Source organism: Aquarana catesbeiana, linkage group LG10 (assembly GCF_042186555.1).
Source record: "Aquarana catesbeiana isolate 2022-GZ linkage group LG10, ASM4218655v1, whole genome shotgun sequence".
NCBI classification, from domain to species: domain Eukaryota; kingdom Metazoa; phylum Chordata; class Amphibia; order Anura; family Ranidae; genus Aquarana; species Aquarana catesbeiana.
Window position 1 is genome coordinate 90,415,123 of NC_133333.1, and position 72,089 is coordinate 90,487,211.

Genomic DNA, 72,089 nt, shown 5'->3' on the forward strand with positions numbered 1-72,089 from the left:
ATATAACCACAATGTAAGAGTGGAGTGGGAGGTTGGAGCTTATGAAAAGTTACCCATAGCAAGCAACCCCCAAAAGGAGGATCTGTCACAAGGGAACCCCTACTGTGCCACACAGAAGCTTGGTCCCTGCCACATTGTTGAAAGTTAGGTCAGCTTTTAAGCATCTTGGAGCAACTTTAAGCAGATTCCTAGCAGCTGGGCTAATAGGGCCAGATACCTAGTGCACCTGCTGAGCAAGGAAGCTTACTCCTGAATCCTTCAACCATTGCACCATTAATAACTTGTTCAGTGGTATACCTGGCCAGTAAGGAACTCTTTGTTCTACCAGGTCACCCTCTTTGCTGTATTCACCCCTACTAATGTACCACAACCGGGTATGTAGGGAGAGGCTGGCAACCTACTGTTGTGATAACCACAGTGTCTCTGCTATAAGAGGAAGCTGTGGCTGGTGGTTTTTAGCAGTAGCTTCTGGGCTATTTTGTTATGGAGACCCCAGGTCCTGCACTGCACCACTCAGTAAATACAGGTGGAAGGGGAAAAAATGCCTTACCTACCTCTTTCCCATCTGAGGTGGTTTAGGCACACTTGCTCCTCTGCACCACTTGTCCACCATACAGCATCTCTGATGTAGGAGGGAGCTGTGGCTGGTGTCTTTAGCAAAAGCTTCTGGGCTATTTGAATCCAGACCCCAGGGGAGATTATCTCAAATGCCCAGAAACCATCTGCCTGGGATTGGGGATTTTTGACTCACCGTTGTCTTCCCCTTTTGCCACAGCCACCGGGATAGCCGCCAAAGTGCTCCCACCCCCCCACAACTGCTGTCCCTTTAGGGAGCTGCAAGGTTAGGCTGTGTCCTGCACTGTCCAGTCAGTATATACACATGGGGGGGGGGGCGCGATGCCGTACGTTCCTCATTCCCATCTGAGGTGGTTTAGGCAGACACTCACCATAGTAAACTGGTGCCTCCTCGAAAGGAGGATGTGGGCGCCTGCTCCTGCTGACTCTCAGCCTTCCCTTCTGGGTAAAAACGCGGGTCGTTCAGGCGGTGCCCTCCCCAGCAGCCCACGCGAGCTACCAGGGACCCAGGAGTCAGGAGATACGATCCCCCTGGAAAGAACCGACGGCCAGCACCCCCGTCTGAACGGACGTCCGGACAGGTAAGGGGGGGGAGACAGGATAAAGGCCCCTGAAGTTCTGGGGACACCACTGTACCCAGGGGCCTTCAGCTCTCAGGGGGGCTTACCCAGTTTCTGCTGCCCCCCCTGAGGAAAGGATAGGGGAACCCCCCGGGAAGGATAAATATATCCCGCCAGACCCAGAGGCTTCCCAAGCATTTGGTCCGGCTCCCAGGGGGAGACCACCAGCCCCAGGCTTCAGTCATTTGGAAAAAAAACGAACAGTTTCGCCGTGTAGGGAGAAACACAATCAAAAACTGAGGATCAGGGGGAAGGGTGTGGACTTAAAACAGCTGTTGATTGATTGTGTTTCCTGTGGGGAGGAGCCTCTCATCTCTCAGGTGTGCCGTCCTGGAAGATGACTTGAGAAATTTGAACATTTATTGAAGAAACAAACATAAAATCTACCTACATACAGGGCCGTCTTTAAAATTGATTGGACCCTGGGCAAAAAAATTATTGCCCCCCCACCTCCATGCAGTTTTGCTCTTGTTTCGATCAATGGCAATGCTGATTTTTTTTTTTTTTTTTACCGACTACCAATATAAATAGGAGTTTCAACATTGGCCACCAATGTAATAGGTGTTTACACTGACCACTTATGTAATAGAAGCATTCACAGTAACCACCAATGTAAGGAGGGATTTACACTGACCATCAATGTAAGGGGGGCATTCACATTGGCCACTAGTGTGAATGAAAGAATTTTATACCAAGCACCAATGTAATGAGAAGATTTACACTGACCACCAATGAAACCGAGACATTTAGCTGGGAGTGCTGTTTTTGTTAAAGCACTAACAGACAGTGCAGGGATTCCATCTCAGGCAAGTAAATGCTGCTTGGGTGTATCAGGGGGTGCTGAAGTGAGCTGTGCCTCCTCCAGATTGGATTGCAGTTGCCAAACCCCCCCCCCCCCCCCGAAGCCCCCCACCCACTACCTCCCCACACAGCACTTACTGGGGTTGGCAACCATCATTAAATTCAAGGTTTGTAAACAGTTTGCAAAATCCATGATTGTTACATCTGTCCATGAATGTCCGTTATGGACATGTAGTCTGCATGTCTGTACCATGATGGAAATGCAGTGTGCATGTCCTTAACAGATTTTTACAGACAGATGTAAAAATTACAGATTTTACTAACTGCCCATGAATTTAGGTCTGGTTCACACTCAGTGGTGTATTTACGTTTTGTGCTGTCCTAGGCCTGACTAAACTCATGCACCCCCAAATTTAAATGACCTGCCCCTTCCTGTCGATGCCACACCCCTTCATGTTTAAGACCTGCCCTGTCATCTGTAAACCACACCCCTTCCTCTCTGTACATTAGGCCTACGTTCACATTAGGGAGGGTTTGAAATCTGAACTCGCATGATTTCAAACCGGCAATGCAGTCCGAATTCGGGGACGATTTGACAGACATCTGTGTGGGTTCATGCACAGATGTCTATTCATATCGCCCTCAAAGTCACCAAAAGTAGTACAGGAACTTATTTTGGGAATCGGTTCGGCTCCGCAAAGTCAGCGTCGCACCGATTTGAACTGTGCAATTGTCGGCAATAGCTGCCGATTTGGCATGCGATTTGACATGCCAAATCGGCCCAGTGTGATTGTGGGCTTAAAGTGGGTACCAAGTGCAGCCTCATCAGTGCAGCCTCACCAGTGCCCACACAGGTGGCGAGGAGGCCGCATATTGCCTCTGAAAAGAAATCTGTGTGGATTTCTTTTCAGAGGCGTGACAGTCTTTTTTAATCAGAGCAGCAGAGGGGGGCATTAGTGCAATTGTCTAGGGGGAGGTGATGTTTAAAGTTACTAACCAATTTTCCAGCCTCTAGTATGCGTGTACTCTGATTTGCCACCTGTCCTGCACACCTTAACATACACACAGAAAGTGTGTCTGTGTGTGCATCAGGGGGTGGAGTATGGACATAGCTGATGGAGCAGGCACAACAGAGATTGGATAGATCATAAGGAGGCGGGGCAAAATCATTGGCCTTTTCAGCAAACTGCGTTCACTCCAAATAGAGACAAAAAAAAAAGAAAGAAAAATATATATACGTCAGTCTTAAATGTAGTTAGTAGAATGGACAATAAAATCCAGACTGATCTATAATGAGAAATGACACTTTTTCTTCATATGTCAGAAGGCAGCATGTACCATACAGGTAGCTATGAAAGGTTAAACCAATATATACAAGCAGACACTAAGGTGTTAAATGCCATTTTTTACCAGAAGCACCTGCCTGCAGATGTTGAGCTGTAAATAGTCAGGCTGCATTCACACCTGAACGTTTTCAGCTCGTAGAACGCCATCAAAAACCCGTGAAAACGCCCAACAAGCAAAATCCCATTCATTTAAATGGCCCCTGTTCACATCTGAGCATTTTGTCGCCTTTAGTAAAACGCCTGAAGCTGCATTCACACCTGAGTGTATCGTTTTCAGGCAGAAAGTTACGCTATTTTTACCACGATTTTGTACAGGTCAAAAGGTCACCAATGTAAAAGAATTAAAAACGCCTGTAATCTGCCACAAAAGAAGCTCATGTACTTTTTTGAGCGATGGCTGTTTTGCTTTAAGTGACAGAAAGCTCAGATGTGAACAGGGGCCATTGAAATGAATGGGATTAGTCTTGTTGGGCGTTTTTAGAGCTGAGGCTGAGAGCAAAAAAAATGCCCAAGAACGTAAACAGAACGTAAACAGAGCCTGAGCTCAAAAAAGTACATGAACTTTTTTATAGGCAGATTATAGGCATTTTTCTGCTTTTTTCTTTGGTGACCTTTTGACCTGTGCAAAATTGTTGCAAAAATCGTGGTAAAAACGTGCGACTTTCTGCATGAAAAAAATACGCTCAGGTATGAGTGCAGCCTTAACCATTTAGAGTCCTTTCACATTGAAAGCACCTGGGCATCGACAATAAAGCGGTGCTATTTTTAGCGCCGCTTTACCGTCATTTTAGCGGCGCTAATCGGCCGCTAGCGGGGTGGTTTTAACCCCTGCTAGTGGCCAAAGAAGGGTTAAATCCGCCTGCAAAATGCCGCTGCAGTGGCGCGTTGCTGGTGCTGCCCATTGATTTCAATGGGCAGGAGCAGTATATTCACCGCTCCTACACTGCTGCAAAGAAGCTGCTGGCAGGACTTTTTGTAACGCCCTGCCAGCGCAGCGCCCCAGTGTGAAAGCACTCAGGCTTTTTTCAGGCGCTATGCAGGTGCTATTTTTAGCGCTGTAGTGCCTGAAAAACACCTCCAGTGTGAAAGGGGTAAGCAGCAGTGTACACATGTTCATTAAGCCTAGGTTCACACTGATGTGATGTGAGAACCAGTGCGATTCCAGCACCAGTTGCCGCATTGTATCTCTCCCATGGGCAGATCACACCACCCTCTGCAAACAGCTGTGGGTGTCAATACAATGTTAATGACACCCCCAGTTTAGTTCACAGATCGCAGTGCGAACTGTTACCTCGCACAGGAATCGGATCGCATAGGTGAGAACACCCATGTGATCTGATTCTAGTGCTGGGAAGAACAAGTCCCTGCAATTTTTTCTGTGCCAATCCAATGCGAGTTTAGCCATACAATTTCATGGCTGAACTCGCATCTCACAGACATCGCATGTCATCTGTGTAGAGAAGAGGAGGGGGGAACTGTCACCACACGCTGTATGAGAGAGAGACGCTCTCCGAACACTGCAGCCAGCAACTCCGGTGTTCTGTCAAATTCTCATTGAATGGGCTGACTCAGGACCCCCCCCAAAGTGCCGCCCTAGGCCTTGTCGGCCTAAGCCAAGACACAGTACTGTTCACACTACCGCAGGTGGTTGTGGGTGTGGGCATCACAGCTGTTCCACACGCTGCGCCCCCTCCACCCCAAAGCACCTTTGTCCCCATGTTGATGAGGACAAGGACCCCCCATAACCACTGACACCCCAGACTGACCCACCATAACCATTGACACCCCAGACTGACCCCCCATAACCACTGACATCCCAGACTGACCCCCCATAACCACTGACATCCCAGACTGAACCCCCCAATCATATCCTCTGACACCCCAGACTGCCTCCCCATTCATAACCACTGACAACCCAGACTGAACCCCCAATCATAACCACTGACAACCCAGACTGACCTCCCCATAACCACTGACACCCCAGACTGACCCCCCATAACCACTGACACCCCAGGCTGACCCCTAATCATAACAGCTGACACCCCAGACTGACCCCCCAAATCATAACCGCTGACACCCCAGACTGCATCCCCCCATTTCATAAATACTGACACCCCAGACTGCCCCCTCCATAACCACTGACACCCCAGACTGACTCACCATAACCACTGACACCCCAGACTGACCCCCCATAACCACTGACACCCCAGACTGACCCCCCATAACCACTGACACCCCAGACTGACCCCCCATAACCACTGACACCCCAGACTGACCCACCATAACCACTGACACCCCAGACTGACCCCCCATAACCACTGTCACCCCAGACGGACCCCCCCATAACCACTGACACCCCAGGCTGACCCCCCAATCATAACCTCTGACACCCCACACTGCATCCCCCCCATTTCATAAATACTGACACCCCAGACTGACCCCTCCATAACCACTGACACCCCAGACTGACCCCTCCATAACCACTGACACCCCAAACTGACCCCCCATAACCACTGACACCCCAGACTGACGCCCCAAACATAACCACTGACACCCCAGACTGACCCCCCAATCATAACCACCGACACCCCATACTAACCCGCCCATAAACACTGACACCCCAGGCTGACCCCCCAATCATAACCTCTGACACCCCAGACTGCATCCCCCATTTCATAAATACTGACACCCCAGACTGACCCCTCCATAACCACTGACATCCCAGACTGACCCCCCCCATAACCACTGACACCCCAGACTGACCCCCATAACCACTGACACCCCAGACTGACCCCCCATAACCACTGACACCCCAGACTGATCCCCATAACCACTGACAAACCAGACTGACCCCCATAACCACTGACACCCCAGACTGACCCCCTCCTTAAACACTGACACCCGACTGACCCCCCATAACCACTGACATCCCAGACTGAACTCTCCAATGATAACCTCTGACACCCCAGACTGACCCCCAAATCATAACCTCTGACACCCCAGACTGCATCCTCCCATTTCATAAATACTGACACCCCAGACTGACCCCTCCATAACCACTGACACCGCAAACTGACCCCCCATAACCACTGACACCACAGACTGACCCCCCATAACCATTGACACCACAGACTGACCCACCATAACCACTGACACCCCAGACTGACCCCCCCATAACCACTGACACCCCAGACTGACCCCCCATAACCACTGACACCCCAGAATGACCCCCCAAACATAACCACTGACACCTCAGACTGACCCCCCAATAATAACCACTGACACCCCAGACTGACCCCCCATAACCACTGACACCCCAGACTGACCCCCCAATCATAACCACTGACACCCCAGACTGACCCCCCCATAACCACTGACACCCCAAGCTGACCCCCCAATCATAACCTCTGACACCCCAGACTGACCCCCAAATCATAACCTCTGACACCCCAGACTGAATCCCCCCATTTCATAAATACTGACACCCCAGACTGACCCCTCCATAACCACTGACACCCCAGACTGACTCACCATAACCATTGACACCCCAGACTGACCCCCCCATAACCACTGACACCCCAGACTTACCCCCGCCATAATCACTGACACCCCAGACTGACCCACCCATAACCACGGACATCCCAGACTGAACCCCCAATCCTAACCACTGACACCCCAGACTGAACCCGCCAATCATTACCACTGACACCCCAGACTGACCCCCCCATAACCACTGACACCCAAGACTGACCCCCCCATAACCACTGACACCCCAGACTGACCCCCCCATAACCACTGATACCCCAGACTGGCCTTCCCCATAACTACTGACACCCCAGACTGACCCCCCCCATAACCAATGACATCCCAGACTGACCCCCCATAACCACTGACATCCCAGACTGAACCCCCCAATCATAACCTCTGACACCCCAGACTGCCTCCCCATTCATAACCACTGACAACCCAGACTGAACCCCCAATCATAACCACTGACAACCCAGACTGATCCCCCCATAACCACTGACACCCCAGACTGACCCCCCATAACCAGACATCCCAGACTGACCCCCCCCTAACCACGGACACCTCTGACTGACCCCCCTATAACCACTGACACCCCAGGCTGACCCCTAATCATAACATCTGACACCCCAGACTGACCCCCCAAATCATAACCTCTGACACCCCAGACTGCATCCCCCCATTTCATAAATACTGACACCCCAGACTGCCCCCTCCATAACCACTGACACCCCAGACTGACCCCCCATAACTACTGACACCCCAGACTGACCCCCCATAACCACTGACACCCCAGACTGACCCCTCCATAACCACTGACACCCCAGACTGCCCCCCAATCATAACCTCTGACACCCCAGACTGACCCCCAAATCATAACCTCTGACACCCCACACTGCATCCCCCCATTTCATAAATACTGACACCCCAGACTGACCCCTCCATAACCACTGACACCCCAAACTGACCCCCCATAACCACTGACACCCCAGACTGATGCCCCAAACATAACCACTGACACCCTAGACTGACCCCCCAATCAGAACCACCGACACCCCATACTGACCCCCCCATAACCACTGACACCCCAGGCTGACCCCCCAATCATAACCTCTGACACCCCAGACTGCATCCCCCATTTCATAAATACTGACACCCCAGACTGACCCCTCCATAACCACTGACATCCCAGACTGACCCCCCCATAACCACTGACACCCCAGACTGACCCCTCCATAACCACTGACACCCCAGACTGACCCCTCCATAACCACTGACACCCCAGACTGACCCCCCATAACCAATGACATCCCAGACTGACCCCCCCATAACCACTGACACCCCAGACTGACCCCCCATAACCACTGACACCCCAGACTGATCCCCATAACCACTGACACCCCAGACTGACCCCCATAACCACTGACACCCCAGACTGACCCCCTCCATAAACACTGACATCCCAGACTGAACCCTCCAATGATAACCTCTGACACCCCAGACTGCCGCCCTCCCTCTCATAACCACTGACAACCCAGACTGACCCCCCATAACCACTGACACCTCAGGCTGACCCCCCAATCATAACCTCTGACACCCCGGACTGACCCTCAAATCATAACCTCTGACACCCCAGACTGCATCCTCCCATTTCATAAATACTGACACCCCAGACTGACCCCTCCATAACCACTGACACCGCAAACTGACCCCCCATAACCACTGACACCACAGACTGACCCACCATAACTACTGACACCCCAGATTGACCCACCATAACCACTGACACTCCAGACTGAACCCCCAATCATAACCACTGACAACCCAGACTGACCCTCAAATCATAACCTCTGACACCCCAGACTGCATCCTCCCATTTCATAAATACTGACACCCCAGACTGACCCCCCATAACCACTGACACCCCAGGCTGACCCCCCAATCATAACCTCTGACACCCCAGACTGCATCCCCCATTTCATAAATACTGACATCCCAGACTGACCCCCCATAACCACTGACACCCCAGACTGACCCCTCCATAACCACTGACACCCCAGACTGACCCCTCCATAACCACTGACACCCCAGACTGATCCCCATAACCACTGACACCCCAGACTGACCCCTCCATAACCACTGACACCCCAGACTGATCCCCATAACCACTGACACCCCAGACTGACCCCTCCATAACCACTGACACCCCAGACTGATCCCCATAACCACTGACACCCCAGACTGACCCCTCCATAACCACTGACACCCCAGACTGATCCCCATAACCACTGACACCCCAGACTGACCCCTCCATAACCACTGACACCCCAGACTGACCCCTCCATAACCACTGACACCCCAGACTGATCCCCATAACCACTGACACCCCAGACTGACCAGCATAACCACTGACACCCCAGACTGACCCCCTCCATAAACACTGACATCCCAGACTGAACCCTCCAATGATAACCTCTGACACCCCAGACTGCCGCCCTCCCTCTCATAACCACTGACAACCCAGACTGACCCCCCATAACCACTGACACCTCAGGCTGACCCCCCAATCATAACCTCTGACACCCCAGACTGACCCTCAAATCATAACCTCTGACACCCCAGACTGCATCCTCCCATTTCATAAATACTGACACCCCAGACTGACCCCCCATAACCACTGACACCCCAGGCTGACCCCCCAATCATAACCTCTGACACCCCAGACTGCATCCCCCATTTCATAAATACTGACATCCCAGACTGACCCCCCATAACCACTGACACCCCAGACTGACCCCTCCATAACCACTGACACCCCAGACTGACCCCTCCATAACCACTGACACCCCAGACTGATCCCCATAACCACTGACACCCCAGACTGACCCCTCCATAACCACTGACACCCCAGACTGATCCCCATAACCACTGACACCCCAGACTGACCCCTCCATAACCACTGACACCCCAGACTGACCCCTCCATAACCACTGACACCCCAGACTGATCCCCATAACCACTGACACCCCAGACTGACCCCCATAACCACTGACACCCCAGACTGACCCCCTCCATAAACACTGACATCCCAGACTGAACCCTCCAATGATAACCTCTGACACCCCAGACTGCCGCCCTCCCTCTCATAACCACTGACAACCCAGACTGACCCCCCATAACCACTGACACCTCAGGCTGACCCCCCAATCATAACCTCTGACACCCCAGACTGACCCTCAAATCATAACCTCTGACACCCCAGACTGCATCCTCCCATTTCATAAATACTGACACCCCAGACTGACCCCTCCATAACCACTGACACCGCAAACTGACCCCCCATAACCACTGACACCACAGACTGACCCACCATAACTACTGACACCCCAGATTGACCCACCATAACCACTGACACTCCAGACTGAACCCCCAATCATAACCACTGACAACCCAGACTGACCCTCAAATCATAACCTCTGACACCCCAGACTGCATCCTCCCATTTCATAAATACTGACACCCCAGACTGACCCCCCATAACCACTGACACCCCAGGCTGACCCCCCAATCATAACCTCTGACACCCCAGACTGATCCCCATAACCACTGACACCCCAGACTGACCCCTCCATAACCACTGACACCCCAGACTGATCCCCATAACCACTGACAACCCAGACTGACCCCCATATCCACTGACACCTCAGGCTGACCCCCCATAACCACTGACACCCCAGACTGACCCCCCAATCATAACCACTGACACCCCAAACTGACCCCCCAATCATAACCACTGACACCCCAAACTGACCCCCCAATCATAACCACTGACACCCCAAACTGACCCCCCATAACCACTGACACCCCAGACTGCATCCCCCCATTTAATAAATACTGACACCCCAGACTGAACTCCCCCCCCCCCCGTCTGAAATGCAGTCTGCTACTGCAGGGGGATGGGATGGCCCCTCCCCGTCACATGACATCTGTCAGACAACCAGACTGTAGTCAGGTATCGCCCACTCATCACACAGTCATTTCTGTGTGCTCGGCTCCTCCCCCGGCCAAATCATGATCATTCGATTGCAAGGTTTTGGTATGGCGCATGCGCAGTAGGCATTGCGTCCTCTCGCTATTCCTGACATAAAAAGACGATCATTCCCCTTTAAGGATGGGCGGTCGGGGAGTTCCGGGTTGGTCACGTGTGCGGTGGAGGAAGCGTGTTCGAGGCCGAGTAGACAGTCGTCAGCATGTCTGTGCTGAGCGCCCCAGAGCCGGTGTCCTCCTTGTTCCGGGATATCAGTGCGGAGGACGAGGAGCAGCAAACGGAGGCGATCGAATCTCTGTGTATGAACTGCTATAAGAATGTAAGAGGAGGGGCTGGACTGACAGTACAGAGGAGGGCTGTGATAGGACAGCCGGGGGAGCTGGTGTCTGATTGGAGTGTGTACAGTTCTATAGAAGCATCAGACATGTGATTTAGGTCTGCAGTCATGTATGTGCGGGGTGTTTAGGCCTTGGTCACATGGGGTGCTGCCAAATCTCCCTACATAAGTTTTACATCTTCACCTGTATATACTGATTAGAAAGTGCATGTCCTGTTAGGAGTGGATTATTGGTAGACGCTGTGAGACAGCTGATTGGAGGAAAGGCACACACCCCCTCCCCACACATACAGAGGTTGCCTGTGAATCCTTTAGCAGTCTGCTAATCTATTTCTAGCACCTTCCCTGACACACCCTTCTATCCCCTGTCCTGGAGAACTTGTCACAAGTTATCAGGCTGATAATAGAAGAATGGAGCAGGAGAAAGCCACTGGACATAGTGCTTTGAAGAGAGATCAGAAAACACTGCAGATGTGTTCCCAGCTCAAAATCGGCTTTACGTCCACTTTAACCGGTTCCCGACCGACTCCTGTAGATATACGTCGGCAGAATGGCACGGCTGCGCAAAGTAATGTGCCTGTACGTTACTTTGAACGTGCCTGCCGCGATCTCCGTGAGGCGGGTCCCGCGGACTCCATCGCCGTGGGCATACCTGCGATCGCCTCACGGAGAGGACGAACGGGGAGATGCCTTTGTAAACAGCATCTCCCCAATCTACCTAGTAACAAGTGTCACTGGATCTCTGCTCCCTGTCATCGGAGATCAGTGACGTCATACACACAACAGTCACACAACATCCCCCTGACAGTTAGAAATCACTCCCCTAGGACACACGTAACCCCTCCCCGCCCCCTAGTGGTTAACCCCTTCACTGCCAGTGTCATTTATATAGGAATCAATGCATTTTTATAGCACTGATTGCTGTATAAATGACAATGGTCCCAAAAAAAGTGTCAAAAATGTCCGACGTGTCCGCCATAATGTCGCAGTCACAATAAAAATCGCTGATCGCCGCCATTCCTAGCAAAAAAAAAAAAAATTAATAAAAATGCCATATAACTATCCCCTATTTTGTAAACGCTATAACTTTTGCACAAACAAATCAATAAACGCATATATATATATATATAGATATATATATCATAATTTTTTTTTTTTTTTTTTTTGTACCAAAAATATGTGGAAGAATACGGGTCAGCCTAAACTGAGGGAAAAAAAATGTTTTTTTAATATATTTTTTGGGGATAATTATTATAGCAAAATGTAAAAAATGCGTTTTTTTTTTTTTTTTTTTTTTTCAAAATTGTCGCTCTTATTTTGTTTATGGCTCAAAAAATAAAAATCGCAGAGGTGATCAAATGCCACCAAAAGAAAGTTCTACTTGTGGGGAAAAAAAAGGACATCAATTTTGTTTCGGAGCCACGTCGCACGACCGCGCAATTGTCAGTTAAAGCGACGCAGTGCCGAATCGCAAAAAGTGCTTTGGTCAGGAAGGGGGTAAATCCTTCCGGGGCTGAAGTGGTTAAAGGGTCAGTTCTCCCAAAAGGAGAAGTTCTGTATTGAGGCCTCCTCCCTCGCTCCTCTTTGACATTTGGTGTTTTTGGGGGGGCGGGACCTGGTATTGACAGGTATCCACTTGTGCTCAGATGGCCTAGGCAAACCGGGTGGAAGTTCTCCTGCCCCCCCCCCCCCCCCTCCTCGCCATCATCTGGAACACATCAGAGGACCATTCACAATGCACTTGGCTGTGAAGCCGATTGGCCATGGTTAAGATGCCGAGAGTCCCTGGCGCCCCCTCAGGCAAGTGTGGGCGCCCGTCTGTGGCTTCATAGCCAGGCACGCAAGCTGGGTTGCACAGTGTCCCAGAAGATGGGAGGGGGGAGAGGTGAACTTCCACTTGGTGCCAGGAGAGGAAGTGGGAGCTGGGTACCTGTGAAAACTAGGTACACACTCCCCCCCCCCCCCGAAAAAAAAAAAAGGCAAGTCAGGGGGTCACAAGTACTTAAAGCGGAAGTTCCATATTTGAAGTCTGTTTTTTTTCTCTACAGCTCTGAGCAGAGCTTTGCCCTTGTTACATAGAATCAAGGAAATGTCAAGTTAAGATCATGAGGGGGGGTTGAATCAAGATTGCGTGTTGGTTTTTTTTTTTGATTAATTGTGCAGCTCTAATAACCAGCTACATAGTTTTGTCATATTTTTATTTGGGTTTCTTTACAATGTAATTATAATGTTGGTGCTCGTATTGATGTGAAGGACGAAGTCCCTGAACACATCCCATAGAATTGTAAAATGATTGTGTGCTTTCCATGCAGGGAATGACGAGACTTCTCTTCACCAGAGTTCCTTTCTTCAAGGAGATCATTGTCAGTTCGTTCACTTGTGACTCGTGTAGTTGGACTAACACAGAGATCCAGTCTGCTGGGCGGATCCAGGAACAAGGTGTTCGATATTCACTCAAAGTTGGAAACGGAAGGGTAAGGATCTGTGTATCATGACTAGAGGAAACATGATCCTAGTCCATATTTAAAGAACGTCTTTTTTTCTTTAGAAGTCTGAAATATCATTATTGAACATGACCTAACTTTTGATGTACATATTTGATTAGGATCATAACACAATTTTGCAGAAAGAGTGCTGTGTGTAGAGTGAGCTTTATATAAACGCTGTTACTAAAAGTATTAGGACACCTGCCTTTACACGCACATGACCTTTAATGGCATCCCAGTCTTGGTTCGTAGGGTTTAATATTGAGTTTGGCCACCACTTGCAGCTATAACAGCTTCAACTCTTCTAGGAAGGTTGTTCACAAGGTTTAGGAGTGTGTCTATGGGAATGTTTGACCATTCTTCCAGAAGCGCATTTGTGAGGTCAGGCACTCGTGTGGACGAGAAGACCTGACTCAGTCTCCGCTCTAATTCATCCCAGAGGTGTTCTATCGGGTTGAGGTCAGGACTCTGTGCAGGCCAGTGAAGTTCCTACATCCCAAACTCGCTCATCCATGTCTTTATGGACCTTGCTTTGTGCACTGATCTAAATCATTTGGTGGAGGGGAGATTATGGTGTGGGATTGGGCTTGGCCCCTTAGTTCCAGTGAAGGGAACACTTAAGGCGTCAGCATACCAAGACATTTTGGACAATTTCATGCTCCCAACTTTGTGGGAACAGTTTGGGGATGACCCCTTCCTGTTCCAACATGACTGCGAACCAGTGCACAAAGCAAGGTCCATAAAGACATTTATGAGCAAGTTTGGGATGGAGGAACTTGATTGGCCTGTACAGAGTACTAACCTAAACCCTGATAGAACACCTTTGGGATGAATTGGAGCAGAGCCAGATCTTCTCGTCCACATCAGTGCCTGACCTCACAAATGCACTTCTGGTAGAATGGTCAAACATTCCCATAGACTCACTCCTATAGTGTGTGTGTGTGTGTGTGTGTGTGTGTGTGTGTGTGTGTGTGTGTGTGTGTGTACATATTCCCCTTCTTCCAGTGGAAGAGGATGCAAGCACCATTTTCATTGGTTCCCAAGCACAGTACATTTGGAGCTCCTCATGTACAGAGTTGGAACACCTGGTTACACCAAGCTGAAAATCATTCTGTTCACCCCTCCAAAGCAGCAATAGCTGTTACTTTAACATCGGCACAGGAATTATTGGGATGCTTGTCTTCTGGGGGTGCCACATAGGTGTGCTGGCTTTTTTTTTTTTTTTTTTTTTTTTTTTAACTCTCGTCAAGCCCGTGGCCTCACACTAACAGGGAAGGGGATGATGGTTGGGCTTCCAAATATCCCTATTGAGTAGGGAGGACCCCTACAAAGTTCAGGTGCACAGTCCTCTACTTTTTGTTAAGGGAGGTCTTTTCTGCAGCCGTATCTGGTCTGCGTGATTAACTTTCAGGGGAATTGCTGACTTTAAACGCAAACATGGGCACTCTCCCTCCTCCTACCCTTTTGAGGAAATGACTCAGGATGAAGAGGAGGAAGCTGCTAAGGATCAGGAATCCACTGTGGACAAGTCCTCCCAGGCAGAATTGCAGAGTCCAGGACTGTCTCACACAGTGGGCTTCCTGGTGGATGTTCTACGGACTAATCTTGGGTTGCTGCTACTGAATCCTCTTCCCTTAAGTCGCTGTTTTGGGGTTCTGGTAGCCACCCAAATATCTTAAGTTCTTTCCAGTACATTCTCATTTACAAGAAGAGTATGGTGATTGAACTCGTCCCAGAAAAACTGCTTTAATCACAGAAGGGTTTTGCTCATCAGTACACCATTGACTGCCATCTTATGTTTGCTTAGTATGATAAATGCACATTAATGTTTTCACAGACATAAAAGATCAACATGTGTTGTGTGTCTCTCTGTATCATTTTGTTCAATGTGACTCTTGCACACGATTTTTTTTTTTTTTTCTGGACAGGATGTCAACCGTGAGGTGGTAAAAACAGATTATGCAACAACGCGTATCCCTGAGATTGATTTTGAGATTCCAGCTTGTACACAGAAAGGAGGTATGTTAGAATATTATTCATAATTCAGCACTTATAGGTGTTATATTCATGGCAAGCGTGCAAAACACATTTGGGTTTTATGATTAGTCATAATAAATAGTAAGTATGTGTGCATGACCTTGTTTAAATGTTCAGTGGATTAGATACTCATCTGAAGCTGAGTTAGCAATAAGTTTCTGGTGTATGAGTATGACATATAAGGTATCTTGGTATAGAATGTCATGAGAAGACAAAAAATAGACATGTATCTACGTAGCCAGAGGAATAATACACACGGTATTTGTTTATATCCTGTTAAGTTTAGTGTAGTCTCAGTCATATTAATAAGTATTAGTATATAGTTACTTAATGTAGTTAGTTTGGTAATATGTGTTCATGTTAGTAAATGTTTGGTTATGACATTACATGATCAGCACATTACTTTAAGTATAGAGTGTTATATGTGGGCTTGTCAATCAAATGCCATATATAACTCTGAGTTAGGACCTCCTCTTGTATAGACATTGCTGAAGGTAGCAGAAATGAATGTGTGCTCTACACACACACTGATTCTTCTTGGACAGCACAAGACATTATGAAGCACACATGCTTTTCATAAGCTTATTACAGCTTTATAACTATTTCATATTTTTACCCAAACTGAATTATTATACTTTTTTCATTGTATTTATGATGCCAACTCTGACAATAAACTCACTTTGTTTTCGAGTCAGTCTATTAGTACTATTCATCCAGAAATGCCCTTGAGATACAAGAATATTAGATATTTAATATTCTTCAAGGTATTTATATTGTCTGCTTGTAAATTTTTTGTTTATGGTATTAGGTTGAATATTGTGACATCCATAAATTGTCTTCATATAGTTACATAGTAGGTGAGGTTGAAAAAAGACACCAATCCATCAAGTCCAACCTATGTGTGTGATTATGTGTCAGTATTACATTGTATATCCCTGTATGTTGCAGTCGTTCAGGTGCTTATCTAGTAGTTTCTTGACACTATGGATGCTCCCCGCTGAGACCACCGCCTGTGGAGGGGAATTCCACATCCTTGCTGCTCTTACAGTAAAGAACCCTCTACGTAGTTTTAAAGGTTAAACCTCTTTCATTTTAATGAGTGGCCACGTGTCTTGTTAAATTCCCTTCCGCGAAAAAGTTTTATCCCTATTGTGGGGTCACCAGTACAGTATTTATAAATTGAAATCATATCCCCTCTCAAGCGTCTCTTCTCCAGAGAATAAGTTCAGCGCTTGCAACCTTTCCTCATAACTAATATCCTCCAGACCCTTTATTAGCTTAGTTGCCCTTCTTTGTACTCGCTCCATTTCCAGTACATCCTTCCTGAGGACTGGTGCCCAGAACTGGACAGCATACTCTAGGTGCGGCCGGACCAGAGTCTTGCCAATGCATGCCAATATTCTGTTTGCTTTGTTAGCGGCAGCTTGGCATTGCATGCCATTGCTGAGCCTGTCATCTACTAGGACCCCCAGGTCCTTTTACATCCTAGCTTCCCATTCTCTCACCCCCCCCCCCCCCCCCCCATTCATATTTTTGCCACCCAAATGCGTTCTTTTTTTTAATTTTTTTTTTTTATTTGCATTAAACAAAATAAATAGAATTGGTCCCAGCACAGAACCCTGGGGGACCCCACTACCCACCTCTGACCATTCCGGGTACTCCCCATTTATTACCACCCTCTGAACTCGCCCTTGTAGCCAGTTTTCAATCCATGCACTCACCCTAATGTCCATGCCAACGGACCTTATTTTGTACAGTAAACGTTTATGGGGAACTGTTAAATGCTTTTGCAAAATCCAGATACACCACGTCTACGGGCCTTTCTTTATCTAGATGGCAACTCGCCACCTCATAGAAGGTTAATAGATTTGTTTGATAAAACGAATAAATGCAGCGCTAGCAACTAAAATATAAATCCATAATGACAAACCTCAATACGTGTCTGTGCATGAACAAAGTATAAAAAAAGTGAAATTAACAAATTATATAAATAACAAAATGGCAATGCAACAATACCATGTGCTTTGAACTAGGTGATAAAAAAAGAGTCAAAATCCTAAAAACAAATATGTGAATCTCCCTTTAGGAGACCCCACTCACCAAAAATGGCAGACCCTCAATTTTACAGTCTGGGATGGTAAACAGTCACCTGAAATATTGTAGTTCCATGAATGAATCAATGGATGCATGAAGGATATCGCATTCCACCGGAAAAGAAAGAAGGAAGTTCTCTCTGAAAGCCTGTTTTTGCCTACATCTTGTAAGTAGCGCTTCAGTGTGCGCCATCTAGTTACCCAGCGGTACTTCACTATATCACCCTTTCTTTCTTTTCCGGTGGAATGCGATATTCTTCATGCCTTCAAGCATCCATTGATTCATTCATGGAACTGCAATATTTCAGGTGACTTTGTTTACCATCCCAGACTGTAAAGTTGAGGGGTCTGCCATTTTTGGCGAGTGGGGTCTCCGAAAGGGGGATTCACATATTTGTTTTTAGGATTTTAACTTTTTTTTAATCACCCATTTCACAGCACATGGTATTGTTGCATTGAGATATATATATATATATATATTCGCTGCGTTTTAGCACTTTTTTTTTTTTTTTTTTGTGCAGCAGCTCCAGTGGCTTTTACCTTTTTTGTTATCAATTTACTTCAGCGCCAGTTTTTGAAATATAAATAGATTTGTTCGGCAAGAATGATTCTTCATGAATCCATGCTGATTACTGCTAATGATACCGTTCCCGTTACTTAAAGCGTGTGTATATAGTCCCTTATCCCCTCCAAGAGCTTGCATACTATTGATGTTGGGCTAACTGGTCTGTAATTCCCAGGGATGTATTTTGGCTCTTTTTTTACATATTGGTGCTACATTGGCTTTTCTCCAATCAGCTGGTACCATTCCAGTTAGTAGTCTGTCAGTAAAAATTAGGAACAATGGTCTGGCAATTACTTGACTAAGTTCCCTAAGTATCCTCGGGTGCAAGCCCTCCAGTCTTTAAAAATTTTTTTTTTTTTTTTTTTTTTGGCTCTATTCCCACTATGTCTTTCGTGTTCTATCTTGGCTGCCCTAATTGCACCCTTACATTTCTTGTTGCATTCTTTATAAAGTCTGAATGCTGATGATCCCTCAACCCTGTATTTTTTTGAAGGCCTTCTTCTTTGCTTTTTATATGCATTTTTACATTGGAGTTAAGCCATCCAGGACTTTTGTTCGCTCTTTTAAATTTATTACCCAATGGGATGCATTGGCTAATGCCCTTATTTAATATGCTCGTAAAGCAAACCCATCTCCCCTCAGTGTTCTTTGTTCCTAAGATTTTATCCCAATTCATGCCTTCTAACAAGGTTTGTAGTTTAGGGAAGTTGGCTCTTTTGAAATTCAGTGTCTTTGTATTCCCCTTATGTTATCTGTTTGTGATTTATACTGAAGTCAGTTGACCTATGTTCGCTGTTTCCTAAAATGCCCCGTATTTCCACATCCGTGATCAGGTCTGTATTGATGGTAATCAGTAGATCCAGTAACGCTTTATTTCTAGTTGGTGCGTCTACCATCTGAACCATGACATTGTCCTGCAAGACATTTAGGAACTGGCGAGCCTTGGACAAATCGTGGTTTCCTCTGCCCAGTCTGGATAATTAAAATCCCCCATTATAACACTTCCCATCCTTGCTGCTAATCCAACTTCTGATAGGAGATCCATCTCCCCCCTCCTCCCTCAGGTTGGGGGGGCCTATAGCATACTCCCAGTAATATTTTTCCCCTTGGCTTCATCCTTTTGGAGCTCTACCCATAAGGATTCCACCCCTCCCTAGCTCCCTTAGTGATGTCATCTCTCACATTCACTTGTACATTATTCTTGAGATAGATATATAGACCTATTATAATATAAAAATGTGGTTGCCAGCCAATCATGAGAGCTGTTGAACCAGGTCTCTGAAATTCCCACAAAATCCAAATTCTCCTTGTACAACATCTCTAGTTCACCCATCTTGTCCGCCAGGCTCCTGGCATTGGTGAACATGGCACGTAGTTTAGACTGGTCGCATACTATCCTCTGAGATTGCAACTAGGACTTGCTACTATACTTGCCTTGGGTTTATGTGCTTTGGTCAACCTATCACTGATGCCCCTTATACTACCCTCTGGAATATGTTCTGTGCTATCGCTACCTCTGCCCCCCCCCCCCGTCTCCTAGTTTAAAAACCCCTCTAACTTTTTGGCTATCTTTACTCCCAGCTGATCTGCACCCTCCTCATAGGTGCAGTCCGTCCCTTCTATAGTACTGGTGATCGACTGAGAAGTCGGCAAACCCAAACCCCTCCTTACTACACCAGCTCTTCAGCCACTTGTTTACTTCCCTAATCTCCCTCTGCCTTTCTGGTGTGGCTCGCTGTACCGGTAGTATTCTTGAGAATGCTACCTTGGAGGTTCTTTTCCTCAATTTAGCTCCCAAGTCCCTAAAATTGCTCACTCCCTAGTCCTCTCTTGTCTCAACTACTGCAACTCCCCCTTATGAGATTTCCCCCCCCCCCCCTTTTCAGTCCATTGAGAATGCTTCTGCCATGCTCATCCACCCTACCAACCATTGAGTGTCTGCTGCTCCTCTCTCAATCCTTCCACTGGCTTTTACTTGCCCAACAAATTCAATGTAAAATGCTAACCGCTTACCAAACCGTTCAACTCTGCCCCCAACTACATCACTAACCTAGCCTCAAAATACCAACCTACTTTTTCGTGTCATTCCTCCAAAGATCTCCTGCTCTCTAGCTCCCTCGTCGCCTCCTCCTATGCTCAGCTCCAGAACTTTTCCTGAGCTTCTCCCACCCTATGGAATTCCCTACCTCCAATCTGGGGTGGTGTTTGTTGTGTGGGGTGTTTTTTTTTTTTTTTTTTTTTTTTTTTTTTTTTGTATCACTTGACCCTCCCTACTAGATTGTAAGCTCTAACCAGCAGGGCCCTCTGACTCCTCCATGTATTGAATTATTTTATAACTATGCTGTCTGCCCTCATGTTGTAAAACGCTGTGCAAACTGTTGGCGCTATAAAAAAATCCTGTAATTCTTTGACCTGTCATCTTCATAGCACCATTTTTCAAAATGGAGAACCTTGGTGCTTTTGTCCACCAATGTATAAATGTTGCTGTGCAATGACTGAATGCTCTTCTGACTTTGGAAAAATGCTGACAGAATTCTGTGTGCTAACTTCTATTGGAAAGTGCCTCTTCCCCTGGCAGTCATGCTGCTCCTCCTGGCTTCCTTTTTTAATTATTTATTTTGTCACTGACCTAGAACATTTATGCAGTGGGAAGCCAGACACAGAGGTAGTTGACCTTTTCAGAAGGAGATCAGCAAAGCAGCCCACTTACATGTCATCCTAAAGTGTGGGGGGGGGGGGTTTTTTTGTCTTACCAGGACCTGCTAAATTCTGGTTGCCATGGTGACTGTCGAAGTCTGACAGTTGAGGTGTCCTGACTTTACGCTCCAATACTCTGACATTTTTCCTTATCCAAGTTGCCCACCACACCTATCCTCTGCTTGCTGCTTCATATGACTTTCATCTTACATGGCACAGTGCAGGGGTAGCTGGTTCCCTCTACCCAACAATATTTGTGTGGCGAGTCGCTCTGATAGAAGTGATTCAAGTTGGGGGGAATCTTAACTTCTCATTTATGGCTATGCCTGAGAAACCCTATACTGCCAACCAATGGCTCCAATGAGGATTGAGAGTTGTATATATGGTTTATAAAAGTATATGTGTGGATATCTCTCTCATATTTGTAAATGTATGTTCATATGTTGGGAGGGTTGGAGAGAACTGTAAATGTGGCTGCTCTGAAGAGGGTGTGGGATATCCAGTTTCCTTATAGCAGGTTAAACGGCACCATGCTTGTGCTGTTTAACCACTTCCAGCCCACGGACGTCATATGACGTCCTGGGCTTTGAGCAGGTATATCTGAATGATGCCTGTAGTTACATACATCATTCAGATATTAAAGAAAAAATCTTGCGAGCCACAATGATCCAATACCTTAATGGCAAACCAACTAAAATTAAATATAAATGCCCAGCTGCAAACGCAGATCATGTATTCATGGCTGTGCAGTAAACCTAAAATAAAAAAATTTGCGCTGCGCTTAGGTGTGTATCATTATGTCCATTCACCCTAGTGGTACCATATTAAAAAATACAATGTGCAAATGATGTAGATCTGAAATCAATTCTGCATATACAAATCAATATATCAAAGACGTGCAACAAAGTGCCATATACGATAAATCCAAAGTGCAATGTGCAAATGATGAAGAACTGAAATCAATTTTACATGAATAAATAAATGAGTGCAACAAACACTTATTAATCGATGATATTCAGTAAAATAAATAAAACCGTGCACTATAAATAATATATCATATACATATCACATGCAAAACTCCAATATGATCATATAAGTGACAGGTGATATTGAAAAAAAAATATATATATATACATATAACCATATAAGTGATAACGGTTGTCCTTATTTGTGAAAAATCCTCCAACATAATATCACAATGTGCTGTGAAAATTCCAAAAAGAGGACTTCGGTGCATAAAGTGTTTCACAGAAAAAAATCCAATTGCTGAATCAAAGTGCCCAGATCATGCTGTGATGTGCCCCGGTGACCCCCAAAGTGGTTGCGCTCACCTTAGAGCGTGTGACAGTGTTCAGCTGCGTCAATACATGCTATGGAGCCACCCCTGGGCTCAGTGATTGATAACAGATGATCTCCAAGCAGGCTCTCTATGGCTCCACAGACATCGTACCAAAAAAATAGAAGGACTGCAAATTAATCACAAATATCAAAGCCTGAAGCATGCAGCATCTTTTTAGTGGGCTACATCAAAGTTCTGAAAAAAGTGCTGTGATCTGATGAAACAACTAAATTGCGGCAACAATCGATTCTTTTCCCGCCGCAGGGTTTACTGTGGTAAAACCAACAGTCGTGGGCAGTGCATCACCAAGCCTCCATACCTCAATTCTGCAAGGCCACAACTTGGTCTTCAATCCATACATTTACCAGATTGTGACAAAGGTAAAGGTAGAAGATGGCACACGTGCACCTGTCTGGCTGTGGTGATAGAATGTGGTGATAGAATCTGGTAAATGTATGGATTGAAGACCAAGTTGTGGCTTTGCAGAATTGAGGTATGGAGGCTTGGTGATGCACTGCCCACGACTGTTGGTTTTACCACAGTAAACCCTGCGGCGGAAAAGGAATCGATTGTTGCCACAATTTAGTTGGTTGGTTGATCCTGCCTGTTCCTATGTCCCCCTTAATGTGCTGACCATGGTAATCATGGCTGCTGATCCATGATTACCATGGTCAGTTTATGTGCCTCTGTCATCCTTTCTCCTCTCCCCCCCCTCCCTGCCTGTCAAGCCAACAGGGAAAGAGATAGGAGTGCAGCAGGATGACAGAAGCACATAAACTGACTATGGTAATCGTGGTTCGGCAGCCATGATTACCATAGTCCACACACTAAGGGGTGCCTTCAAGCCTTGCCCTCTGCCAGCCCCTCTTTTCTACAAAGCCATCCTACACCGTGTGTGTGTTTTGGTTTTTTGTTTGTTTCTGGCTGGCCACGTGACCGCTTCCCTGGTTGTTCTACTCCCCCGATCGAAGGGCTACAGGGGGAGAGGCTGAGTGGAGAGCACAGCGGTCATGTGACCTCCTGGCTGACAGACTGGCTCCTCCCGCTGTAGCCCTTAGAGCAGCCGGATGTCATGTGTCCGGCCAGAAACTATCTGGGGGAAAAAAAGGTATTTACAGGGACAATTTTGGGGGAAAAAAAACTTGTACACAGTGTAGGATTGCTTAATAGAACAGAGGGAGGGGCTGGCAGTAATATTTAACTTTGCAACCACTTTATTTCTTAGATCTAGTGCCTACATTTTTTGGAAGCTATATTTAATTTTTTTTTTTTTTTTTTTTTTTTTTTCAGCCCTTACAACGATTGAAGGACTTTTGGAAAGAACTATTGCGGGTTTACAGCAGGAGCAGCCTCTCCGCAGGGTAAGTCTGTGATATTTCTGACCATGCTTGTGAATAAGGTGCTCTGAAATAAGACCACCATTCTGCCACATCCAAATGATGGGTCACACCAGCAGCTTAACCACTTGACCTCCGCCCACTAGGAAATGCCAATTTCACCAAATTTAAAAGGACGCTTCTCCCCACAGCTCAGGGAGAGCTCGACTGTCTGTCTCTGGGGCAGGTCCTAGGCGGCGGCAGCATGTCCGGTGCTACAGGCCGCCTTTTTTTTTTTTTTTTTTTTTTTTTTTTTCAGAGTAGAGGGCCGGCCGGAAGTGAGTTATGCAGGCGCAGTGTAATTTCAGGCCTGAGGAAGAAGCATGCATGCTTCGAACGCGCGCACCCTCCCGCTGAACTTTAATCCGGAAGTGACGACATTGCAGCAGGACGTTCCAGTGTTCATGGATCCTACGCCCCCCCCCCCCCCCCCCCCCGGATACTGAAGGCATTGGACTCCACCGCTGCGTTTGCTACTGAGGACGGCTTCTCGGTACACACCAGTCCCAGCCCTGCATCCTCTGGATAAGTGCGAATGACACCCATTATACATGCCTGTCTCTCTCATCTGTTTGTGAGTGTATTTGCTATTATTTATTTATTTTTACATTGAATCCATTAAATTTTTAATATACTACACTTAGAAGGCGCCACTTTCTTTCCTTCAGTTCTAGATAGGACAGCTGATAAAAATAAATCTTTGTCCTGTTAAAAAGAAAATGCAGCCAGTCAAGTGACCTTTTTCAACCTCAAACTCAGGAACAAGGCTATAAGCCCCAAGAGAAGGAATTGGTTGACACAAACGGGCAAAGGCAGAGGGCAATGCCTTTTCCATCCTCCTGCACAACCAATAAATCGCAATGACTCATCATTTGACAGTGGGAAGTCTTCAGAAATTCCTTCCTCGCTGGGCAAGTATGACAGAAAACCCATTAATTCTAGACCTGCTGGCCCAGGGATACAAAATGGAGCTTTCGGATCTTCCTCCAGAAAGACTTTGTAACAAACCTGCCAAGGGACACAACAAAGGCCCTATCCATGAAGAACCTGTTGGGGGATCTGATGCAACAGGGAGTTGTGATTCAGGTATCTCCAGAGGAACGTTATCAGGGTTTCTATTCCCATATTTTCCTCGTAAAGAAACCGTCAGGAAGCTTTCGTCTCATTCTCAACTTTAATGGTTTTAACAGGTCAGTCCGATAGAGAGTCTGAAGAGAGCGGAGAGGAGGGAACATCTTCCACACAGAGCTCCGGAGAAAGGACGAACCTGCCACCTCTCCTCAGCCTCTGAGGAACTTCAACTCCCAGCAATCTGTCCGCAATGAGGAACTACAACTCCCAGCAATCTATCACGCTATGTGCCCCATCTCTTTCCCTTTACCCATGATTTGGCTGATCTACAGCTGCATGTAAGCTGTGTCCATTCTGCTGAATCCACCGGAATGCCCACCCAGATGCTGCACACCATTTATTGAATTGGTGCTTTCTTGGTTACCTTCCAAGCTTGATTGGCTTGTCAGGTGTACACCTGTATAAGTCCCATCGTTCCAGTAAGAGACTGGTATTTCTGGTGGTGGACTTCTCATGTTACTCACTAATCACTTCATATTTTTATATTGATCATATGTCACTTTATAGCTCCCCCCCTTTTTTTTTTTTTTTTTTTTTGTCCCTGACATTTTCACCAGTTTGGTTTTGTGGCTATTGCATCTGTATTATTGTCGATAATTACCATTCTCAACATTTGTTTGCTCTGCACATTTTCTTTTTCTTTTCAGTCCGATACAGGAGACTCCGTATGAACTCCATCTTTATGGTCAAATCTCTTAATCAAGGGATGCTTCATGGCATCAATTGATTTAAGAGATGCTTACCTGCATGTGCCTATAGCCTCTCAGGCTGGCAATAAATAAGGGGAAGGAGGTGCTGCATCTACACTTCAAGGCCCTCCATTTTGGTCTTTCATCCGACCCACAAATGTTTACAAAAATAATGGTGGAAGCTCTTGCTCCTCTTTGTCTGCAGGGAATTGCCTTAATCCCTTATCTGGGCGACCTCCTTTGCCCCTTCCAGAGGAAAATTGCAGGTAGACCTGGCCAAGGCCCGCAGTCATTTGGAAGCCTTGGGCTGGATTGTGAACCTTCAAAAATCTAATTTTAATGCAGCTCCACAAGTTCAGTTTCTAGCAGGCATGTACTGGCCATCGGGACTACCGGAAGTTTCCTGGTGGGCCGATGGCTCAGTGGGCCGGTTTGAGTGACAGCCTGTCAAGGTAATGGCTGCGTGGCCTGAATTACTTTGAGTACTGCAGGGGTGGACTGACCTATCGGCACTGTGGGGCCTAATGACAGGCTCTCCAACACCAACACTGGAAGCGGCTGCAATAGGACCTCTCACAGCATGCTGGCCAGACCCTCCCGTCCACCCTGGGTGCTTGTACATCACAGCATCCAGGACAGACGAGAAGTGCGGAGGAGCCTGCAGAGAGCAGCGTGCCATGAGAGGTCTTATTGCAGGCATCGGGTGAGGCTGTGTAACTATTATTGCCATCACTGGGGAGAGCAGAGCAGAGGCAGCCAGTACAGATGTAGGGGACCCAGGCCCCATGATACTCTCCTTTTTCTCTCTTCCCTCGTTACGCGCCCCCCCCCCCCCCAAAACTGTGTGTGTGTGTGTGTTATACAGTTTTTGTGCGTATTTGCAAAATTAAAGTGGGCTGGTCTGAAAGAAGTCCAGGGCCAAATTTTTGTCCCAGTCCAGCCCTGGTTTCTAGGTTATCAAATAGATTCTGTAGCACAAAGGGGTTGTGTGGTGGGGTGTTTGTGTGTGGGGTTTTTTTTTTTTTATAAAAAAAAGTCATGAATGTAGTAGTCAGGCTACAAACAAACCAAGAGGTATCGATCAGAAAAGGTTCCCGGGGCTGACTTAACCTAATTTCGACAATGCCAGCCATTCAATGGGCGAGGCTCCATTTCAGGCCCCTCCCAGAGTTTTCTCTTTTAAAGGTTTGGGATCACAGCCTAGAAACCTTAGACACAAAAGTAAAGCTCCCCACCAGGGTCAAGAGGACCCTTTGGTGGGTATGTCAGTCAGTTTTGTCAAAGGGTTTACTATGGTCTTTCCCGACCAAAAAATCACAACAGATGCCAGCAGTTGGGGATGGGGGCCCACTGGGATCAAAGTATAGCACAGGGAATTTGGTCCCAATCCAAAGCAGGTCCTCAAACTGGAGGGAGTTAAAAGCAGTCGCCCTAGCATTGGCTGTCTTCTCCAAACCTCCAGGGGTCCCATGTGCAGATTCTATCAGACAATGCCACTACCGTGGCATACCTGAACAAACGGGGGCACAAGGAGCAAGGCTTTTCTATTGCTGTCAACAGAAATCCTGGAGTTTGCAGAGAAACCTTTTACACTCCCTGTCAGCAGTGCATCTCAAAGGTATGCTAAACGATAATACAAAAAAAGTGTCAGTAATTCTCATCACTTCGTTCTGGCTGAAAGCCTGGTTTTCCTCCATTCTACAAATGACAAACTGTTCTGGCAGCTTCCTCTCAGACAGGACTTACTATCTCTAGTATACCACCCAGGTATTGTCAGAGCCTCTACTATACACTTTACACTTTACTCTCCAGTAGAAAAACTAACTAACTAGAGATATTTATGCTAAAGTTTGGAGCGTTTATAACTTTTGGTGTGGCGTTCGTCAAACCGAACGGTAGAAGACGTTTTGAGATTTCTACAAAATGGCACGGACAAAGTTCTTGCAATTAGCACTCTTAAAGTGCAAGTGGTTGCCCTGGGAATATGCCTAGAAAGGCCAAATTCTTCAGTTTCTTTGGTTACAAGATTCTTTAGAGCACTTACTAGGTCCAGACCAGCTCCTACTAAATGGGACCTGTCCAGTAGTTTTGTAAGCCTTCACAAAAGATCCTTTTGAACCATTACAGACAATCTTGTTAGGAATATAACTCTCAAAACTGAATTCTTAGTTGCGGTTACGTCCGCAAGAAGAATCGGTGAATTACACACTCCTATCAGTAAAGGAACATATTTTTTGTTAATTTACCCAGACAGGATTGTACTTAAAACATATGAGCTGAGACACTGGCTCAGGAAGGGAAAAGCCTGCGTAGCTGTGATGAATCAGTTGTAGATCTAACCTTCACACGCTGTGCAATCCACTACTCAAGCACTACTATGGAGATGTAGAGCCCTCTGCTGGAAGGTCTAAGTATGACAAGCTAAAAAAGCTGTCTGTCTAAGCTACCACTGATTGCCAGGAGATGTAGAGTCCCAAATGATGATGAATAATAGGACGTGGTAACAGGTCCAAAAGCTATGTTTAATGTTGCCTTGATGCGTTTCTCGATCTTGCACTGTCACAGTCCTGGCTGACGTCATTGGCACTCGTGGGACGGAGCCCTGCTCCATCGATTTGCGGCTGGTGTGTTTTTACCCCTCTACACGCTGATCTCCATCTGCATGTGGGTGAGCAGGTCCCCGGGGATCACACCCTGACCCAGCAAGGACAGTTGGCTGTCTCGCCTTCCATTGTGCTCCTCTCTCCTGTCATGCAGGAGAACATCTCTGGTTGGAACTCAGCATAAGCTCCTGGTTTCTCGGACTTCAGGTGACTATGTAAGCGCTAATCCATTTGATTATTGTGAGTGAACAGGACTGTTTTTACTAGCTGCATTTTTGAATAAACTTTCTTATTATTCAACACCAGTTTTTCATCTGCTGCGGACTGTCTTTAACCCATTGAGCGCTGGATTTTTTTTTTTTTTTTTTGTGTGTGCTGTTTTATCCGTTTTCGATCAGTTATGGTGCTTTTTCAGCTGCGCTGGGTTTAAACCCCTTTCTATTGATTTTTTATTGCCCTACTTTTGATTGCTTTACAGGTGTCCACTATTTAGCGCTGGTGTCCTTTTCTTCTTCCTTTTTTTTTTTTTTTTTTTTTTTTTTTTTTTTTGGTTGAGTAATGATTTGATTTGGTATATTTTTGAATACACTTTTTGGTTAAGATCTATTGGCAGATAGCATGTCTAATTTTTGTTTTCTTTTTTAATGCACAGTAAAAAAAAAAAAAAAATTGTGGAGAATAATACATGGCTATGTGTTTTACTTCAAATGACAGTTTGGGAGTAGGCAGTTACATTTAAAAAAAAAAAAAAAAAAAAATACAATGTAAAATTGATAAGGGACACCAACATAGTTGTATTTTTTGATCTTAAAAACTACAGGATAATGGTGCTGTAGTAACTTACCCCAAAAAAAACAACATATTCTTCTTGATATCGCTAGGGGGAAAAAAAGCCTTTGAAAATGTGTTTGCAATAACTCCATCAGTATCACCAGCAAAGCGGCTTCAGAGATTTCATAATTTTGCCACATCACTAATGTTAATTCTCCATTACGAGTGCTAGTTTACAAAACCAATCACCTCTGGCTAGTCCTTGCTTGCGTGTTTGTACTTTTGTCTGACAGACTTGTGTACACACGCTCGGAAAATCTGACAATTGTCCGATGGAGCATACACACGATTGGATTTTCTGCCAACAGCCTGTCATCACACATTTCCCGTTTGGAAAATCCGATTGTGTGTGCGAGGCTTAACTTATTTTAATGTGTATGGACGTGGCTTCTCGGAAATTACAAGAAGTCTGCTAGAGACTCCTTGTACCTTGCTTTTATGCGGGTGCCTATGGCTTATTAGAAACAGGAACACTAAAGCAAGTAAGCGCTGTGCTGGGCAGTGACTAGAATGTTAAGCATACAAATACTGTTATCTGTTTAAGGTTTTTGATGCACCCTGTTGGGATTGGGCATTCTACTCTGCTATAGCAGAGCTGATGTAAGCTTTGGATCCATAACCCAAGGCTAAGGAGTGATCCCAACTGTAACAAATCTTGTCTAATTTATAGACTTAATGACTTGTTCTAACCTTTTTGTTTTGTGTTCCCCTTCAGTCAAGCAGTCTGTCATCATCAGTACATAAGCAACATGCATCTGGGTAATATCTCTTCTGTTACACCATAGGCTGAAAATGCTGAAATCGCAGACAAGATTGAGGAGTTCATTGCAAAACTTGAGAGTCTAAAGGCTGGGGAAACGCCTTTCACATTTGTGAGTAGACAAGTCTAGGATTGCTCAGCATGTAAACAAAGTAATTGCTGTTCTATTTGAAAAAAAATATAATTCACTGAGAACTTGGCTAAAGCAAGCCATTGCGCAATTTCTTTCCTGCAACCACGGCGGGGGGGGCACGGAAGCCACCCCTGCTGGGAGAACACTGTAATTACTGCTAGCATCTGTAGCTGCTGGCAAGCACTTGCTAAAAATCCGACATGCTTGTTGCACCCAAGTCGATCCAATCAGCCTGCCCATGGATTGAATTCTCACTGGTCCCTGCTGAACCAGCCAAGGTTTGATCCATCTTTGGCCAGTTTAGTGTTACTAAACCCAGAACCTGCATGCACTATATTTGGTCTCCCACATTACACAGAACATAGAAATGCAATTTTTTTAGTAAACAAACTCCCCCCCCCAACCCCCCCCCCCCCCCCCAAATCAGCTGTATAAAGCAGTCATGTGACTTCTATCAGTTGTTAAAGCATTTAGGAAGAGTTTCCATTTCTCGTACAATTGTCCTATCAGGGTTCAGGACCCCTGACCCTGTGTCTGGACAGTGCTTATTGGGCATGTACCCTCCCAAGAAAAGGGGAAAAAAAAAACCTCTCTAACAATGCACGCCAAACTGAGCATGTGCAGCCTGACTCTATAGGCTCTGTGAAAATCAGGTTCTTTTTTAGAGTTAGTGTAAAGAACCTCAGAGGACAGGATTGAACACCCTTTTTACGCAATGCAGAGAATTAAACCCTTAGGTTCCACACTAAGGGTTATAACTGGCATGCTTTACTGCATATACAGACCTGATTTTATTGTTGTGGGATTAGTAACCCTTTAATCATTCACCTGGGGTGGCATCTTTATTGCTAATGTAGTGTTCCATATATCAATATGCCCCTATCCACAGACCACTTTACCCGCCACAACACAATTGTGGGGAAGAGACCCTTGTCCCTTCAACGCTGCAATATGCTGCTTTGTCAAAGCAGGTGTTTGGAAGCTGGAAGTGGGTTATAGGGAGGGGATGAGGATGACAGGAGGTGGGTTGTTAGTAAGGTGGCAGTGGGGTGCCAGGTGTGATGAACCTCCTAGTTGATTGCTGCATGTGTAGTATAGAACACTGCAGTAGCATTTACAGGAGTGTTATCTCGCTTATGGGAATCCCTGCCTCTTGAAATCAATTATAGCCTGTCATGCTCTTATGGGAGGTGGGTCATCCATCATTCAAGATGTGACATCCCACCCACTGTGTTCTAAAGGCAGAAGGGGTGTGTTTTTTGTAAACAAAAAACTTTGTGTGTGTGTGCGCAGCAGCCCCACTAATACTTGCCTGAGCTTCCTCTAGCAATATTCCTGAGTACCTTGGTTGACCAGAACTCTCCCTCCTGATTGGCTGAGACACACCGTTGGGGCCCGCTGCTGTCATTCAAAGTCAGTTGGCTAGTCGGGAGAGAGGGGGCGGGGCCGAACCACGGCTCGGTGTCTGAATTGACACATGAAGCCTCGGCTCAGATGCCCCCATAGCAAGCGCTTGCTGTGGGGGCACTTGACAGCAGGGAGATGCCAAGAGAGCCTGGGAAGGACCAGAGAAAAGGAAGATAAGGGCTGCGCTGAGCAAAACCATTACACAGAGCAGGTAAGTATGACATGTTTGTAAAGTCGTTTATTATTTTTAAAGGGGAAGAAGAAGAAAAACTCTTTAAAGCTGCAGGGCAATTACTGTTCTCACCTGCACTGCACTAGACTAACATCCAGGGGTTGTAGGATACATAGTTTCTTCACAAGAAATGTTCTCGCACTACGGACAGAGGTCATGACATTAACTTGTGCTGTGCCATGCCTCGTCTCATGTTTGAAAACAAACTGCTGACAGTATGTGAAGACTTGTAGGCTACTCTACTATAGGCTGTGCATACAGAGCTATAAATGACACCTTGAAATGTATATGATCAATACTCATTGTATGCAGGCTGGATTATTTATAATGCCTTTTACAAAATTCAATACATACCGTTTTTTTTTTTTTTTTTTGTTAGATTTTAGATGACCCCTCTGGGAACAGTTTTGTTGAGAATCCTTTTGCTCCTCACAAAGATGAGGCCCTCACAGTAACACGTTACAGGAGAAGCAAAGAACAGGACTCCTTACTGGGAATTGAGGTGAGCTAATTGATACTACGCTACGTAAAGTGTGTACTTGGACAAACATTTCTGAACACGTTCTTATAAAACGGGCATAGTAGGATGGCTAGGGTATGTTTGGGGGGGGGGGGGGGTTTGGTGTTTGTGTGTTTGTGTGTGTGTGGCCCTGCTGTGGGCAAGTGGCGGGGTTTAGCACCAACGGTAGACTCTTGTAAAAACAATCAGTGGCTAATTAGCAGCCAGAGGGGTCCCACTTTCGTGGGTTGTCCTGTCCTACTGGGTCACCTGATCAACCAGCCAGCTGATCATAGAGACGGACACAGACCGGAACCATTCTGTCCGTCTCTATGATATAAGAAGGGATGAGCATACATCACTTCCAGTTTCTCTGGTGCCCTTTCTAAAAACGGAAAGCATTTGATCGCATTGATCTTGGTGTGATCCAACGCTAAGTGCAGAGGAGGAATCTGGAGTTGTCTAAACCCCAGATCTCTCCATATAGAGTAGAAGTCACTGCCTATTGCTATCACAAGGGATATCTACATTTCTCGTGAAGGCAAAAAGTGTTACATTTAAAAAAAAATTCATATATTAAATGCGTTTTTTTTTTTTTTTTTTTTTTTTTTTTTCACTCTACCTCGTTGGTCCTGCGTGCATGCAAACAGCAATCATCCTGCACATGTAAGGTATTGCTGTGAATGTCAGATCATAAGCAGTAATTCTAGCACCAGACCACCTGAGTAAATCTAAAGTGGTAACCTGTAAAGGCTTTTAAAGCACTGTCTATGGATAGTAAAATGTACGTCTGTTGCCATTGCAAGGGCATGCACTATTTGTAAAGTGTGACATGTCTGGTATCTATTTGCTCAACCTAACATCCCCTTTTTTTTTATATATTTTACCAAAAAGTGAGTTATGTATTATGGTTTTTGAATTTAAAAAAGTGTATTTTGCCAAAAAAAAATTGCATTTAAACCACTGTGCAAATACCATGTGACAAAAAAATTGCAACACCTGCCAATTTAAACGTTTTAAGTAGCCATAAAGCCCTTTTTATTTTTAAAAGTCCCAGACATTCCTGAAAGCACCTCTGCCTAATAAATCCTGGGATTATTTTTATTTTTTTTTTCCTGAAGAATGCACGGCGCTTGTTTACACACCTGTATGCATGGGTACATTACAGTGAATGGGCTGTATTTTAATTCAGTAAAAAAAAAAAAAAAAAAGCTGCACTGACCCAGAACAAGTATGCAACTTAGAAGTATTGACTGACTGTATTTTGATGCACATTTTTTTTCAGAGCACGATTGACCTGCAGACTTCTGAAGAGAAAAGTGAAGATGATGCTGAAGACCTCCGTAATGAGGTAAGGTAGTGTACTGTTTGGGATAGGTTAGATCTGGCTGAACAGTTTCCCATTGGTTACTGCTAAAAAGACACATTGGAAAATTTAGTTTCTTGTGAAGAGCAGTGGAAGGGGTTAGGATGCACATTAGTGGGGGTCCATGAATGTAGAACAAGGTGTGGAAAGGACTGTTTGGCCTTGTGTGTCTCTCCTCCTCTCTCCTTCTCTCCTCCTCCTCTCCTCCTCCTCTCCTCCTCCTCTCCTCCTCTCCTTCTCTCCTCCCTCCCTCTTCCTTTACCCCCTGGTTAAAGTATGGGCTCCTTCTGTGCTTGGGGAGGGCCTGTACCAGCAGGGGGTGCATGATCTTGAATTTACATAGTGACTAAACCAAATGCATATTACAAAATATTTTCCTATTTTGACACTTGTGGAGAGAAGAGGTTTGGGTGAATAAATACTGAAGGGTTAAAAACCTCCTTTACTTTTTATCCAAAATAGTTTTGTTTTTTTTTTTTTTTGTTTTTTTTTTCCCCTTTTTCTTTCTACAGTTCTACTTGACTATTGTGGCACCTTTCTCCATTTATAGCCTGACTATAACACCAGATGTTACAGATATCTTTTGCTTTGTTACAGGTGCTTCAGTTCCAAACCAATTGCCCGGAATGTAATGCTCCTGCAGCCACCAACATGAAGTTAGTGCGTATCCTTTCAAGCAGTGTGTTTTGGGTTTTGTGTTTTGTTTTTTTTATGCTCTGGCCTTGCTGCAAGAGCCCACCAAAAGTTTTGACCAGTTCATCATATTTTATTTACTGATCCGTTGGGTGTGATATTTGTCTTTTCCAGCTGGATGAAGCAACTGTTTGAGAAGCAGTAATGGTTGACTTCCGAGTATGATCATTTTATATAATGCTTTTGTTTTAAGAGTAGTATGGGTTTAGTAAAAAAATAACCTTTATGCTCCCCTAGGTGGATGCAGCATCAGTCCCCTGCTGGCTCTAGGACTGAGAACTAAGCGATCAAACATGGCTTCAGCTTGCAGAGGGCTGGTGCCTCTTTCACCCGCTCTCTGCTCTGCCCGTCCAGCGCTCACTGGGGCACTGGGCTGTGGAGGGGGGGCGGGAGCAGCTGGCTCAGGTGCTCAGCAGCTTGCTGAGAGCCTGAACCAGCTGCTGGTTCAGGCATCTGGCTGGATCTTGATCATATGGTCAGGATCTCTTCAGAACCTGGACCAGCTCTGTGACGTTAGGGTAGCAGATTTTAGCCCATTATCTGCTGAAACCAGGTAACAGTATTGCAGAATGAACTGCACTCCTGTCTTCCATAGAAGTACAGCCAAAAAAGCTTTGGCTGTACTTCTATTTTAACTACTTCCGGACCGCACATATACTGCGGCAGGGCGGGCCAGCTGCGCTACACAACGTACCTGTACGTTCGCTTCTGGCGTGTGCACGCCGCCGGCGACCCGCTGTGATTGGCTCCCGCTGTGTCCAATCGGCAGGTCCAATGGCCGCCGACCATTTGCCAGAGAGGCAGACTGCCATTCTGTCAGATGGAGAGAGATCATTGTCGGCATTCCCAGGAGCACACTTAACCCTTTGCCACTGATGTTAACCCCTTCCTTGTCGGTGTCATTTTATTTTTTTTAGCACTGATCACAATTAGTGTCACTGGTCCCCAAAAAGTTTCACTTGGTGTCTGGTTTTGTCAGCCACAATGTCGCAGTCCCACTAAATCGCTGATCACCGCCATTACTAGTAAAGTATTAGTAAAAATGTCATAAAAATATCCCACAGTTTGTAGACATGATAACTTTTTGCACAAACCAATCAATATATGCTTATTGAGTTTGGTGTTTTTTGTTTGAAAAAAAAAAAAAGTAGCAGAATACATATTGGCTTAAATTGATAAATTTTTGAGGGGGGGTGTTTTTTTTGATGGCACAAGAAATTAAAACCACGGAGCTGATCAAACATCACCAAAAAGCTCTATTTGTGGGGGGAAAAAAACATATTTTGTTTGGGTACAACATTGCATGGCCACGCAATTGTCAGTTAAAGCAACGCAGTGCCGTATTGCAAAAAAATGGCCTGGTTGTGAAGGGGGTAAAAACTTCCGAGGCTGAAGTGGTTAAAAGACAAATATTTGATCTTTGCCTCAGGCTGCCTAGACAGTAGAGCTGCTAAGGCCTCATGTACACTGCTGCTGGTAAACGTATGTTCAGAGGCAGTTGGATGCTTTTCTCAGCTGCCCCTGAACTCATCCAATGTTCTTATGTGTACATGTACACAGGTTCCTTTAATGTTGTTTTTAGGCAGTTGCGTTTTTTTATAGGCTTTTCTTTAATGGCAAAAAATGAGTTCATATACCGAAGTTTCCAACATTTCAGATGCCAAACGTGGTAACTCACATTTAGCCGCATTTCGTTTACAGGCGTTTTTCATTTTTTGGCTATTTTTGAGAGAGAGAGTTTTTTTTTTTTTTCAAAAAAATTGCGTTTGAAAGACTGCTGCGCAAATAGTGTGACATAATATTGCAACAAGCACCATTTTATTCCCTAGGGTCTCTGGTGGGTGTGTTTTTGTGTGTGTGTTCTGAGTAATTTTCTAGCAATAAATATTGATTTTTAACTTGTAAGCAGCAAGTGCCAGAAAGGTTTAGTCTGGTTAAACTTCCCTCATCTAAACACAGAAGTTCATTCCTTTTGATCTAAGAACAAATGTTACTTTGTTTAGTTATCCGTGGTGATGTGATTATTATACTGGATTATTTATTTTCCCAGCTGTGAGCACTCTCTGCACTTGTTAAATAGAATCGGGAAATGCTGTTTTCAAGATCTGGAAGGGAAAAAGATTTGCAATTTCGAATCTTAAGGATTAATCATGCAGCTCTACTAGACAAGTACAATAGGGCCATTAACATGGGAGGAACTAAACCTGGAAAAAAGTGAGGCAGTTTCCATGGTAACGAAACAGAAGCATTATTTCTTATTCCCAAAGATGAAATATCCTCAATGTTGACTGTGGGCAACTGCTGCTAATTTGTGTCCTGTTTTTGCACAAAAGCTAGCTGGTAGTAATGGGGGGAGCGGCATTTCACTTAAGATGTTGTGATGGAAAATGAAAAGATGGCATTGTGTATATCCAATTTTATCCTCCTTGACTGAATGCTAGAAATCCCTCATTTCAAGGATGTTATTATCATGGCCACAAACTGTGAGGCTTGTGGCCATCGAACAAATGAGGTAAGCTTTTTAAATTCAAATCTATAGATCTGGTCATTTTAGGACAGAGTGAATTTAGATCACTGCTAGCAGCCATCCAACTTTGTTCTGTAACCTATGATTGCATAGCTTTTGTTAATTTGCAACAGTTGTATGACTGTAGTGATGTAATTATTATATTGTCATTTATTGATTATACTTGTATTGAAACACACACATGCGCGCGCACACACACGCTTTGCACTCTAGAAGCTGTCAGAATAAAAAAATCTGTTGCATGTGGGGCTACTGGTGTGATGGCAAAGTTATGTGAAGGAAACCAAAAATTGAGTAATGTGTTTTGTTTACAATGACATGTATTTGGATCTATTACTGAATATTTGAGATTGATAAACCGTTGCATTAATATTGTGAGACATAAAAAAAATTGGGAACGTGCCACCATTTTATTCTGCATGTTCTCTGGTATGCTTTTTGGGGGTTTTAAGTTAATCCTAAGACCTACAATTTTTAATGTGTGCAAAAACTGCTCTAGAAACAAAAGGGGTTAAAGAACTACACCAGTGAAAACCTGACAAATAATTTTAAATCTTTTGGGGAGAAGGCTTTAGTAATTATTTTGATGCTCCTTCTTTTTTTTTTTTTTTTTTTCAGGTAAAATCAGGGGGTGCTATTGAACCTCTTGGCACAAGAATTACACTTCATATCACTGATCCATCTGACCTTACCAGGGATGTCTTAAAGGTATGTATGATCATATTGGTAAAGTAGCCTAAGAGCTGGTTCACACCATGCCACGCTGTGCATTTCTTTGCAATACAGACAGCATCCAAAACTCATTCCATTTGCGATCGCAGCAAGTGTCAATAGAAAGTGAACACCCCAAACGCAGGTTGCAAATGCAGTGCATTTGCCCGCACCAGATTGCATTGTACTTTTGTATCATATGATTAGTGCATTTTAAAAAGTAGTGCCTGCACTTTTTGGTGTGGTGCAATTTTAGCACATTGTGTTCCTGTGCGATTCATGCGTGGGCATGGTATGAACCGGCCTTAAGTGTGCTTCACAAAACTTTTGAACATAATGATAAATGTGGTGTCCCACCCCACCCTACCCTTTCGATTTATATTTCCCAGTTAATACTACTTTTCTGGGTATGTCAAAATATTTTTGGTAGGTACTTTAAGCAGGGGGCAGGGCACAAAACTGTAGTGATTCAGCAGAGGAAAGGGGAAGTAGTCAAGCAGCATTGAAAAACATTATTTGAAAGAATGAATCACAAAAGTTCTTTCCAGTGCACCTTCACACAAGACGATGTATGCAGGTTGGGCTCACCCTGAGAAGGTATTTTCACCAGTGAAATGCTTACCTGTACAACACCTCCGGTCCCTGATGTACTTGCCTTCATCCGTGATAAGCTGTCAGCACCCACGCAGCAGGAGTGATCTAGTGATTTGCAGTCCCCGCTCTTCAACCTCTTCCTTCTGCAGCGTTTCGGCGACAGGTCTGAGCCATTCCTATTGGTCAGTTCTGGCACAGAGCATTGCTGTGATCTGTCCCGGAGGCGCTGCAGAAAGAGTGTAAAGAGATTTCAAATCTCCGGACAGCTGCATGGCCACTGACAGCTCATTACCCACAGAAGTATAGTGGTTAGGGGGGTGTACGGATGTGATCTAGGGGGTTGGTCTAGGTCTGAGCCAGTATTTTTGGTATGAGTTTTTTTTTTAAGTTTTGGTGTTGGTTGTTTTTAGGTAGAATAAAAAACACAATGTACACTATTGTTTCTGAGCCCTACTATGTGTATAAACAAACTTACACACGTGGTATCACTTAATTTGTTTGTTGGGAGCAGGTGTGTGTGTGTGTGTGTGTGTGTGTGTGTGTGTGTGTGTGTTTTGTTTGGGGTTTTTTTTTTTTTTTTTTTTTTTTTTTTTTTTTTTTTTTGAGATGCAGAGTTGTGTTCGGGTATTAACAGTTGTTTTACCCTCAGTCACCAAGTGGTTAACGGTAGTTGCAGTTATGTTTTAACATCTATATAATTAAAGCGCTTGAAAATAATGTACTGTATTTATCTCAACAGTCTGAAACCTGCAGTGTTAGTATCCCAGAGCTAGAATTTGAAATAGGAATGGGAGCGTTGGGAGGAAAATTCACAACTCTGGAGGGACTCTTGAAAGACATCCGAGATTTGGTACAAATTCATCACTCTTCATTACTTATACTCAGATCTATGATCCATGAAATCAGGGTTGCATTATATTTGTGAATGGTTTTTTTGTCTGCAGGTGGTTTGCAAGAATCCTTTCACCCTCGGTGACAGCTGTACATCGGATAGAATGGAAAAGTTGCAGGAATTTGGCAAGAAAATTGATCGGGTACTTTTTTGTTTTACACTGTCCCCTTTTTTTTTTTTTTTTTTTTTTTTTTTTTTTTTTTATTTCTGTCACAAGGAATGTAAACATACCTTGTGGAAAGTATTTAAACCGCCAAGATGAACGTTTTTGAATACTCTGGATTTTTTAAAACTGGCGCCGTTGGCTGCCGAGTAAACCGGCTCTAAAAAAAACAGTACCAGGGTGATGCAGCTACAGACATCACCCTGGTACAACCACTTGAGCAAAATGATGTACAGGTAGATGATTGGGTAAACTCCCTCCCTTTTTGTTTTCCGATCCTATTGCCTTTTTATGAACATGCGGCAGGTCCCCCACTGTGCAGAGGGCGTGCGCTGCTATGGCTCTTAAAGGAGCTGCCATACATATACGGTGATTCGCGCAGGAGAGCCAACCTGCCGCCGAATATGTATGGGAGTTGGTCGGGAAGTGGTTAAAGAATACCACTGACCTACCTTGTTTAACAAACTGGAAAAATGTGCATGTGCCACATTTGTAGGTACCCTGCATGGGTCCTGACCCCCTTCTCTCGAAGTGGCTGGACACCAATAAATCTGATTGCGCCCAAATGTGGTGTAGTTCAGTGTTGGGTCATTCCTAAGGAGATGCCAGTTGGTATTCAATGTATGCGGGTTGTTGAATTTCATGAAGGGGAGTATATTCTACCGCTCAGGGTGAAATGTTTCTTACTTCTTCAGTTCCTGAAGATTATCAAGGGCATTCCTTTAGGCTCTCCTCAATGATTTTCAATAACCTTTCTATAAAATGTTCTCTCAAGCTTTTAGCTTGTTTCAAAAAGTCTATGTTATCACTAGAAATCTGTTTAATTCTAAGAAATTGACCCTTTGGTATGGAATTAATCAAATGTGGTGGATGGGCGCTTTTGAAATGAAGTAGGGAATTGCCTGCCGTGCTTTTGCGAAAAAGATAAAAAAGTCTGTAGAGATCTACACACCTGGTCCTTTCCGGATTCGAAGATCCAGAAAAGGTAAAGTGTATCCATGTGCCAGTTTAGGGTGAATCATTAAACTCATTTTTGTTCAGAGCTTTGACAAATAAAACCAGAGATTTAAGCAGTGCTTTCCAGGAAATTGGTGTGTCGTCTATATACCTGCTCCATAGAAGTGCAAGGCGCAAGTATGGAGACATACACTCAGACGCGAACATCTCCCATTCCTGCGGAGGGGCGATATCATTTTGGTCCATTTCTTCTTTTGCCATCTGTTGAGTGGTGACCTGATTCCATCCTCTTCCGCCCCCTACAATGCGTTCCGGCAGGGGGACATACTTGCTATAACCAGCAATGATGCAACTTCTTGTTACATCAGGTCCCAGTCTCTCATTGGCTCACCGGGATGGAATGGGGAGTGTGCATTATAGGAGTTTGGTAAGCCAATGACCACCATCACCACCACTTATACTTTGTACATCTTTGCATATACTTGTTTCCTGTTTAAGGATACATTTGAATTCTTCCTGCTCCCTCTTTTGTTTGGGATATATGAATAAATCTAATCTAATAATTCTAATTCTTTAGTTCTGGTAAGAATTGAATATTTACCCCGCTACTATGTTTAATACTTTGGCCCCTCCTCTCCTAAGGGTAGATATTCCATAACACCCTATTCCCACACACAACTTGGACTGTATCTCTGACTGTTCCTGTAAAAGACTGGGCTATATTTGAATTGTATTCCCATTTGGTGTAAAGTTTGGTAAAACGCAGCCACTCAGAGGTTAGTCTCAGGTGAATTACCACCACTTCCACCTAAAGCCCTTTTTTATAAGGTACTCGTGGATTTCTCCCACCCTTTTACCATGAGGCTTCATTAAAGGAAGGTTTACACCCAGCTACTACGATCCCCTTCTGGACACTCTTGCCCTACTCCATGAGCACTCCACAGTAGAGTGGTGCGATTCTGAGATTCTAAGACTCACAATTTTTTTTTTTTTTTTTTTTTTGCTTAGAATAAACATCACGATTCTCACGGCGTTTATAGTTCTCTACCACCCCAGACAATGATGTGAATACTGCCTTTTTTTTTTTTTTTTTTTTTTTTTTTTTTTTTTTTTTTACAGCAGAGTGAGCAGAGAGCTCTCTACACTTGCTACACGAATGAATCCGGAAGTTCTGCATAGAGAGATTGTGAGGGGGGGGTTAATTCGAGATCACGATTTTGTAACGATTAATCGTGCAGCTCTACTCCACAGGGGAATATCTGCAGCTATGGTGTAAAGATGCCACAGCAAAACCACAGGCAAACATTAGCTGAGCTGAAGGCCCTCCCAACACTCAGCCTCAGAGTGATGATGCGCTCCTTGTACTGGAGCAGGAATTTATTCTAACACCGGCCTCTGATTCTAGTTCACTGCCTAAGTCAGATCCTGATATTCCTGCCCTTGACGAGGCAGAAACAGAAGGGGATGAAGAGGACATAGTATTGGAGTAAGCTGTGGAAGATTTCTCTTCCCCAGACTGCTATATATGGTATTTATCTGTGTATAACGCGCACCCCAATTTTAAGAGGGAAGTTTGAGGGGAAAAATATTTTTTTTATAGCCCCCCTCCACTCCCAGGAGACCCCCAGTCTCCTGGGACAGCACTGCCAGCATACTCTACCGTTAAAGAACACTGCCAGCCACTTTTACACTGCTCCTCCTGTGTCACTCATTGTAAAACTAAGCCTCCATATACCTCATTAGCTCCTTTTTTTTTTTTTTTTTTTTTTTTTTTTTTTTTTCGTTTTTGTTCTCCTCTGACTTTACATGGTCATGTGACCGCTGTCCTCCTCCAATCTAAAGCTACGCGAGGAGGAGGAGAGCAGCCAGAAAAAAACTGAGCTATTGAGATATTTAGAAGCTTTGTCTTAGGAATATTCTCCTGTGATCAGTCAAACTCCAGATGTATTGAAACGCAGACAATTTATTTCAGATTTATCGACAAACGGGTGGGCTCTTACATCAAGCGGTTAAATTGCAGAGTCACAGGATGTAACTTCCTTTATACATGTTCATAAACTAATACTTCTATTGGCTAAGACCCGGTGGTTTTATTGAGTGACAATGACTTTATTACCAATCGCAGCAGGTCTTTACAAACGATACTAAATAAGAGGATGACACTAAGCTGTTGCTAATTTCGATACTTTGAGCAAGTTTCTGCACACCTAGTTAAGCATATATGAGTCACCAGGGTGGGTTGTTCCTCCCAGCGCCATTTTGTTCAACAGTCTATCACATTCGTATAAGATTTTTCCTTACACTTTGTTTTACAATGACACTGATACAGGAGAAGCGGTGTATGTCAAGTGTGGGTTTTTTTTTTTCTCAACTTTAGACTATGCAGTCAGCTTACGCCCCCCCCCCCCCCCCCCCCCCCAAAATCCAGGGCGGTCCGCCCTATCCATGCCCCCGTTGGTAAAACATAGTATCGGCGTATAACACGCAGGCACTGTTTATCCTCTGTTTTTAGGGGAAGATAAATAAAGTAATTTAAGAGGGAGCTTCACGTAACAAGCTTGCTAATGTGGAAACTCCGTTTCCATCTGCAAAAGCCTGGGATTTGGGTACATAAAGACCTGCAAAATCCTTAAAGACATTCCCTGTTAATGAACACCTAGAATGTGCAGTCTCATGTGGATTGCTCCTGAAAGACTTTTTACTCAGCCCAAAATCTTTACTGAACTTTGTCCAGGGGAAAGAGTTGACAAAAATGTCTATTCATAGGGTTGATCCTGTTGTCTCAGTCTTAACATCTCACTGTACCGATTATTGAAGACCTTGCTTCTTTCAAAGATTCTGTAGATAGTTTGAGATTATGCTCTTTAGTCTTACAGGCTAAGCTCTGCAACCAGCTCTCTGCATTTTCAGTATTTACAACTGCAAATTGGACCAGGACAATGAACGCCCCAACATCACCCTTTATCCCAGGATTGCGTTTTAACAGAGAATTTACTGCAATGGCCTCTGTTCTGCTTTTTTGTCACAAGATAAATTTCCTGAACGGCTCTAATTTTTCTTTTCACATGCGCAGAATCTTGTGACTAAAAGCCTAGACAGCTGAAGCCACCTGTAAAGATTTTTCACATGCATGCCTTTTCAAGGAAAATTTCTGTTTTGGAGGGGCACTTGACTGATTCATAAAATGGGTCACATGAGGGAAGGTTTCAACTTCCAAACTTAAAGGGGTTGTAAAGGCTTGTGTTTTTTTTTTTTTTTTTTTTTTTTTTTTTTTTTTTTTCACCTTAATGCATCCTATGCATTAAGGTGAAAAAACACCTTGCAGTCACTGCCCCCCTAGAGGACCCCCCCGTTTTTACTTACCTGAGCCCCGAATTTCTGTTGGGGCGTCCCTGCCGTCCTCTCTCCACAGGTTCCTGGCTCTTGATTGGATAGATTTATAGCTGCGCAGCCATTGAATCCGCTGCTATCAATCAAATCGGGGGCAGGGCCAAGTCCGGCATTCGTGTCTGGATGCAAATGCTGGACTCTGGAGCATGCCCGCAAGGTAACCCCCTCAGGAGAGTGCTTCTCCAAGGGCGTTATCTAATGCAGGGAGGAGCCGCCGAGGGACCCCAGAAATGGATGTTCAGGGCCACTCTGTGCAAAACGAGCTACACATTGGAGGTAAGCATGACATGTTTGTTATTTAAAAAAATCCTATAGTATCACTTAAAGTTCAGCCCTTTCTTTTGGTGCAAAACTTGGGCCACAAAGCCCTCTTCCCAATGAGGGGGCACACTTACCTAGTGGGAGATGTCTGTTATAGTTTGCCTCTCTAGGTCACAAACATCCAGACCTGTGGGTTATTTGGTGGTTTCAAAGAGGTACAAAATAGTTCTAAGCTTCACCCCCTCATAGTTGAAACGCACGGTCAAGGGTTTTTTTACAATAACCTGTCCCAAAGCCTATCTGGGGCATTTATCCTATTCCAAGAATTTAAATCCTTGAACAAATGCCTTCACATTCTATTTGGAATCTGCTCGGTCAGTTGCTTCTGAGACCAGGAAAATAACTTTCATCCTTTAGACATCCAAGAAGCTTATCTGTATATCCCTAATTATCTTCCTCTCAGTAATTAGCAGTGGCACACCTACATCCAGTTTGTCACACTGACCTTTTTACCTATCCCCTGTGCTGAGAGTATTCATAAAGGTCTTGGCATATCTTCTTGCCTGTAAAACTCAGGGCACCCAAGTCACAGGTTATCTGGATGACCTCCTCCTGAAGGATTCCCCAGCTATCTGAAAACTTCTATAGGACAATCCAGATGTTAGTTATTCATTTGGCTGGTTCAGTTTAAAAAAAAAAAAAAAAACTGCTCTCTAGCCTTTTTGCATTTGGAATACTTTGGTCTGGTCCTGGATACATCCCCAAGCAAAGGGGTTTTTTTTTTTTTTCCCCTCAAAAATCCCCTCTGAGCCCACGCTAGAATTAAAATAGAAGTCCAGTCAAATACTATCTAAGCTTAAACCTGCTTCAACCCTCATTCTAAGCCCTATACTAACTACCCTGTAAAGGAAATATGTTTATACTTATTCTGAGGGCAGTCCAGTCGCATAAATGGCTCCCAGCACCAGCTTGTTTAGAGGAGGGATATTCAACAATGGATGCCCTGTAGCAAGTCTGTGTGACATTACCGAATAGGCACTGCAGCCATTGTTGTCGAGCTCTCCTCTCTACTGAAGCCAGCCTCTGGGGAGAAAATGTGACTTGAGTGCCTTCAGTCTCTAAGCAAGAAATCTGTATATAACTTTGTCATTTGTTCAAACTGAAATTTGTCTGTTTTGCCTGCAGATCCTAGAGGGCCAGATGAAAGTTCATTTCATACTAGATGATGTAGCTGGAAACAGCTACCTTCAGGTAAACTTCCAAACGCTATCAAATGGAAAGACTGTTACGGCACCTACCCATACACAGATTGATAAAACCTGGCTGTTATGCTTTTTTTTTTTTTTGTTTTTTTGTTTTTTTAATTTTTAACATCAATGACTACCTAATTATACACATTTAGAAGTTCAGATTTTACCTTCTGCATTCTTTCTCCAAGCCAGTCACCATTTTACCTGTTGAAAGATTTTTTTTTTTTTTTTTTTGTGATTCAGACAAAAAATAGTTTAGTAGAAGGCAAATTTCTAACTATAAAAGCTCATCCATGTCTTTATGGACCTTGCTTTGTGCACTGGTGCACAGTCATGTTGAAACAGGAATAGGCCATCCCCAAACTGTTCCTGCAAAGTTGGGAGCATGAAATTGTCCAAAATGTCTTAGTATGCTCCCGCCTTAAGCATTCCCTTCACTGGAACTAAGGGGCCAAGCCCAACCCCTGAAAAACAACCCCACACCATAATCCCCACCAAATGATTTGGACCAGTGCACAGAGCAAGGTCCATAAAAACGTGGATGAGCGAGTTTGGGGTGGAGGAACTTGACTGCCCTGCACAGAGTCCTGACCTCAACCCAGTAGAACATCTTTGGGATAAATTAGAGCTAAGCTTTCTCATCCAACATCAGTGCCTGACCTCACAAATGTGCTTCTGTAAGAATTGTCAAAGGTTCCCATAGACACTCCTCTTCTGGGGGAAGGCTGTCCACAAGGTTTAGGTAAAGCTGTTCTAGCTGCAAAGGGTGGGCCAACTCCATATTGAACCCTATGGACTAAGATGCCATTTAAGGCAGGCGTCCCAATACTTTTGGTAATATAGTGTGTTGCTCCGACTTAAAAAAAAAAAAAAAAAAAATTCCTGCACTACTTTGGGGTGACTTCAACAACATGACTTGACTTCTGTTAAGTCGTATTGAAGTCATGCTGGGATGTCGGATTCAAAGTCACAGCAGTGTGAACAAGGGCTTAGTCATTTTTGTTTTTAAATGTATAGCTCTTGCACTGTGTGATAAACTGCAGCATTGTTGCATGCAATGCCATCATGGACCGGTAATACTACAAAGCCCCCTTAACCACTAGCTGACCTGCCGCCGTCATTACACTGTGGCAGGTTGGCTCTCCTGGGCAAATCGCCATAGCTGTATGTCGGGCCTTTAAATTTGGCAGGCGCATGTGCACGTCAGCTGCGTGACATGGGAGCTGATGCATGTGCCCGCAATAGAGAGAGAGATCCCCCATTCTGTCAGGGAGATGAGACATCTGCTATTTCTAGAGATTAGAAACAGCTATGTCTCTACTTCCAGTCACTACACTGCTCCCACCCTTAAACTCCTTCCTAGGACACACTTATCCCATTTATGAGTAACCATATACAAAAGTGCATTATATTAAAATGCACTGGTGTGTTTAAGTTAGGGCTTACACTGAAGTTTCAAGCTGACAGACACAAAACCTCTCTCAGAAATCCTAAATGCATATATTTGGTTGCATAAAAGAGGACAGTAGGGGAAAAAAAAAAAACTCTCTGCATATGAGACACCTACTTCTGTCTCTACCTTTTTTCTCTCACGGCTATGATCTTCTGCTAGAGTGCCCAGATGTTTGGTACTTTTTGGATATAGGGCTCAAATGTACAGTGCCCCACCCTATAGCAGTGTCCTCACCAGCCCCCCTTTTATCAGTGTCTTCACCCCCTCCTTATGGCAGTTTCCTCACCCACCTACTCCCCATCTCCCCTTCCCTTTTCAAAGCAATGGTTTTCATTGCTACCTTACACAAAGCAGGTCTGGACGAAGGGTGAGAACTGCCCAGCTTTTGTTAATCGGCTGGCGATTGGTTGCTAGGATGCTGGGTGGTCCTAGCAATCAGTCACCCCTGCTTACAGCTCCTGCATTCAATCCAGACCTGCCACCTCTCCCGTGCTTTGCCCTGCTGCAAGGATGACGGTACAGCAGCTGTGAGGAAAGAAACCCTACTAAGAACCACAAAAGACAAGCTTAAAGGACAACTGTACCTTTTGTGGTAAAGGTCTGCTTTAATATGCTTGTACATTTGAGAGAAGGCCAACTTTAGTAAATTATCTTCAGCCCTAATCCAGCAATATCTACAGTGTGGTCCCACTTGGACCTGCATAGTCTAGTGGCCAAAAAAAATTTGAGCCACATTTGTTTCTGTGAGAGAGCTGCTGTTTGGTGGCCACTATAGGAATGCTAAGAAAAGGACCTGGCAAAATGATTCTTGTGTACAAAAGGTCTGCTCTGCTAGGGGCCACTATATTTCCCCATGTGGATTGGCTATTTTCCTCTTCTCTTGCAGAATGTCTATGCACCAGAGCAAGATCCAGAAATGACGGTGGAGAAGTATAAACGATCATTTGACCAGAATGAAGATCTTGGCCTCAACGATATGAAAACAGAAGACTATGAAGAGAATGTGACGAGTCACAACTCCTAGATGCCTCTGCACAATGCTCAAACGCAGGAGGGGGGAAATTGGTAATATCTCAAGGACATTTACTACAATGATCTTTCCAGTTGGACTAGATGTGTACCAGTCTCTACATCTGTGTCCCAATGTACAGCAGATGTCAATGGAGAAGACAAAGGAAAAAAAATGTCTGACACCCAAAATGTTATGTAAAGACCTAAGAGATTTGGCAGGGACTCCTACAGCCCAACATGCAGCAGGATGCATTTATACCAATTAGGTGCTGAAAAATCATACTATTAATTTGTGTGCTCTCAGCATGTAGAACTCGTTCGCATTTATTTTAAACCATGGTTTCTCCTTACTGGAGAAAATTTAAAATGTAAAAAATTGGTAATCCTTTTTCTCATTTTATGAAACCCAACAGAGATGGGCTTGTGTTGAATTCTAAAAGGTCAGTATTGGTTATTTACTTACCATTGATGTTTTGGAACCATATGGTTGTAGTTCTTTTAATTATTTTTAACGCTGTAGTTGAAAATAACTTACAGTTGTAGATAACATTAATGGTCTTGCCTTGAAGTGTAGAGGAAAATTTTTGTATACTTTACTGACACGCAAAGCAACTCGGCATTTCTGAGGAAAGGAGTACATTGGCCTAAACAAGTAAAATAGATGCAGATATTGAATAATTCCAGTGCCATTTAGGACATCTGTTGCAGCTCCTGGTACCTGTAATAGCCATATGTCATTCTAATTTATAAATTTGTGCAATTCAAACCAAATTGAACTCTTTTTAGTTTTAATGTACATTTCAGCTGCATCAAAACAAAAGCTATGCAAAATCTTCTCCTACACTTCTTCTTTTTTTTTTTTTTTTTTTTTTTTTTTTTGAAAGCAGCCACAGCCTGAGCATAAAGGCCTGTCCTCTGCCAGCATGCTACAGAAGTGCTCTTGTTATCCATGTGGAAGCAGAGGTCTTTGCTAACATGCCCACTGAGTGAGACCTTTGACTGCAAAGCTCTTGCTGCTTGGAGAGTTCTAGCTCTACACAGTAGGAGGTACATAGTGCTGCAGTGACAGCGCAGGGGCAGGCTATTCTATCTAGGCTAAATCTGCCTTCTAAATAAAACAAGATCCAAGACTTTGTACACTGGCATCAACTTTGTGCACTCAAACTTTTTTTTTTTTGCTAATAAAAACCATTAAGATTGTTTGACAGAGCTGGGTTTTTTTTTTTTTTTTTTTTTGGGGGGGGGGGGGGGGGGGGGTTGCTATTTATAAATTCTTGACTATCTGACCCTTGCTCATCTCTGATAATTATGGCTATAGGATGGTCATATGTTGCTCTATAGTTGCAGGTGATAGGGATTCAAGCATTGCTTGAATTGACTGGGCAGTGTAGGGGCTAACTAGGAGATGAAGTTGATGAAGCTTTGAGAAGTTCACCCCCCCCCCCAAACTATAAAACAACACACAGGCAACCTGTCACACCTTCTTAACATCATGGAAAATGGTAAAAACAGCTACTCGCAAACAAACAAGATTTACAAACTTGCTTTCTATATAAAATAACATCCAGTAAGAGATCTGCTTGAACCCAGCCTGCAGCAATGAAATGCCTGAGTTTTTTGTGAATTTTTACTTTGCAAAGAAGCCCCAATTATCTATAAGTAGGGAGGAAAAAAAGCTGCATTTTTTTGCTTGCACATGGTTGGATGATTGAAGTCAGCAGAGCTGCATCTCATTCATTAAGCTCTGGGAAAAAATTCTCTTTACAAAGTGCAACTTCCCTTGTAAAATGAACTGTTGATTTTTGCTTTTCAGGAACTACATTCCAGTGACTTGAGCATGCATCACCGCTGCCTGGTTTCATGGGGTGCCGCTCTTCATCAGAACTTCATTTAACATATACTTACTCAAAGCATCAACTGGTGTGTGACCAATAGTTACTTAAAATGGCTTATACCACAAGCAGTCATTTCTTACAGTTTTGGTGATTTGATCCCTACTCAGTGGCTGGCTGTTTTTGTAGCACTCTTAGGCTGGAAAAATACTTGTTTATTAAGAGATTGCATTGCTTATAACAGGTTATCTATACACATTAAGAGTTCATTAGGCCCCCCCCCAAAAAATATCCATGCCAAACAGCATAGCCCGAGGAATTTGCCCTGCTGCCTGTTCAATTCAAACAATTGCAGCATCCATGGCCGTCTCATAAGTGACTGCATAAGTTTGGATGCAATCATTATTTGGCACTTTGAGTTTTCAATTGAAGCTTGACAGGGCCACCTGCAGCTCAAATTTAGGCCAATTCAGGCTAGCATTATGTACAAGGAAAGTGAGGCACACCTTTTTAAAGTGACACTGTAGCAGATGGTGGAACTGCAGCACTGAGCAGACCCATATCACACCCAGAAATTGTGCTGAAGATTCTTTGGCCAGGGTACCACTGCAAAAATCAAAAGCAGGGGTAGAAGGATGGGTAAGGTCTAGATATGAAGAAAAGCCACTTTTTTTTTTTTTTTTTCAGATTACATCCTTAAAAATTATGTCATTACCACCAAACATCCTTTCAATTGATGGCATAAGAAAAGTGTCCAAAACCTCAATATAACCCTGTGCATGTATTGAAGATTTAACCACTTAAAGACCGAAAGGATTTACCTTCAAAATGACCACTTTTTTGCGATACGGCACTGCTTTACTTAAACCGACAATTGCGTGGGCGTGCGATGCTGTACTCAGATAAAATTGGTGCCCTTTTTTTTTTTTTCCCCACGACAAATATAGCTTTCTTTTGGTGGTATTTGATCGACATGTCAATTTTGAAAAAATAAATAATGTTTTACTTTTTGCTATAATACAAATCCCCCCCAAAAAAATGTAAAAAAGAAATTATATTATACATAGGTTGGACTTGATGGACTTGTGTCTTTTTTCAGCCTCACCTACTATGTAACTATATCTTTCAGTTTAGGCCAATATGTACAGATTTCTGCTTCATGTTTTTGGTAAAAAAAAAAAATCCCAATAAGCGTATATTGATTGGTTTGCGCAGTTATAGGGTTTACAAAACGGGGGATATATTTAGGGACTTTTTTTGTTTTGTTTTTACTGGTAATGGTGGTGATCAGCAATTTTTTGTGGGATTGCGGCAGACAAATCTGACCCCAGGTGACGCCAATACAATGATCAGTGCTAAAAAAAAAAAAAAAAAAAAAAATGCACAAATTACTGTATAAATGATACTGGCAGGGAAGGGGTAAACACTACAGGGTGATCGAAGCATTAACTGTGTTCCCTCAGTGTGGGGGATGGACTCACTGTCCCCTTACTGCCTCTCCTGTGGAGCAATCGCTGGTGGCCACACACATCGGCTCCCGCTTTGTGCCGTGGGTGTGCACGCCCACAGTATCTATCACACGAAGCAACGTACAGTTATGTAGTTTTGTGTAATAGAGCCGCACTATATCTGTGGCGGGTGGTCCTTAAGTGGTTAATGGCTATCATCTCCCCCGTATCTTTACCTGAAGTGCAACCCCATATCATCAATGACTTCGGAAATTTGCATGTTTTCTTCAGGCTGTCGCCTTCATACATTTCATGGGAACGGCACCAAACAAAAGTTCCAGCATCATCACTCTGCCCAATGCAGATTGGTGATCCACAACTGAATATCACTGTCACCCAACCCACAGTTCATTATTGCTTTTCTGTAGACTGCTGTAACTTTTTTTTTTTTTTTTTTTTTTTTTCTTTTCTTCTTCTCTGTTTAGGTGTTAATGATGGTTTTCGTTACAAATCAAATGGGAAGGTTGTTAAAGGGAAATGTAATGATAGACCAAGGAAGACATCAAAGCGTTAGGTTAGAGAACCTAAAGCAATATTCCTTGAACAGAAAATGTACAACAAAATGAATAAGGAACAAATGGTCAGAAACTGAAGCCAATGTCTGTGACCGAACTGTAACTGTAATCGCCTAAAGGAAATGGTATTTCTTTCTCGAACATCACGGGACACAGAGCCACAGTAATTACTGATGGGTTATATAGGTATCACTGGTGATTGGACACTGGCACACCCTATCAGGAAGTTCAACCCCCTATATAATCCCTCCCCCTTGCAGGGATACCTCAGTTTTTTACGCCAGTGTCTTAGGTGATGGACGTGTAAAGATGTCCTGTGCTGAGCTCCAAAGGGAATATCCTAAGATCCTATACTGGGGTAAGCCAGGCGAACCGGATCCATTCAAAGTGTCTTTTCATGGCCGAATTGAATGGTACCCGGGCCTCGTGTCCGAAGAAACGAGGTTTTACCCGTAATGCTTCTCTTTTTAGAGAGCTGGACCCCGCAGATCAGAAAATGGCTTTAAACTTCCTAATTTCTGGCGAGGTGCTTTACGGTCCCAGAACTGTTGGATCCCCCTACCGATGGGGGGGGCCCCAAACGGAGCCCACCGTGAGAGGTGAAGATTGGGTCTGTGTAAACAGCACCCTGCGGCTAGATAAGGTAAGAGGAGATTCCACAGAATTTTTGAGTTCTAGTGGCTTTTCTCCTTTAAGGTAAATGCATGCTATGCCTATTGTGACCACCGGGGGCTGCCAAGAGCACAAACCTACACATGCTGACTCTGTCTCAGGTGTTGTAATCGCTGATTATGTCCCAGCGTCTCAAGCAGGCTGCAAACAGGTAAGGTGGAAGGGGGGATTCCTCATGTTTGAATGTTCCCCCCCCCAGGCTAGAGAGGGGCCACAGGGGTCTAGAAAGTGGTTATACCACCCGGGCTCTGCGGCCTAATGGCCACCATCTCTGAAGGTAGCCATTCAGGCAGATCTTGTTACCAGCCTCCCTCCTTAACACCCCCACCCCCCCCATCCCCAGCCTTTCTCCAGAAGCATGACAGGAGAGTCGGCAGTGCGGGAAGCGCTCGTTTTTTTTTCAAAACTCGAGGGGGGGGGGGGGGGCTTTAGAGGAGGGGGCGGGACGTCAGCACAGAGTGCTTAGACTCCCACTCAGGCCAGCTGCAGGCTATTAGAGGCACTCTGTACAGGTGCACTCAGCCTTCTGAGAGACACAGAGCTGACGGTCGCATGTAAGGTGGGACACAGGCATTCTCCTAGGCAGCATTTACTGAAGTAACACCAGACTGAGCATTGGGTAGCAAGGCTTTTAGCCAGACTACATCACTCAGCGGGCAGTGTTCATTTGTATACCTCACACCTTGTTGCATTGCACTATGGGTAGAAGAGGTTCAAGCACCCCAGGAACCAGAGACACTAGGGGATCTCGTTCAGGTTCTGAGGGCCCCCTGCCGGCAGCATCCTCCCCCCCCCCTAAAGATGGGCCAGGGACGGCTAGCCGGGGAGAGCCATCTGGGTCAGGGGCTACACCTGCCTCTGGCACTTCAGCCCCTGTATATATTACACAAGAGGTTTTTTCCTCAACCATTAATGGTCTAGAGCAGGGATCTCAAACTGGCGGCCCTCCAGCTGTTGTGAAACTACAAGTCCCATGAGGCATTGCAAGGCTGACAGTTATAAGCATGACTTGCACAGGCAGAGGCATGATGGGACTTGTAGTTTCGCAACAGCTGGAGGGCCGCCAGTTTGAGACCCCTGGTCTAGAGGAAAGATTAATGGCCGTGATTACATCTTCACTCAGTGGAAGAAAACGCACTAGGCTTTCCTCTGTTCCCCAAGACCCTCAGACAGAGGAGCTCTGGGATAAAGGAGATGAATCCCTTTCAGAGGATCGGGATGGGACGGATGATTCCTCTTCGGGGGAATCAGGTGGAGAGGGACCCTGTCACGGACATGGCCAGAGCGGAGGCTGTTGGAGAGGACTGTGTGCAAGCCTGTTGCCCACCGATTATGGGCCCTAGCATTTGAGGTGAATGAGAAATCCAGTCTGAACTGTATTAATCGGACTCAGTCATGTATATATTGTATGGGGACTCCTTACTGTATATTTGTGTCCCTGAAGAGGGAGGGGGGGATTCCTCCAGCAGCCCCCTGCTGATAAGACTGATTCATTCTGCTGGGACACATCCTGTGAGGAGATGCTGGTGTTATCAACATGTGGTTATGTTAATTGAGAGAGCTGATCACATTAGCCACCAGCACTGGCTAATAGACGAATGGTCTAGGCTGAGGAGGGGGGAGATTGTTGTTTGTATTGTTAATTGTATTAATGTGTGAAGCTCGGTGCCCACAAGACTGTCATCTGGTCTGGGTACATTTTGTAGTAAATTAGGTCATGTTAATTAGGTTAGCTTTGAGTCATCCCTGCTGTATAAAGGTCTGTGAGATCTCAAAATAAAGGTAGTTCTGATGTACTCCAAGACTGGTGTTGTCTAGTTCTTGGGGTTCCTATAGCCAGATCCATTGGACTCGTGTTCCAGAACTTAGGAAGCGGTATATGACGGAAGCACTCAAGCGGAGTGTGGGGCGTTCCGTGACAGACCCTCTGCGACTTCCCAAGAGGAGAAAGTCTTAGTGCAGATCCTCACTGGATTGGTCCGCTCCACATTTAAGTTGCCCATACCTGAAACTGCTAAGGAATCCTCTTCTGCTTTGGGGTCACTGAAACCTTTCCAAGCAGCACATGCTTTTCCTGTTCATACTTTACTTGAAAAGCTCATTTATTCTGAGTGGGATCACCCAGACAAACGTTTTTTTCCGCCGAGAAAGTTTTCAACACTTTATCCGATGGAAGAAAAGTTTATTAAAATGTGGGGAATACCGGCTATTGATGCCGCCATTTCCTCCGTAAATACTAGCCTGACTTGTCCTGTAGACAATGCTCAGATGCTCAGGGATCCTGTAGATAAGAGGATGGAATCCCTATTGAAGGATGTTTTCTCCTTAGCAGGATCAGTGGCCCAACCTGCAGTAGCAGCGATTGGAGTCTGTCAATACTTAAGAGACCATGTTAAGCAGGTCATCAAAGTATTACCTGAACAGCAGGCCCAGGGGTTTGCTAACTTTCCAGCGGCCTTATGCTTTGTGGTTGACGCCATTAGAGATTCTATCGTGCAAACCTCCCGTCTTTCACTGGGGTTGGTGCATATACGTAGAATCCTATGGTTGAAAAATTGGTCAGCCGAAGCACCATGTAAGAAGCTACTGGCTGGGTTTCCATTTCGTGGTGCAAGGTTGTTTGGAGAGGACTTGGATAACTATATCAAGAGAATCTATTGTGGGAAAAGCACTCTCTTACCTGTCAAGAAGAAGAGTAAGCGCCCCTCTTTCAAACGGACTCTTTCCCCAGCGCCGGGGGCTTCAGCCTCCAGGCAGTCTCGACGGCCGCCTCCATCGGGGTCCAGAGACAAGAGTCAACCCCAGGGACAAAAGAAGTCATGGGGAAAGAAGCCTACTAGGCAAAACACTAAGACCTCTGCATGAGGGGGCGCCCCCGCTCACTCGAGTGGGGGGGAAGACTGCGACAGTTCTCAGAGCTCTGGCACGAGGACTTCCAGGACAGATGGGTAGTCTCCACGGTAACCTTCGGGTACAAGCTGGAGTTTCAGGAATTCCCTTCTCGGTTCCTCAGATCAAATGTTCCCAGAGACCCAGAGAAGAAGCAGTCGCTCCTTCTAGCGTTAGAGCGACTTTTGTCGCAGGAGGTCATTATGATAGTTCCCGCAAAGGACCAGGGATTGGTCTTCTATTCCAACCTTTTTATGGTCCAAAAGCCAAATGGGGATGTCAGGCCCATTTTGGACTTAAGGGATCTGAACCGATTCCTAAGGATTCAATCCTTCCGCATGGAATCAGTTCGAACAGTAGTTCCCACCCTGCAGGGAGGAGAATTTCTGGCATCAATAGACATCAGAGATGCGTATCTGCATGTGCCCATTTTTCCTGCTCATCAGAAGTTTCTGCGCTTCGAGGTAGGAGGGCGCCATTTCCAGTTTGTGGCTCTGCCTTTCGGGATAGCCACTGCACCTCGAGTGTTCACAAAGATCTTGGCTCCTCCTCTGGCCAGATTAAGGGCTCAGGGTATAGCTGTCATAGCATACCTAGACGACCTGCTCTTGATAGACCGGTCGGTAGCCTCTTTTGAATGGAAACTTGAGGACCACGGTCAGGTATCTAGAACACCTGGGTTGGATCCTCAACTTAGAAAAGTCTTTCCTAAAACCAGTAAGAAGACTGGAGTATTTAGGTCTGATTATAGATACAAGCCAGGAGAAAATATTTCTACCCCAGGCAAAGATCACTGCTTTGAGAGAGCTGATTCTGACAGTAAGGACCAAGAAGGGTCCCTCAGTCCGCCTTTGTATGAGGCTACTAGGGAAGATGGTGTCTTCATTCGAAGCAGTTCCCTATGCTCAGTTTCACTCAAGAATGCTGCAACACAGTATTCTGTCGACCTGGAACAAGAAGGTTCAGGCATTAGACTTTCTGATGCACCCGTCGCATGCGGTGCGTCAGAGCCTCAATTGGTGGCTCATACCCGAAAACCTGCAGAAGGGGAAATCCTTTCTACCGGTTACCTGGACGGTGGTAACAACAGATGCCAGTCTGTCAGGTTGGGGAGCAGTTCTGGAACAGGCTGCGGTCCAAGGGGTATGGTCCAAGACAGAGAGGACCTTACCCATCAACATTCTGGAGATCCGGGCGATACATCTAGCTCTAAAGGCCTGGACTATCAGGCTACAGGGTTGTCCGGTCAGGATCCAGTCCGACAATGCCACAGCAGTGGCTTATGTCAATCATCAGGGAGGCACCCGGAGCCAAGCTGCTCAAAAAGAGGTGAACCAGATCTTAGTCTGGGCAGAGATGCATGTGCCATGCATATCGGCAGTTTTCATCCCGGGAATAGAGAATTGGCAGGCGGACTATCTAAGTCGCCAGCAGTTACTTCCAGGGGAATGGTCTCTGCATCCCGACGTCTTTTGGGCCATATGCCAAAGATGGGGGGTTCCAGATGTAGATCTCTTTGCATCCCGATTCAACAAAAAGATAGACAGATTTGTGGCAAGGACAAAAGATCCTCTTGCATGCGGGACGGATGCGTTGGTGATTCCGTGGCATCGGTTCTCACTGATTTACGCATTCCCGCCTATTCTGCTACTATCACGACTCCTTCGCAGGATCAGGCAGGAAAGGAAGTCGGTACTTCTGGTGGCCCCCGCTTGGCCCAGAAGAACTTGGTATGCAGAAATAGTAAGGATGACGGTAGGTTCCCCGTGGACACTACCGGAACGCCCAGGCCTGTTATCTCAAGGTCCACTGTTCCATCCTGCCTTACAAATGCTAAATTTGACGGTTTGGCTATTGAGACCCACGTTCTGAAGAGTCGTGGGCTCTCAGGTCCTGTCATATCTATCTTGATTAATGCAAGGAAGCCAGCTTCCAGGATGATTTATCATAGAGTCTGGAAGGCTTATATAACCAGGTGTGAATCCAGAGGTTGGCATCCCAGGAAATATGTCATAGGTAGAATCCTTGATTTTCTACAGATGGGATTAGAGATGAAGCTGGCCTTGAGTACCATCAAGGGCCAGGTCTCTGCTTTATCAGTATTATTTCAGCGGCCACTTGCTTCGCATTCTTTGGTCCAAAACTTTATGCAGGGGGTTATGCGTCTTAATCCTCCGTTTAAAGCGCCCCTAAACCCCTGGGACTTGAATTTGGTCCTGGCTGTGTTACAGAAACGGCCTTTTGAACCAATAAGTCAGATTCCTTTGGTCTTGTTGACAAGGAAATTAATTTTTCTGGTGGCCATCTCTTCTGCTAGAAGAGTATCAGAATTAGCAGCTCTTTCCTGTAAGGAGCCTTATTTGATTATACACAAGGATAGAGTGGTACTACGCCCTCATCCTAGTTTTTTACCGAAGGTGGTTTCTGATTTTCATTTAAACCAAGACATTGTTCTACCTTCCTTTTTTCCAGATCCCTGTTCTCCGGAAGAGAGATCTCTACATTCGTTGGATGTAGTAAGAGCAGTTAAGGCCTATCTAGGGGCAACTACTCAGATCCGCAAGACGGATGTTTTGTTTGTGCTGCCAGAGGGTCCCAATAGAGGACAGGCAGCGTCAAAAGCTACCATTTCTAAATGGATTCGACAGTTGATCATTCAAGCTTACGGTTTGAAACAGAAGATTCCTCCGTTTCAGATCAGGGCACATTCCACAAGGGCTATTGGTGCTTCTTGGGCAGTGCATCACCGGGCCTCTATGGCTCAAATCTGCAAGGCCGCAACCTGGTCTTCAGTTCATACATTCACCAGATTCTATCAGGTGGATGTGAGAAGGCATGAGGATATCGCCTTTGGGCGTAGTGTGCTGCAGGCAGCGGTACAGGGTCCTCAGGTCTGATTGCACCCTACTTGGTCGTGGTTCCCCCCCCTCAGGTAGCATTGCTCTGGGACATCCCATCAGTAATTACTGAGGATCTGTGTCCCGTGATGTTCGAGAAAGAAAATAGGATTTTTTAAAACAGCTTACCTGTAAAATCCTTTTCTTTCAAAGGATATCACGGGACACAGAGGTCCCGCCCCTCTTCTAATACACTACATTGCTTGGCTACAAAACTGAGGTATCCCTGCAAGGGGGAGGGATTATATAGGGGGTTGAACTTCCTGATAGGGTGTGCCAGTGTCCAATCACCAGTGATACCTATATAACCCATCAGTAATTACTGTGGCTCTGTGTCCCGTGATGTCCTTCGAAAGAAAAGGATTTTACAGGTAAGCTGTTTTAAAAAATCCTATTTTTACATACAGAAAAGCCAAACGAAAACCATCATTAACACCTAAACAGAAAAAAAACATGGTTACAGTGGGCTAAAGAAAAGCAATCATGGACTGTGGATGAAAGTGATACTCAGCGATGATTTACAAATCTGCATTGGGTGAGGTGATGATGCTGGAACTTTTGTTTGGTGGTGTTCCAATGAAATGTATGAAGATGACTGCCTGAAGAAAATGTGCAAATTTCCAGACATTGATGATATGGGGGTTGCATGTCAGGTAAAGGTACAGGGGAGATGAACCATCATTAAATCTCCAATAAATGCACAAGTTTATATTGAGATTTTGGACACTTTTTTTTTTATTCCATCAATTGAAAGGATGTTTGGTGATGATGACATTTTTCAGGATGTAATCTGATGCAGAACTGCAAAGTACATGGTGATTCCATAATATTTCCTTTAGAATTCAGTGATTCCATTTCTTTTTCCTCTGCTTGATCTGCAAAAAACAGTTGCAAATAACTACAGTTTTTTTTTTTCTTTCCCCCTTTTTTATTTTTTTTTTATTTTTAACACAATTAAACAATTGACCATTTTCCAAGAGTGGCGATTTCATACCTTTTTGCCAGGGGTTGTACTTTCTAACTTAGACTGCCTCTGCTTTTATTGATGCAGTACACCCTAAAGCAGTGATGGTGAACCTTGGCACCCTAGATGTTTTGGAACTACATTTCCCATGATGCTCAACTACACTGCAGAGTGCATGAGTATCGTGGCAAATGTAGTTCCAAAACATCTGGGGTGCCAAGGTTCTCCATCACTGCCCTAAAGCTTGATGATCATCCTAAATATTCTACAAATGCTGTTCTCTCTATAGACTCCTTAAGGCTTAATGTACACGGGACGTTTTTACAACCTCTCCTGAGCGATTTAACTTGACAGATAGTAACCCACGTTTAAAATGTCCGTTTTGCCGCTTTTAGCCACGTTTGTGTTTAGAACAGTTTGAAAAAAGACTTCCTTTTTTTTTTTTTTTTTTCCAAAATAGCCAAAAATGAAAAACGCCTATAAACGAAAGCGAGTTACCGCGTTTAGCCATGTTTAGTGCTTGAAATGCCTCTGCACTCATTTTTTTGCTTTCCAAAAAAGGCCTCTAAACTCAACTGCCTAAAAACGACTAAGGCCATTAGAAGGAATCTTGTCACTATGGCAGTTGATTCCTTGCAGTGTCATGTCAGCAGCCTTGAACTGTAGAGAATTATTTACTAAAACCGGAGAGTGTAAAATCTGGTGCAGCTCTGCATGTAAACCAATCAGCTTTTGGGTTTTATTGCTAAATCTCAAATGAACAAGCTTTAAGAGGAAGTAAACTTCCTCTGCTGTCATTTACTATAAGTAAGCCTATAATAAGGCTTACCTATAGGTAGTGTAAATATCTCCTAAACATGTACCGTTTAGGAGATATTTACATTACATGCAGCCAGTGACATCACTGTCAAATACGCTCTGAAGGAACGGCCACAGGTGTCATTTCTGGGCCATGAATGGCGGCTCCCATGTGCAGGAGTGATGTCATCACGGTTCCAGCCAATCGCAGAGCTGGAGCCTGCGAACCCGGAAGCAAGACAGGTGAAAATGGAAGCAGCTGCAGCGCTGACATTGCGGTGCTGGAACAGCTTCGTTTAAAGTCCGTTTCACATAATGTGCTAGTATGCAATGCATACTAGTGCATACTAGCACATTATGCCTTTTGTCTTTGAAGGAAGGAAAAAAAAAACTTCCAGCAGTATACAACCACTTTAAGTTAGAAGCTCGTTGGCTACCATGCACAGCTGCACCAGATTCTGAGTGCACCAGTTTTAGTAAATCTACCCCATAGTGTGTATGGCTTGTTAAAGAACCCCTCTTTCATTTCCCATATCAGTCACCTGTCAGGGAACATGGGAAGGACTCTGCAGCTAAAGTGTTTGCTTGTGAAACCTTCATGCAAAAAGCGTTTGCTTTTCAAACCCACTCTAAGGACAACATCCATTAGGAGCTGCCCTGGTCACCCTCATCAAGTAAGAGTACCCATCTGCCCTAAGAAGCTTAGGGCTCAGTATGGGAAGGCTTACCTCTCCTTGAAGGCCAAGAACAATTCCTTTCTTTATGGGAACATCACCAGACACAGAGGTTTTAAAGTTCATTACTAATTGTGTTATGCTGTCACCTTTCAGGTGCGTGGACACTGGCCAAATAAAGTCAGGAATTCCCACCCAGGCATAACCCTTCCACACTTGGCTAAGCCTTGTTTTTTTGCAAGTGTCCTAAGGTGACAGCTGTGCCTACATATATGCTATATTACCAAAAGTACTGGGACGCCTGCCCTTTAACGCACATGAACTTTAATGGAGTCTTAGTCTGTAGGGTTCAATGTTGAGTTGGCTCACCCTTTGCAGCTATAATAGCTTCAACGCTTCTGGGAAGACTATCCACACGGTTTAGGAGTGTGTCTATGGGAATGTTTGACCATTCTTCCAGAAGCGCATTTGAGAGGTCAGGCACTGATGTGGATGAGAAGGCCTGGCTCGCAGTCTCCGCTCTAATTCATCCCAAAGATGTTCTATTTGGTTGAGGTCAGGACTCTGTGCAGGCCAGTCAAGTTCCTCCACCCCAAACTCGCTCATCCTTGTCTTTATGGACCTTGCTTTGTGTACTGGTCCAAATCATTTGGTGGAGGGGGGATTATGGTGTGGGGTTGTTTTTCAGGGGGTTGGGCTTGGCCACTTAGTTTTAGTCAAGGGAACTCTTAAGGCGTCAGCATACCAAGACATTTTGGACAATTTCATGCTCCCAACTTTGTGGGAACAGTTTGGGGATGACCCCTTCCTGTTTCACTGTTTTACTGCGCACCAGTGCACAAAGCAATACATTCTATGCATTAAGGCAAAAAAACCCTTCTCTGCTAAGAGGATCCCTCCAGCCTGCCCTATACTTACCCGAGCCAGATCTCGATCCAGCAATGAGCACAAGAGCAAGCGCTGTCTCCCTCTGCACTGGGCAGATGCAGACAGGGCATCTCAGGAGCGAGCCCGCACAAGTGCCCCCATAAGAAAGAGGATGTTTATGGGGGGGCACTCATTGAAGTGGTTAGCCAAGACTGCTGTCTGAGGACCCAAAAAGAAGAGGATTGGGGCTGCTCTGTGCAAAACCATTGCATGGAGCAGGTAAGTATAACGTTTGTATTTTTTAAAAATGATAACCTTTAGAATCATTTTAAGAAACGCATTAAAGTCTGGGTGAGGCATAATGCTCTGTTCTTGAAATGCAAACCTTTAGGCTGGGTTTACATATCTGTGGTGCGGTTTGCAGTGTGGTGCGGTTTGCAGTGCGGTGTCTGTTCACCGGTTCAGGCGCAAATTTTTTCCTGAATTCACACCTGAACCTGACCCAAAAGTGCTCCAGATGACATCTTGATGAGGAAACGTGTAGGGCGGAGCATCTAGCGTCTTTGCATCACTTCTTCCAGTTTCGAGTCGTGGAATGCAAATTGTCCTAGCTTCCTGTTTTTAAAGGCTGTATATGCATTTGAAGCAATGTTAGTATGTTTTCAATCTATTTGTGATAATAAATTTAATTTAAAACGGAATCGCACTATGAAGATGTCTCTTTCCTATATGTGGGTGATGCGGAGTGAGATTTAAAGGAGAAAGGTATACCTGAGACAGCAAGCACGAAAAGACATAGCTGATACCGCACACAGATCTAGAGATTGCTGCACAGTGGCAGATACTGTGAATGCGAGTTACCCCTGTGTGGGGTAATTGGTTTGGGTGAGTGCAATACAATACATATAGGGGGCCTATAAGGATCACGGATTTGAAGAGCACCTGTCACTTTAGTTTTTATTTCTATTTTAATTTTTTTCATTTTTTGGCTATTTGGAATGACTAATGAACTGTATATGATCACAGAATATTTATAATTTTTTCACATGAATTCTTTTTATGTGTAAAGACCACTAAGGCATGGTTTTGAAGAGCACTTATATTTTTATTTTTGACTCTTTGGATTGATGAATGGACTATATATGATCACAGCACCTCCTTCTTCTTCTTCTTCTTCTTCTTTTTTTTTTTTTTTTTATTTTGCATTTGTGTATTATCAGCACCAGTACACACTAGTGTATGCATCAGGCACTTGGCACTTTAAACACGTTTATTCATTTTGGTGCTTATTATTTTTAATAATTGTATTGGAAGTATAATATAGAGACACACAGATTGCTACACAGTGGTATGCAATATTGCGCCACACCTACCTCTTTTCATTTACAAATATGATTGATGGGCTGCAGTGACGCCATGTCTGCCCACATAAAAAGGATCCTATAGCTCAATTATTGGTCAGTGGAACTGCTTTGTACAAAGCAAATTGAAAAGCTGCCCTTTGAGGTTAAATGCTTGTTTGGACAATACTTGGATGCATTTGTTCAGAAGGTGATTGTGGGGAAAAGCATGACTCTTACCCCTTAAAGCGGAAGTAAACCCATCCATAAAACAGTTTAATTTCCAGCACATGCCGGAAATGTAACACTCCCATTGGTTGTGCTCTCAACCAAACTGTCAAACCATCCAATGGCTGGTGCCTAAATCGATGACATGTGCAGCATCATGGCAGTTGTAGATTAAACTGAGGCAAAGATGGTAGCTTCCTTGGCTGAAAAAGATAGGGGGGGTTTACTTACACTTTAAGGAGAAGAAAAATGTCAGGTCAAAAACTGGTGATGCCTTCACAATTCAAGAAGAGTTCCTTTTGTAAGCAATGAGCCTTTCGCTCTAAGTAACAGGCTACATCCCAGTTCTGTGAGAAAAAATTGGATCTCCAAGTCCTCTGTTTCTGGAGGCCAATCTTTTTCACAGTGAAGGATCACCCCTCAAATGCATGGTTAGGAGGGGATATTTACTGACCTTTGCAGAAGCATGGACTCGAAGTCTCAGATGACTCTGTCTGCAGCATGGTGACCAGAGGCTGCTTTCCCCCTCCACATTTTATGCACTCAAGGGTATCTTCGAATCCACAAAAAAAGAGAATTTTTCTGTCTTTTTTTCCTTTCAAACCTGTTCACAGTTCCCAAGCCATATGGAGGCGATCAGCCCTTTCTGGACCTCAAGGGTCTTAAGTTCCTGAAGGTAAAAAAAAAATAAAGGATGGAGTAAGCCCAGTCAAAGATTGCCTTGCTTCCTGGTGTCCGTGGATATCGAGCATTCCGACCTCCACACGCAGATTTTCTAGCCTCATCAATGGTTTCTGTGATTCACAGTGGAGAAGCATTAAGAGTTGTTGAGGACTTGGGGTATCCCCATTGTGAGGTACCTGGATGACATGCTTCTAAGGGAGAAATCAGCTCAGAAACTGACATCAAATGTCCTGCAGATAGCACAAGTCCTGGAGAGGTTTGGCAGAGTGTTAAGCCTTCAAAAGTTGACCTTGGTTCTGACATAATGTCTGGAGTACTTTAAACTTAGTACTGGACACAGCCCAGGTAAAGGTACTGCTTCCTCAGATTAGATGAAGTTCTTGAGGTTGTTGGAAAATCCCTCAATTAGAGCATGCATAAAGGTGCTGGTGAAGATGGTAGATGCCTTTGACGTAGTCCATTTTCACTCTAAAACTCCGCAGCTCAATATGCTGTCCATGTAGGACAAATGTGACCCTTTTAGATTACTTACAGCACCACTCTAAGCGCCGATGGTTCAGCTTCGATGATCCATTGAATCTGGGTGCCAGCGTCTGTAGAGCTCATCTAAGCCCATTGTGTAACATGAGATGTAAAGACGTCACACTCCCAACAGCCCATATACTAAGTGCAGATGGAAAGTGCCTCAGCCTAGGCTCCTACCGGGCCACAGATGCCATTATTTGCCTTCTCCATGGGAATATATTTTCTGTTAGACATCCAGGACCGAATACTTCTTTCTTTTATGCTACAATTGTCCATCAGATAGAGTAGGGAGCAAAGAAAGAGATATACATATTTTTTTTATGCCCCTTAACCCCCCTTTGGGCAATTAGTCAGATTTCCTTTTTTGCATGTCTCATATTTTCTATGAAGAGGCTCACTAAATAAAAACCTCTCTGGGTTACCTCAGTGCTTGCTGGGCAGGTCACACCTGATTGGGATCACCCCTATTTCCTTTGTGGGTTTGTGAGTTGCGATTATGCTGTGCTTTTTGTAGTTATCCCTGAAGAAGGAGAACTTTTGACTCTAAAACGTGTCAGGTATCTCTATGACAACTCTGCATATCAAGTCTATGTAACAAGTCTTACAAAGAATATAGTACAACCGTGCAGGTTATTTGTATAGGAGAAAAACAGCCAGACAGATTTTGTGTTAATTCATTATTTTACTGTTATTGATATAATAAAGGTTATGTAATTTTTTTTTTACAGAAATGGTGATCTGCCTCCAAAGTCCCAACCCTTTGGGTGATCATTGGTATATTTGTATTAGGTTAAGGTGACCAGATTTTTAAAATTAAGTCCGAAGTCAAATTTTTTTTTTTTTTATTGGCAAATGGTAAACTATTTATAAGCATATTTTCCTCAAATTATATATGAAGTTTATGTGGTATGTGTTTATGGAATGATTGTATGATATATATATACGTTATTTCTCACATTTTGTCCATGAGATTAAACAAAAAAAGATACTTAGAGTTTTTTAGAATATGACTACCAAATGTTAAGAAGATAAGATAGAGAAAAAACTTTTCAATACATATTTTATTTTCACCAAAGAGGCGCAGAGGTGCGCTATATCCAGAATGCAGAATTCAGGGGTGCGTGATGTACAGAATGCAGAGTTCAGGGGTGTGTGATGTACAGAGTTCAGGAGTGCGCTACGTACAGAATGCAGGGTTCAATAGTGCGCTACATATACAGTGCAGAGATCAGGAGTGCGCTATGTATACAGTGCCAAGATCAGGAATGCGCTACGTACACAGTGCAGAGATCAGGAATGCGCTACGTACACAGTGCAGAGATCAGGAATGCGCTACGTACACAGTGCAGAGATCAGGAATGCGCTACATACACAGTGCAAAGATCAAAAGTGTGCTACGTACACAGTGCAGAGATCAGGAGTGTGCTACGTACACAGTGCAGAGATCAGGAGTGCGCTACGTACACAGTGCAGGGATCAGGAGTGCGCTATGCACACAATGCAGAGTTTAGGAGCACCCTATGTACAGAGGGTAGCATTCAGGCATGCACTACATAGAGTGTGGAGTTAGCAGATTCTCTTGAAAAGATTGCATTTGGTGATGGTACTGACCACCAAACTCAATATGGGATATAGTTTACACTAACATGAGAAGAGAGAGATAGTAAAAGAGAGAAAGTTAACATTACTTTTATTGAAAATCAGGGATCTTGCACACCGGTGGCTGAGCCCATTCAGTGTAATTGCAGCCCAGGTGCAATGTACAGCCTGTCACTGACATGAATAGTTGTACACGGCTGTACTGATGTTTATGATCAGTGTATAGAGTAATACAGTAGCACACAACTATTCGTCAGTGAAGGGCTGTACATTGCACCTGGGCTGCAAATACACTGAATGGGCTCAGCCACCTGTGTGCAAGAGCACTGGCCTGGATAGAGGGAGAGAGGGATAGATGGAGCAAGGGATGGTTGGAGGGAGGGAGGGATGGATAGATGGAGGGAGGGAGGGAGAGATGGTTAGGTGGATGGAACAAGAGATGGTTGAATGGAGGGAGGGAGGGATGGATGTATGGTTGGACGGATGGAGGGAGGGATTGTTGGATAGAGGGAGAGAGGGGTGATAGAGGGAGGGAGGGAGATAGATAATAATTATCCTGTCCTGGTGCTGCTCTTCTAACTTTCTGTGTCACACACTGAGAAAACAGCCTCTGCTCTCATTGCTGGCAGAAGATGTTTCTTTAGACTTGCAGGCTCACTGCAGAGGCTGAGAAATGATCCGTCTGCCTCTTTTAATTCATCCTCCATAGCAGGCTCAGTTCTCTCCACTCCTCTCCTGTCCCCCTCCTATCGATCCGCCGGCACCTCCTCCTGATGCAGCTTAGCATAGAAGTCAAATTAGGCGGATTGAGGAAAGGGGTGGGTACAATGCTTTCTCATTGGCTGAGAAAGCAGCAGAGAGGCTGTATATCAATCCGCCTCTGAGATCGGGCTGCCTGGCCTAATTAAAGATTATCAGCTTATGCGGCCGAAGCAGTTGTATCCCTCCACAGGAAAAAAAGAGCCCCCAGCCTTCTGGCATCAATAGAGGATGTGCAGATACAAAAAAAAGTGACATATGCAAGTAGTGGCATCTGAAATTTGGGGGTGCTATGAGGGTGCTTAAAGAATTTCTGGGGGAGCTTAAGCACGTTCAAGCACCCACCTGGCGCCGCCCTTACCAGGGACAGACTTGGTCCGGGGACAGTGTTCTCATTCCGGGGACGTCTGGTCACCCTAACCTAATATGGGGTTCTGTACATAGCGCACCCCTGAACTCTGCACTCTGTACATAGTGCACCTCTGCGCTTCCTTGGTAAGAAAATACAAAATACACATTGAAAAGTTTTTCTTCTATCTTATTTTATTAACATTTGGTTGCCATATCCCAAAGAATTCTAGAAGTCTAGAAATCTTTTTTTTTTTTTTTTATCTCATGGACGAAATGTGAGAAATAACGTAAATATCATACAATCGTTCCATAAACACATACACTACATATATAATTTGAGGAAAATATGCTTATAAAATAGTTTACCATTTGCTAATAAAAAAAAAATATGTCCCTGGATTTCATTTTAAAAATCTGATCGCCTTATATTAGGTAGGTCAAGAAACAAGGAAAAAATAAGTGCACTTATACTTTAACCACTTCAGCCTGGATGGATTTACCCCCTTAATGATCAGGCCATTTTTTGCGATACGGTACTGTGTCGCTTTAACTGACAATTGATGTTGTACCCAAACAAAATTGATGTCTTTTTTTCCCAAAAATAGAGATTTCTTTTGGTGGTATTTGATCCCCACTGCAGTTTTTATATTTTGCTCTATAAACAAAAAAAGAGCAACAATTTTGGAGAAAAAGAAAAACCCCAATATTTTTTACCTTCTGCTATAAAACATATCCAATAAAAATATGTAAAAAATCGAATTTCTTCATCAATTTAGGCCAGTTTGTATTCTGCTACATATTTTGGTTTGCGCAAAAGTTATCGCGTCTACAAACTATGGGATAGATTTAGGGACTTTTTATTTTCTGCTAGTAATGGCGGCGATCAGCGTTTTTAGCAGGATTGTGGCAGACAAATTGGACACTAAGTGACACATTTTGGGGACCAGTGCCACCAATACAGTGATCAGTGCTAAAAAAAATGCACGGACACAGTATAAATGACACTGGCAGGGAAGGGGTTAACATCAGGGGCGATCAAGGGGGTAAATGTGTTCCCAAGTTGTGCTTACACCCTACTTGTGTGGGGTATGCTGACACTAGACAAAGAGAGAGATAGGTTTTCTTGATTACTAGGGATCACAGATCTGTCATTCCCCCGACCGATCGTGGCCCCTGGACCCGCTGATTGGCTCCCGCTGTGTCCAATTACATTGACCGCAGTATATATGAGGTGGGCGGTCCGGAAGTAGTTAACCACTTCAATACAGGGCACTTATATACCCTCCTGCACAAACCAATTTTCAGCTATCAGCGCTGTCGCACTTTGAATGACAATTGCGCGGTCATGCTACACTGTACTCAAACTAAATTTTTATCATTTTGTTCCCACAAATAGAGCTTTCTTTTGGTGGTATTTGATCACCTCTGGGATTTTTATCTTTTGCTAAACAAATAAAAATGACCGAAAATTTTGAAAAAAAAGCTGATGGGCATTGATATGCAGCACTGATTTGTACACATAGGCAGCACTGAAAGGTGGCACGGTTGGGCACTGATAGGTGGCACGGATGAGCACTGATAGGTGACACTGATGTACACTAATAGATGGTACTGATGGGCATCACTGATTGGCAGGCATCAATTGTGGGCACTGATTGGCATCCATTTTGGGCACTCATTGTTATCCCTGGTGGCCATGGGTGGCATACTTGGTGACTTGTGGTGGGCATCCCTGGGGTTCCTGGTGGCATCCTCGGGGGGGCTGTGCTGACAATCAATCAGCACAGACCCCCCCCTGTCAGAGGAGCAGCCGATTAGCTCTCCTTTACTCGCGTCTGACAGACGTGAGTGAGGAAAAGCCGATCAACGGCTCTTCCTATTTACATTGTAATTGGACACGGCTGATCACGTGGTAAAGAGTCTCCGTCAGAGACTCTTTTACCTAGATTGGTGTTGCTGTGTGTCAGACTGACACACCGCAACATCGATCACTGTGATGCGAGCCCCCGGGGGCGCGCAGTGGCTTGATATCCTGGTGACGTCATATGACGTCCGATCAGGATATCGCAACCACTTTGCCGATGTCATTTTGCTATATGGCGGGCGGCAAGTGGTTAAAGTGAATAAATCCATAATTTTATTACTATTATTATTTTTTTTTTTTTAAGAGGCCCAAACTTACTTTATAGGAGGAGCCTTTCTTTTTTTAAATTGGCTTCTTTGTTCCCCTTGGGCCCATCCCCAAAGCCGTAAGCTCCTCCTTCCTGTTTGTGGATGTGTTTGAGCTATCCAGCTCAGGAGCCAGCTAAAAAAAAGTTAGGAGCCAGTTTTTTTAAACTAACAAAGCTTTATTGTAAAACACAAAACCCCTTCTCTTATGTAGCCCTGATGTGTATCTTTACAGATGCACAACACAGGTTTACACATGGAGAATACACTGAGGTGCTGGCATGTGAATAAAAAGAAAAAAACATTAGCTCTGCTGCGGGTAAGCAGCAGAGCTAAAGTTTTTTTTGTTTTGTTTTTAGATGTTAACCACTTGCCCAGTGGCGTCACTAGGGGGTGGCTATTGAGGCTAGGAAACTCTGTACTACCCTAGCCTATCTTCTGTATACCCAGCTTCTCTGTATATACACTAGCCTATCTGTATACCCAGCCTCTCTATATACACAAGCCTCTCTGTATATACACTAGCCAATCTGTATATACCCTGCCTCTCTGTATATACAGCCTCTCTGTGTATACCCTAGCCTATCTGTATATACACTAGCCTATATGTATACCCAGCCTCTCTGTATACCCACTAGCCTATCTGTATACCCAGCCTCTCTGTATATACACTAGCCTCTCTGTGTGTAACAATCCGCATCTAGTGGTAGGTGACGTGGCAAGTGACAATCTGCATCTTGTGGCAGGTAACGTGACAAGCTCTCTGGTGACTCCAATGTAAGGGGGAGGCTCTTTGGGGACCCTGATGTAATGAGGGGGGCTTTGGGGACACTGGTGTAATGATAATATTTACACACACATACTTTCTTTACTTCACTGCTATGGGCTCTAGCCCTCGCTCTTCTGTAGACCTAGCAACGCCCCTGCACTTGCCTACCAGGCACTTTCATCCCCTTCTGCCCAGGCCAATTTTCAGCTTTCAGCACTGTCACACTTTGAATGATAATTGTGTGGTCATGCAACACTGTACTCAGATTATTTTTTTTATCATTGTTTTGAGACAGACAGAGCTTTCTTTTGGTGGTATTTAATCACCACTGGGTTTTTTTTTGTTTTTGCTAAACAAACAAACAAAATTCTTAATTACTGTTGAAAATTTTTGCAAATAAGTCATTTTTCTTCTTCACTGATGTGCACTGAGGCGGCAGCACTGAAGAAGCGGGCACTGATGGGCTGCACTGTTAATCAGGGAACTGATTATCAATGTAAATATGCCTGTCAGAATTGCCGGTTACCGATAACCAGCAAGTCTGTTTACAATGTAATCAGCTGTGATTGGACACAACTGATCACATGATAAAGGGCCACTGTAATTGGCCCTTTACCTTGGTTTGTGATGACCTGTGTCCAAAGGATTTTCTTATCTATATCAAGCAATCCATTGTGGGAGCATCTTTTCAGCCTTATGAGTGATGAATGGCTAATATATGTGCTAAGCCACAGTTTTAATGCCCATAGAATGCCAGACAGAAAAAGTGTCACGCAGCACAATAATGAATCAAATATCAACAACGCATGTAAGGATTCATGCGTTAAAGTGCATAAAAATATGTGACAAATCTACAACTACAGAGAAAAAAGAAACTGCTAACATTCTTAATATATGATCAGCATATAAATGAACCGCCACACATACTGTACAGTACATAAACATCAAAACCATAAGTTTGACATATAAGTTACTATTAAACAAAAGAAAAAAAATGTCCAATGATGCAGGCCCTTAAACGTGTGAACAACTAGATGCTGTGCTTTGTGGAGTTTTCAAACATGCTTTATACTGAATAAAGTGCAGAGGATTCCACCACCGTTCACCTACCACTCTCAGCTTACTCTTTGGACCTGTATTTAGTTGAAAATAGGTCAGATGCGCATTCCCCTTTAAAAAGTTCACTCCAAGGTACCACTAATCTCCCACAGTCATCAATGTTTCTTGGATAATAACTGTCCAACTCCACACCAACCTTTAGGACTTACATAGTTACATAGTTAGTAAGGTTGAATAAAGACACCAGTCCATCCAGTTCAACCTGAGTGAGTACACCCTCACATCAGTCCCTACCTTCAAGACTTCTCCGTTCAAAAAACAAAACAAAGGCTTGGATAGTGTAATACCATAAAAATACTATAAACTTTATTAAAAGCAAAAGAATATATCACACTCAGAAAGTAGTGCACCACCTTAAAAAACATTTTGCAGATATCAGTGCTGTGTCCCCTTAAGACTCAGACACCCAACTCGCATAACTAAAAAGGTACCTTGTGCCAAAAAGTGGAAACAAATTATTAATTTCTTTTTTAAAATGTGTTAAACTGAAAAAGCTGCCCCCCTGAAAGTGTAGAATACCTATACTTTGAGTAAAGGAAACATAACAGCACCTACAGTATATCTGTTGTGTTACCAACCAAAATAGAATATCAGCAATAACATGCACTATAAAAACTGTTACAACCTCAAAAATCAATAACATTACAAAGTGCTAAATCAAAATACAACTTGTGAGCCAACTTAAAAAAATAAACGTCCTTTGAACAGTTCATAAAATCTTCAATATTGTGTCTTCTGTGTGACATACTGTGGAAAACCATCACAAACTTGTAATGTATCCAAACACACACCCGATGTGCTCAGTAGGATGTCCTACTCACCAGAGGACCATGACCTCTTTAAAGTGGCTGTAAACCCAATGTCATCCTTTCTAAACTACTGCCATAGGGGTTATCTATAAGGATATACATGCCTCCTGCATGTATCTTTACCTGTCAAATGTCTCCCCTCTGTCTGTTATGAGACCCGAAAAACTGCATATTCTGTGGGCGGGTCTGTTGTCTGGAGCTCGGTGGGTGGAGTCCTGATGTCAGTAGACTCCCCGCCCACCTCTACACTCCCCTTGTCAATATGCATTTTCTCCTGTGTACTTCTTACAAAAAACTTCTGCTATGATCTCTAACATCCAGTGAAAAGACAGGAAAGTAACCACGTGACTTCAGCATGCCAAATCATGCTGAGGTGTGGAACAGCCAATCCTTGCAGAGCTGCTGAAGAAAGGAGTGGGGGTGGGAATGAAAAAATAATGCATGTCTTAGGCTAGTGCACGAGATATGTAAATCACCTGTCACTCACAGCAAGGGGGAGGATTTGACAAAGTTTTTCTCAGTTTGTCAAGATTTATCTCACTGAACAATAAAAGGGGATTGCTCAGTGATGGATTAACTCTGTGTGGCAAGACTGGGCTCAAATGATAGAAAATCTTATACTCTACAGTATGATATATATATATATATAGGTCAAAATGTGCTTAAGTGGTTAGGTCTTGGAGCTTACTTTGTTGTCCTTAGGAATAGGTCAGGAGATTTTT

General features: G+C 44.4%; 1 protein-coding gene across 1 annotated transcript; it reads left to right on the forward strand.

Moving 5' to 3' along the window:
- Positions 1 to 11,014: 11,014 nt before the first annotated feature.
- Positions 11,015 to 48,606, forward strand: ZPR1 (ZPR1 zinc finger). The gene is made up of 14 exons (XM_073602393.1): positions 11,015 to 11,235; positions 13,566 to 13,727; positions 15,668 to 15,758; positions 23,761 to 23,831; positions 29,886 to 29,972; positions 32,012 to 32,134; positions 33,417 to 33,482; positions 34,095 to 34,161; positions 36,632 to 36,702; positions 37,336 to 37,425; positions 38,762 to 38,872; positions 38,967 to 39,056; positions 44,871 to 44,936; positions 47,275 to 48,606. The coding sequence occupies exons 1-14, from the start codon at positions 11,119 to 11,121 to the stop codon at positions 47,410 to 47,412; spliced, it is 1,350 nt and encodes a 449-aa protein (XP_073458494.1). The 5' UTR covers positions 11,015 to 11,118; the 3' UTR covers positions 47,413 to 48,606.
- The last annotated feature ends 23,483 nt before the right edge of the window (positions 48,607 to 72,089 follow it).

Bases quoted from the DNA above. Each gene is read 5' to 3' on its own strand.
- ZPR1 (XM_073602393.1), top strand. From the start codon at position 11,119: ATGTCTGTGCTGAGCGCCCCAGAGCCGGTGTCCTCCTTGTTCCGGGAT. The intron at 13,728-15,667 runs GTAAGGATCTGT...TTTTCTGGACAG, and splicing joins TCAAAGTTGGAAACGGAAGG to GATGTCAACCGTGAGGTGGT. The intron at 36,703-37,335 runs GTAAGCTTTTTA...TTTTTTTTTCAG, and splicing joins GTGGCCATCGAACAAATGAG to GTAAAATCAGGGGGTGCTAT.